At 40.4% G+C, this 66,763-nt stretch overlaps 2 protein-coding genes across 2 annotated transcripts; both read left to right on the top strand.

Moving 5' to 3' along the window:
- Window positions 1-5,256: 5,256 nt before the first annotated feature.
- On the top strand, window positions 5,257-22,732 carry LOC124271467. Its single transcript, XM_046706622.1, has 15 exons — window positions 5,257-5,624; window positions 9,604-9,671; window positions 9,878-9,985; window positions 10,114-10,260; window positions 10,392-10,539; window positions 10,973-11,156; window positions 12,820-12,868; window positions 14,877-14,979; window positions 15,126-15,239; window positions 15,414-15,530; window positions 16,213-16,287; window positions 18,144-18,260; window positions 20,578-20,841; window positions 21,623-21,761; window positions 22,001-22,732. The coding sequence occupies exons 1-15, from the start codon at window positions 5,291-5,293 to the stop codon at window positions 22,491-22,493; spliced, it is 2,460 nt and encodes an 819-aa protein (XP_046562578.1). The 5' UTR covers window positions 5,257-5,290; the 3' UTR covers window positions 22,494-22,732.
- Window positions 22,733-22,869: 137 nt separating this feature from the next.
- On the top strand, window positions 22,870-31,340 carry LOC124271472. The gene is made up of 10 exons (XM_046706628.1): window positions 22,870-23,175; window positions 23,681-24,875; window positions 25,843-27,245; window positions 27,522-28,203; window positions 28,312-28,428; window positions 28,691-29,004; window positions 29,097-29,204; window positions 29,513-29,669; window positions 29,879-30,062; window positions 30,281-31,340. The coding sequence occupies exons 1-10, from the start codon at window positions 22,918-22,920 to the stop codon at window positions 31,338-31,340; spliced, it is 5,478 nt and encodes a 1,825-aa protein (XP_046562584.1). The 5' UTR covers window positions 22,870-22,917.
- Window positions 31,341-66,763: the final 35,423 nt, after the last annotated feature.

A 66,763-nucleotide genomic window follows, 5' to 3' on the forward strand; every position in this document is an offset into this window, starting at 1 on the left:
ATATTTTCTGATTTGTTTAAACGTATTTATGTTTTCCGAAGACATCAGGTTTATGAACTTGTTGAAAGTCGGTGGATAGCAGTTGTTATCAGGGAAGCAAGTTGTTGTTCTTGACTGTACTTGTCACAAACCATCCTTACGTGATATTCATCCTCAATGAGAGATATATTATTAGAATGAAAATAGGTGCCCAGTCTGTCTTCACGTGAGATATTGGAATGTTGTCCACTTTCTATGGCTAGTTTAAAGTTGATGCATCTAAATCTTGCAATGACTATTGTATAGTATAATGGTATTTCAGGTGAAAGCAGATATTTTTCAGTATTTAGTAGTGACTTGTACTGGGAGCAATACCTGAATTTAGAAGTTTTCTGTGAGAGATAAGTGTCAGTTCTGAGTGAGACAGTCTTGTAATCTCTGTTTAAACATATCATGTTTTTGTATCTCCAATCTTCTGGCTTATCTACACAAAGCCAAAGCCATATTGAAAGAGTAGAGCCATGACATCTCCCCACAAACACCAGTAGCTGACTGCTCTACAAATGTAGTAATACAGCAGTGGGGTGCTGTCAGACTCACTCAGAACCATGTTGTTATTAGTGCTCTTGTTAAGTCTCCGATATGTTCATATTTCTGCACCATAGCATAATATAGGAGTTATCATACTGCCAAATATTCTAAACAGGTCTAAATATTCAAACGTTTGTATTATGAGTATTTGAGTATTGGTTAATTTGGTACATGTAGGCTCAATGGCAAAAGTTCTTTTGACATCTTTCAGTTACAATCATATCATATGGAATTTGGATAGACAAAGGGGAAAAAGGGATAAAAACCGTCATCACCCATATATTGCTAGTTTTGCATGATTGTTGCAAGAAGGAACGAATATTCTGGAGAATATGCTCTTTCAAAAGGCCACATATCCAATCGGATATCATTACTATTGTAAGCAATCTTCTGTGGATTGATTGTTTGCTCACATTTAACAATCATTAAGTAGGAATCAGTGAGTGAGTTAAAGTGTTACCTCACATCGACAATATTACAGCCATATTGTGACGACAGAAATTCATAAATTAAGTATAAATCTTAGAATGTTTCATAAAAGACTATCATCGAAGGACAGTATAACTAGAATATCACATTTAGATTATTAAAGCTAGCTTGAGAAAAACAACATATTAAGCTATTCATTTACAAATACAATATAAAAGTGGGCAAGAGATCGCTAGAAACTAAAGTGAGGCCACCATACTAGGGACCAAGTACGAATGACAGATGGCAAGTCGTGAGGATGTCAGACTCCAGTACCTCGCAGCGGGACCTCGCAAGTCAATTCAGTCACCACGTCAACACCCTATGAATCACAGAACAACCACAAAACACATTTAGTGCCATAGCAGGTGGTGACAATAGATACTTGGCGGACTAAAGCATGAAACTTTGCAAAGTGCTGGGGAATATGATGATAAAACATATTTTTTGGGTGTGCCCGATGTTTTGGGACCATTTTCCGAAAAAACAAAGATGGCGTATAAGATGGCTGCCAAAAATCAAAGATTTTCAATACTAACACTATATGACTTTCTCCCGCTTGATTAGAAAAAAAACAACCAACCTTGCACAGTGCCAGGGAACATCAAGTATGTGGGACAATGCACTATAAAAACGGGCTATAGATCGCCATGAATTGAAGGTAGATCACCATTTTAGGGACCATGAGGACAAACAGTACTTTCGCTCCAACTGTATTTCCACCATCACCCTTCAGCCGCTGGCGATATCAAATTAAGCCAAACATTACAAGGATACATAGTTTGCAATTAAAATACGTAGTTTGGAAAAATACTTTGAATTGAATTGGACTTACGATCAATTAATTAAATTTCTATTAAAAGGGCCGTGATTAAATGCGAACTAATTCAATTAAAAAGATCATTCACAGAAGACGATTTGAAATATGTATTCCTTGTGATAGAAACATCACATCAAATTAGTGATAATACCAGGTGCTCAAGAAACATAATTAATTCTAATGAGATCATGACGTCATATTTACTTACGTGTTATACAGTCAAACGTTTTTGGCAATGAATTAGAAGTAGATTCCAATTAAGTCGAAATGTTTTTTTAACATATGATGAAACAATCCTATTTGAGGCTTGGAGCTATGCTCCAAATACCAACATATGAATTGCAACATTCTTATCCAAGTCTCGTTTAACAGAGGAGCCATTGTGATCGATTTCTTGATATATAAATATATATATATATATAATCTTTGCTGTGCTTTACATGATAGATATCGATGACTCTTGTATCCATTTGTCATTACATGGTTTTCTGAATGTCGTTGAAATAGATCTCTGGCCGAATGCTGTAGTGCATTGTAATTTATTAGTACGAAGTTGTTTGAACAGGCTAGCTTCGGGTAGGTAGAAACTAATCTCTCGTTTGACCTAGTTTGATAAGTTCCCTGGGGTTTCACTTTGAACTCCTAACACTGTTTACTCTTCACATTCTTTACGCTCAGGTGTATCAACAAAGAAACATAATAACACCCTTTAAGACGTTATTACCACCACACCACAGTGTACACGTATGTTCTATATTGTATTCAACATCTACCTGTGAACAACGGCTCTGTGCAACTCACCTGAAAGCAAGTCATCCAAGGAAGATTGTGACCCTGACATCAACTTACAATAGGTGGCAAAGATTTGGATGGGATAGGCAACACCAGGAACGGGCTGTACGCTAATATGCGCCATTATTTCGCGATTGTGTCGAACATCTGATTCCTCGAAGTATTCACGCAAGACCCTTGCAATTCTAACAACGACGTTTGATAATTTGTAATGATTATGAACATTATAGAAAACGTCAGAGACGGTCTCTTTGGGACATATGTAAGAACCCAAAAGAAAACTTGTCCCTTGAAGGCTGCCGAAAGTTTTTGCCCTCATTACATCCACAGATATCAAATTTGGAATACCTTTTACAAGTTTATGATTTAGTCACGATATGGCTGAAATACTGCCGATGTGACTTAAAATCTTAACTCACTAACTCACTTTTACGAGTTTACTTTAAACATTTTTGAAAACATTGCCGGGGCCTTAAATGTTGCAACCTTGATGGATAACTTTATATAATGTATAGCACCCCATGCAATCTGCGTAGAAAGAGTATACAACGAAGAGTTGATAGTGTTCTGTTGGTCCCGGATATTTCAAGTTATGATCGGTATATCAGTATCAAATCCCACTCATAAAGTAAGTTGACTGATTTTGTCGTGTATAAAACTCTAGGCAATAGCGATCACGCACCTTGTATTTTAGCATTGATGTATATGTTGAATTACTTTTCAGAGTTGTTTTTTTACGCCTCTTTTAGCAATATTCCAGCAATATAACGGCGGAGGACACCAGAAATGGGCTTCACACATTGTACCCATGTGGGGAATCGAACCCGGGCCATCGGCGTGACGAGCGAACGCTTTAACCACTAGGCCACCCCACCGCCCTACAAGGTTACGAGAGGAGGGGGAGTGTGATGTATTTAGACTCGTAGACACTGCGAATACAACCTATAGAGTCGTAGGATAATAGCTATAATGATATAGATTATAAATGGATCATACCTACCTTGAGTAAATGCTGATGGGGTCCACGCGCTCTGTGATTTGGTTCATGCCTGAATCAGACAAAGACCGCATTTCCCCGAATCTGCAATTTGCAAACGAGGGATGCTATTAAATATCAGCAACAAATTGAGGTAAATATCACTTTCCCAAAATGTGCCAAAATATTTCAAATTTCAGGAAATACCAACAATATCGTTGTTCTATGCGAACGCGATTTCATCCAGGTTGTTGTTTAATTACAGTAACGTGTTGCAGAACGTGGACTTGCCAGATCACGATGTAAAGTTTTGCTTCCAACCTGCAGGACATATAATCACAGATGACTTCTCCATTGTGGTCAATAGCAACCTTCGTCAACTATTCAAATATGGATCTAGATATCGTGTACAACCTCCTACCAATTGGGATTACAACTTTAAAATCATTATGGATGCTGTCAAAGCATATGTCAAAAAACGGGCCAAAAGAGGAGAAGCACCTGTGGAATGTCTTTCAGAGTGGGTACATAATGGTGTGATTGGTGGAACACACAAACTGAAAAAGAGGAAGCATAATTGGAATAAATTCATTCTGTCCAACTCAGGCGTCATCTGCTCATGATATAGTCCCAACTGTACAAGCGACTCTGCTTTTGGCAGAGATTTCTTATGAATGTGGAAAGTTTTGTCGTTTCTATTTAGTCTTTAATAAGCCTGATCAAGAGTAGGCATTATCTGATATAACAAGTACTCACACTGTAGCAGAAATGTACACGAAACTAATTGATTTATATACCAAAAAACGTCAGGACGCTTTCAAACACACTTACTTGGCCACTAGAGTGAGTACATAATTTTATTCGTCTCTTACCAGTCTTCGTCTTCAACACAAATTCCATACCTAATGATCTACGGTATGTCACCAAATTTCCATTATCTAACTTTCACCCTGTGGTGTTTGTGAATGGTACTTTTAACCCTGTTTATAGTCTGTTTGCAGTGAAAACGTACCGATGAATTTCACTTTTAACAAAAAAGTAAATCAAATAATGTGAAATTAAGATTGCGAATCCTCATAACTTTACCTTGCCAATTGAACATTAAAATCTCAGAAGTTTATTCAACTTAGGATAAAAGTTGTTTAACAAACGATCATAGTTTCAAATCGCTATTATCGGTATGTATTAAAAGGGGGTATGCACATTAAATAAAACCCCGAGAACAAGAAGGGTTGGTTTCTACGGTAGTCTAAGTTAACGCTCATCACGGACCGCAAGTGCATTTGTTTCACTATTCCAACTACTGCGCGTACCCCCTATTAGCATTCTGACACAACGTACGAGGCAGTATTCAAATCTGAAATGAACTACGACTATGAGAATGTTGGGAGCACAGACTCAAAGATCCACCCGAGAGGTGGAGACAAGTGTAATCTGTTATTGAAATATCATTGGATAAGACTAAATGATAACACAGCCTATTTTGCTATTCGCTGTTTGAGCTCTGCGATAAGCACATTGCACGATAATAACATGCATTGCGCTGGTTGCCCAAGACAGACACGTGTATGATAGCAGACAGTTAACATGTAGTCATAGTCACATAAATGGTGCTAACTGTGACGGTGCATACAAGGTTTGGGTGACAATTCAGACCTTCGAAAATGCCGATATTGTTGTTAATATTGCTCATAACAACACTTGGTATCGACTCTGCATGTGGAACATGTGTGGCGGACAGTGACTGGAGTGTGGGAGAGTGGGGAGAATGCAGTAGATCATGTGGTGGAGGGTACCAAACCAGGAACAGAACACGTTGTTGTCATGACAACGAGTCTACGGAAACATGTCTGGAACGATGTCAGAGCAGGTCCGTTGGCGATGTCCCCGAAACCTACAGAACGTGCAACAAGTTTTGCTTCAATGGAGGGAAGTTTGATGAAAACACAGGTCTGTGTAGGTGCAGACAGGGATGGACAAGTGTATGCTGCCAAGAAGGTAAGGAAACCATTGCCATTGTTTAGGAATGTTAAATCCCATGTACAGTAACATATATACAGCAGTAAATAACAACATTCTTTGAAACGACAAGGCTGGTATACACATGGACTGTATTTGTACACGCATTTGCACTTTCTTACACTCTTCATATACTAAGGATATAAGAGGAAACTGGAAGGAATGGTCCTGAACTCGTGGTTTTGTACAACTCATTCACGCATATTTCATTTCCACGAAGCATGTGCCCGGAACTAGATATGTGAAATAGAACATGATTGGGGACATTCCACCTTTTCCCATATCCTATAATATCCAGTGATTTTTATGTGGCATGTTGTCTGTATACAGCTGAAAACGGTCATACTCAGCTAAAATGTATATATTTCCAAGCGGATCTGTGAAGTGCATACCATAAGCCTTGTTAAAACGGTCTTAATTCTTCATTCTCGTTCAACGTTGCACGCTCCTCGTCGGAACTACCGTTGTATTGTTTATTCCACAGGTCCATACTTAAAACATTCATTCATTCATTCGATCGAACACACATTGAAATGTCCGCCAACATTATAAATACAATCTCTAAAATGTCGTTATTGGTGTACCTATTTATGACGAAACGTTACTCTTTGGAAATAGCACGTCCTGGTTCCTATGCAGGTAACATATAATAAAGATGGGCAAATTGGTGCATTTTGAAGTTGCTGTCATATCCAGGAAATACTTGACAGAAGCGAAGAGATAACAACTGACGGTTGATAATGTATTAGAAACGATAGTCCTTCCACCACGTCATACATGGCCACTGTTCTCAATGCAGGAAGGTACAAAAGACTACTTATTTACAAATTTACTGACTGGTTGTCATTAGGGTCTCTCCATAGATTACCAGTGTTGGCATCGAATGTCGGTCCCCGATTCGTTCTATTGCGTATTGATTGGTGTCTGATATCATCCACGGTGCTCGACTGGGGATGCACACATACACAGATAATAGATGGCACTGAAGGATGAGGCACCATAATGTATGTGAATGTCTGATGTAGTCCAATTCAACCTTTTCTTCTTCCCCAGTGCGCCATGTTTCCAAATCACTGTTTTACAGTGAGTGAGTGGGCATGTTTTTACTGTACTTTTAGCAATATTCCAGCAATGGGGGACACCATGTGGGGCATCGAACCGGGGTTAACCACTAGGCTAACCACCGCCCCGCTGTTTTACAAACGTAAAACAATTACATAACAGATTTGCATACTACAGTGTTATACCAGACACCATCTAATGTAAAATACTAAGTAACATTAAACCAGTGTAGCTATAACAGTCTTGGATTTTCGCATAGTTACCAAACTGAGTACACCAGGGTTCCATGAAAAAGGGGTTTGCGATAGTGATTCATAAATCCCTCTGTCGAACACAGAGCAAGCAACCGCTTTTCAATGTAATTAGTGTCATGCTAATGAGTGACAATGTCTGACTCCAAGTATGTTTGTGATTCACAAAAACAAAACATTTTAAGAATATGTCAGAGTCAAGTTGGTATTATGAAGTTAATATCATGATTTTGAATATTTATTAATGATTTTTTGTGATAATATAATCAGTTTATGCATATTCGAGGCAGTCGGATAACCTAGTGATTACAATCGTCACGTTGGAGTTCACCCTTAATTGTGAAGGTACATTGTGAAGCATATTTTCTGCTGCTCCCGGATATTGCCGGGATAATGAAACATACAACTTATATATTTAGTGCATAAGCGACGTTTCGATGTAAATTCTTTCATCGTTATCAAGCTAAAGGTGACAACAACCAAATGGTGAGAAGGTATATATACATGGTATGTTATGACAAACAGCAGATTAACATTAACAACATCATGTAATTGAATAACAAGTGGTACATAATTGGAAGAGGCCAGGGGGGGCTATGAACAACAAATATCACAAGTGATGAAGCCAATAAACAAGGGGGATTATATAGTGAGTTATGTAGTTTTGTTTCATTTTTGACTCACCAACTTCTAGAATGCCCATCAAACAATTATTGCTGGAATATTGTTGAAATATGAAATATGAAATAACATACTCCCTCTCAAATGCATGGATATAGTTATATGCATAGGATATACATTTCCACAAATTCAGTCACATATTACAGGAAAGTAGGAGTGATTTGTTACGTGATACAGGCCTATCAGAATTTAAAAAAACAACAACAGTCTTCCCGTTTGCAGAGATCACCGATTTTGGACCAGGAAGTGCAGACAATCCAGATACTTATATTTGTACATTAAAGGAAAATTGTTCTGTGTTCACTCCTAGAAACTGTTGGGTCAGGGTATGTTGGCAACAAAACGGCTTGGTAACTGAGACTGACTGACTGACTGAGTTTAGTTTTACGCCGCTTTTAGCAATTTTCCAGCAATATCACGGCGGGGGACACCAGGAATGGGCTTAACACATTGTGCCCATGTGGGGAATCGAACCCGGGCCTTCGGCGTGACGAGCCAACGCTTTAACCACTAGGCTACCCCACCGCCCCTGGTAACTGAGATAACTTGGCCCTTTGATCACTTTCAATGCACCAAGGCTCAGTAAAGCTTCATGGCAGACTGACTGAGTTTGGTTTTACGCCGCTTTTAGCAATATTCCAGCAACATCACGGCGGGGGGACACCAGAAATGGGCTTCACACAATGTACCCATGTCATGGCAGACACTTGGAGGCCATTCATAATTTAAAGCCTGGAAAGAATGATGTCCGATGCAATTTCCTATTTTTATTAGTATCATATGTTGTTTTCATAAGTGCATTCAAACGAACACTTAACAGGCGTTTGCTTCAGTTTGTGATAAGGGCCACTGGTGGGACAGGATACGCTTAGCTTTTCGTAGACACCAGTTGGTGTCATCACTAAATGATGGTGATTCATTTACACATGCTCAGGACATAGTCGAAATCACACAATCGGCATTGATATTGTGGGGTTATTTCACCTTTCAACCTTTCATATATACTCATGCAAATAATGGTTGTCACCCCCTTCAATTTTTTTAATTGGAGAGGGTGTGAGGTGTTGGGGTGGGGAGGGGGGTGACAACCATTATTGGCACGAGTATATTTCATAGCACCATCGACGTTCTTCTCCCAGTACGTTATTATTCATTTACATCAATTAATAAGGGTTACTGGCGCTTTGTGACAACAGGTTGCTTTGTGAAACATATTTGATGTGTAGAATAAAGCACGACTCCGAGGTTATGGTTGGGAAAGTAAGACCCGAGACCGATGGTCGATCAGGGCTTACTTTCCCAACCATAACCGAGGAGGAGTGCTTTATTATACATATAAACCGTCAATGATGGATGATTAGATTATCATGTAATGAAACTACATAACAGTAACTGAAGCGCTAGTAAAATCAATTTAATGTCAGTAGGCCTATCTATAAATAGATAGTTTAAATAGATAGGCTGGGAGGTAGAGTGTCCACTTAAAAACCTGATAGATGCGGTTCCAATCCTGCAAGAGAAAATATTTGCACACAAACGTTGATCTTTGTCGATCTTTTTCCATTGATTTCAAACACTCACATATCATCTGAATTTGAATGTTGATGTTAATACAGAGTTAGGAAAAAGTACAACCTTGGAAGAGGTCTTACTTACAAAAAGTAAAATCTGGGAGCAAACAAAAACCTCAAATGCGGTTATTCCGGGAAAAGAAGCTATTTCTAATATATAGCACCATTCAAGTATATATGGGTGATTACACACTGCCCTAATAGTAACTATTTTCTCAAAACATACACTGTTAGTGCAAACAGGATGGAAGAAGACCGCAACAAGAAGTCTTGACACAAACCGTAACTCAAACACAAACAAGCACCCAAAGCATCCATGTATTTTTAATATAATATATTTATTCAGAGGTTGTCCAGCCTCCTCCAATTCCAAGTTATCATTCGTTCTTTCAGTTTCTACGTCCTATAAGTTCGATTGCAGCATCACCACAAGCAAAACATACCAGGACGTACCACCTCAGGTAGTTAAATACTTTCTTTTTCAATTTCAATCTTGTCCTCCCGCGTTAACAAAAGGAGCAAGTGATTGATAACTGAACTACTCAAGGATTTCATATATTTATGTCACATGGACGATAAGGAAAATGAAGGTTTATACATACATATATAAACAGCATTTGTCTACATGGTCATAAGTCTTACTACCGATAAATAACTCTCATTATAGGCAGCAGATGGGCCAGAAACTACGTCTCTCAGCAGAGTCTATGTTGTGAAAGCACAGATGCCAAATGAACCTTTCACCAAGGAAAGCTTTCATCCACTGAACATAAATGTAAGTACTGATAGAGCTACATTTGAAAACAAAAAGAAAGTGTTGACATAGTCTCAGCACTACCTGGTGACGGATAATCCCTTGATTTATATCATACAATTATTTGAATTTGGCTGTTGTTTTCGCAGATGGTTATCAGATTATGCTCACATAACATCCAGAGCATAAATGGGTGCACGATCGACCAAACATCAACATCTCTGAACTTACTTCATAATGGCACGGTAATCTACAACGAAAGGTATCTTGGAGATGTGAGCCATGTCTTCCTCGAGGTAAGGCGTACTTTGGAATATAGTAACAGGTGAAGATCACATGACATCATTCCGTTTATGGAATACTATTTAATACGATAATGCCCACAGTTTATTGGGTTTTCTTCTAATAAATATATTCATAGTTACAGATCTCCCAGGGTGACAGAATAGTAGAGTATGACTGGATCCCAGAATTTCTCGATGTAAATGATCAGGATACACACTTTTACTGCTCAAGGGACTTTTCACATAGTCAGCATTCTGACCTTGGGCGACACCGACGATGGGCCAATCGACGTAAGCTATGCATTCCCGAACCTCCACAGGAATTTAGAGCTGACTATCATATTAACCTATAAGGCAAAGAATGATATATTTTCACATAACTGTCCTTGTTGTATACATCCATGCATTGGATTGGGAGCAAAGAAGTAGTTTATATAATGTTGGGAAATACATAAACCACATAGATATTTCGGGAAACAGTGAGGCACCTCTCTCCTATTGCAGATCAAAGTAATTAGGCCTAGAAGAGACACTGGAAACACATTTGACAAAATGTGAATATGCTCAGTGATTACAAGTCCGTTGTTATTGGTGCCATTTGTGACACTTTAACTTTGCCTCTGTTTAAAAAGGATATTAATCAGTAGCTAAAAGATTTATATACATTTGTACAGTGTAATAAGTTCATTGTATAACGTCATCTGATTTTCGTATGTATAACTAGGTTTAAAGATTGTTATACGGACAAGTGGAAGTCTCTCCTCGGGTACTGATGCCACCGTCACCATGAAAATTAACGGCGAGAAAGCCAGCTCTCGAAATATGGATATGGACGGACACTTTGAGAGAAGAGATGTTGATACCAGTATGCGTAGTATCAATGAGATAGGGAAAATACAGAGTATAAGGTAAACGAAACTGATAGTGTTTGTTTGTTTGTTCAGCTGATAAATGAGGGAAATATGAAATATTTGCTAAATCGCAGTTGATTGTACAATTCCATGTCCAGTAAGACCTTGTTATTATTGGCCTGTGGGTTTCAACTCTTATCAAACAGCATTTGAGCGAGAGTCATATCAGGTTCATTGGAATCATTGTCATCAGAACATCCTCTCTTTTACCCTAAAATTTAAAAGTTGTTATATTAGGCACCAAAGTGTTGAGATAATTTCAGTTGCTTTTGGTGATACTCCTGACTGTAAAGTTGTCTCAAACTATGTTGAATCATACAGATTCGCTGTGTAATACTGTCATTTCCAAACTGGGACTTAAATAAGCATTAAGGTATGATGCAAATTATATTTTGTTTGGTGAGAGAAACGGTTCAAACAATGTTTCACCAAATACACCATAGGTCAAATTGATATATCCGAGATACTGTTTTGATACAAGGTGCAGTATGCAAGCGAGATTGCATGTCAAGGATAGTGGATCTCACTGAATCTTCTGGATTTAACGGTTCAAAATGATTTGGAAGGTGATGTGGCCGGGTGTCAGAGACAAAGGCAGACCCCAATAACAGTGGTATATATGTCACTGCCTGAAGGGTGATAGGAGCAGTTGTAACATTTATTGTAAATGATCCAGAGATAGCTAGGACTCCTGGGAATACAAGCAAGACACCGCATCAAATGGCAGATGAAGTTGACAAAATGTCTAGCACTTGTGATATCCGCAAAAGAAGACAGTGCTGGCTGGACAACAGCATTTGATATATTCTCAGTTGATGGTGTCTTGGGAAGGAAGAACAGATGTAATAGAACGTCTAGCTCCCATTGCAAATGCCACGCCAGTGGTTCAGAGACCAGATCAGGGGCATCATAACAGGCTGAAAGATACTGGACAGTTTGTTGAGGAAAGTCTTGCCAAGGATCTAATCAGACCAAACAACAGTGCTTGGGAAATCAGGGTGGTTTGGGTTAGAATACGCAACTCGTCCACAAGGTATTGCGTTGATTTTACACGAAAATAAAACAGGGTTGGAGACAGCTTGCCCATCCCAACAATCGTCGACAGTTTGGGTAGAGTGGGAACGACAACATACAAAGTTGCGTCCCTTGGTAAGATCACTTGGGTGGTAACTCACCTGCATGAGGTCAACAAATGTCGAGATGCTTTTGTTTCGCACAAAGTGGGCTGCAGAGAGGCGAGAAATGAACATATTGAGTGTCTGATTGACACTGACGGCTCCATCAATGTTGAAGTTGCAGGGCAAAATATTTCCACAGACTCCAGCCTGAGAACACGATTATGAACTTTTTTATTTCCTAAATCAAAGTGAAAATAAATTGTTGTAAACATAGGCTTTGTCCTAATTTATCGTGTACTTATAAAAGTATTAGTATGGATTAAATACAGATATGTCTAGAGCGTGGTGATAGGGATGGGATGGGCTTACGATCAAATGGAAATAACACTAGATACCTGAAGTGATAACGAAAGCAAACACTGTCAGTGTGGGAACATTCGAATATTGCCAAGCAACTGGTAAGGGGATGGTACGTGATACAATGTTCGGTACATATTCCTGGGACTTGTTGTCACATACCATAGTATTTTTGTTTGTTTCAGGATTTGGCATAACAACCAGGGAAGTGGCCCTGGGTGGAAGTTAGACTGGGTAATGTTTGTATTGTATTCTCATCTTCCTGTAGGCTTGAATCAGCACTATTACATTATTCCTTAATGCCCAACTAGTGAACAGATGAAGTGAACAACTAATTCAGTCACCTGGCACAGGGGACACCAACATGTATTAATTGTGTGTTAAACTCAGGTTGTAAACTCCAATGAGCCGAACATTGACCGCTCACCATCACCTTCTTTTATTGCTCGTATACACGAAAAGGCAAATGGTTCTTCACATTTTCATATATATGAATAGATGTTATTATATACGTAAACACATATATGTGATTTATATAAACTTATATTAGAATATTTGAATGCTTTGGGGAAAATAGTGTACTCCATATAACTGAACATCTTTAAACAGGACGTTCTCTGTAACAAGACGCATGTTTTCGCTCACGCCAAAATCCTTCATCGTGTATCATTATTCAACTCCCGCCAACGGGACATTCTCTCCAAGTAGTCCCTCACTATATCGATTCCAAGAGTGACTTTACAGTTTTTCCAGAAATTATTGAGATAATATTTGTTTCCTAATACTGATAATATAATTTTAAAATAGGTGTTACATTATGTCGTGAGGTACTCAATATGGGAGGCAACTCTTGTAGGCTTAAAAATTAACCTTACTACATCAAGAGTTATCTCCCCTGGTGTAGCTGACGGCTTCATGTGTTGACGTGGCAGATTTGACAGCAGAAGAGAAAAGAAAGCTGGTTCCAGATGATTTTGAAAGGGGTGTGACATGGTAGACATGACATTCCTCTGTCTACAGTATACAGTACTTTGAAGAATATTCAGTCAGGAAAATTGAAAAGCGTTGAGAATATCAGAAATGAGGTGATTAAGAATTACAAAGACTAAACAGGATGAAAAAGCGCGGAATTCCCTCACCATTGATGATAGATGCAGAAAAACACGTTTAAACTGGTGTAGGGTTCACGAAAATCAAAATTGGGATAATGTTGTTTTTTCTGATGTAAGTTCTGTCTGGCTTTCTCCGAACTGTGTGAAAATTTTGAAACATCTACCAACTCCCAAAACATAGCCCGAAATTTCACACGTGGGGTGGGATATCATCGAGTGACGCCGTTGCATTTTCACGAATTTGACAATTTAAAAAGGAGCGATATGTTGACATCTTAAATGGTCACCTCCTTCCAATGACCCGAACACTGTATGAAGATAATTGGATTTTCCAGCATGATAACGACCCAAAACACACTTCGGGCTGCACAAACAGTGGTTGTCGGACGAAAATGTTCCAAGTATTAGGCTGGCCCAGCTACAGCTCTTAACTCTATTGAGAATGTGTGGGGACTAATGAAGGACAGAATAAACCAAAAAGGACGAAATCTTGAGGATCTGAAGAAAGAGTGAGTGAGTGAGTTGAGTTTTACGCCGCAGTCAGCAATATTCCAGCTATATTGTGGTATGAAGAAAGAAGTGCTCGAATATTGAGATACGCTGTCACACTATTTCAAACAAACTTTGATTTGTAGTGTACTTAGGCGCATTCAGTCGTGTATTGCAGGGCAAGGAGGTATCACAAAGTACTGGAAAGACACTTAGACTGTATGAGAATCATATCTCAAAATATTCAGTTAAGTAAAACATTTATAGTTTATATACATGTATTAAATATTTGCCGAAACAACTTTCTCCATAATTTCTGGGAAGACTATATACAGTTATCTATTACACGTAACTGGGGATCCAAACCCTTTAAAATTTCTCAAGAATTTTATTTTAAGGATAAGTTTAAATCACATTGAAATACATGAGTTTCAAAAACGTATTTCAACATCTTTTAATATTTGATATTGATTTAAGTTAACCAAATATATTTACTTACTTACTTCTTTGAATCTTGTTTGTGACGAAACAGACCAGTTGTAACTCAGTCAACAGAGGGTTCCGTCCGGTAGTGGTGTATTAACAAACTATCCATATCCTCACTGCAGGTTACATGTATCTGTAACACTTCTTTTTGACAGGTGCACATTTATGAATTATCTGAACCGGATGTAATATATGAATTCGGATGTAACTGCTGGTTAGACGGCGGTCGCAATGGTAAAGACCTCAGGCATAGAACAGGTAGGCACACACTTAATGTATGGTGACATTCACACAGATCAATATCTTATTGATGAAACGTCATGAAAATATAAACAAAATAGAAAACCTTTTCATCCCAATTATTTGTGTCATATATGAAATTGAATAATCTGTTTTCCCTTTAGATTGTCCGAATATAGCCAACTGTGTAACACAGCGTTGTCGAACCTGTACAACATGCCAGTCACGGTCGAAGGATTATTTCTTTAGATTATCTACAGACGGAGAAACATGCGACAGTAAGTTGATCCATATTTCAAGGATGAATATCAATATATCAAGGATATCAACGATGAATGTCAATATGAATAGTTCTGCGATGAATGGCATGTACATTATTCCGGAAAGACATTGATTTATTGTAAATTTATGTCACATTTGATTAGTTCTGATTTTCTCTTGTCTCCTTGCAGGATGTCCTGTCATACCAAACTGTCAGACACAGCCTTGCTTGACATGTGACGCTTGCAATCCACCCACAAAAAACAACGTCATCTTCAAACTAACTGGAGGGAACACAACATGCGAACGTACGTTGTCTTGTGACTTCTTCATTGTAGAATTAAAGTGTACCAGCAGTAGTAATGTGTCTTACATTCTCATTTCCTCCACACTGACAACATCTATGTGGAATTGTGGCCAAATACATTTAAAGTCACAATGTCACATATTTTCAACAATATTTTGGTCTATAATTTATATATTAGGGGCATATGCACTCACTTTAGCTTCCTGTTGATGCAATAAAATTGTTATTATCCCTTACGACTTGCCTGAAATTGATAATTCAAACTTCGAGGCGAACAGCTTCCAAACATATAACACTTGCCATATGTGGAATGTAAACGATTGATGCGAACATCGAAAACTGTCGCAAGCGGTGTTGTCGGTATTTGCCGAACTGGTTTCAATCACAATTTGCACGTACATTATTCGTAAAAAACGTTCCAAGGGACATAACTCTATGGGGTTCGCTTGAAATAAAGTTCGGCCGGTAGAGGGCACGAGAGTCGATTTAATGCATCGTTGCATTAATTCATCCGAACCTTTTAATTTAGCATTGTAATCTAAATACGTATTTTTTGGGAATAGATTATATGGTAGCTTCCCTGAGGGCTGATAGTATTATTGAGAGAAATGCATTATGTATTTATGAGAAGTGTGGTGTGACATCGTGAAGTGATCATCTGACAGAAGCATTTTGCATTCCAGGTTCTTGTCAGGATATGGGAAGTACAGCTGAAATGTCCCTACAGTGGCTTAGTCCAGACAAGGAGAGATGTGACTGTGAGTTTAGTTATCAGAACAATGAAAATGTTAAACATCTGTAAATAACCCTACGAACAAACACTACGACGTGGTGTTACGAGTATGAGTATGATAATTCGATTATCATAATAACTATTATATATATATATATATTGAGTCAAAAAAGAAACTTCACAAAATGTAATTTGAAAAATAATGAATTATTTTTCTCTGATGATACATCTATGTATCCGAAATGGGATCCCTATCTTTCGACTCTAGAAAAACGTTAGCAAAACCCACGCAAACCCATCCATTCGACGTGCAAATGACGTTAGTGCCAAATCAGGTTTTGCACGTGCTGTCGATCACGTGATCTTCGCATCGAAGTTTTCTTCATATGTACGTGTTTGCATTGGCCTCAAGAATTGAAAAAACACTTTTAAACCACAGTTCTAACGGTACTTGAAATGCCACGATTGTCAAATCTGCAACGTGAACGTGCCGTTGGCATGTTGCAAGCGGGAAGATCAGTTATTGACGTCGCAAGAGCTATGGGATGCAGCCGTCGTACTGTGTATGACTTGCGAGGTCGTCTACAACAAACTGGCACCACTTCTGACCGCCCAAGGTCGGGTCGTCCACGTGTGACGTCACGAGCAGAAGACCGTCAAATCGTCCTACGTCACCTACGTGACCGATTTCTGCCGGCTACACGAACCAGGGCTGAGATGTTTAGAGGTCGACTGTCCTCACAGACCATTCGAAATCGGTTGCGGGCTGCCAGTCTCAATTCTCGACGTCCATATCGTGGGCCAATATTGATGCCGTTTCATCAACGTCAACGTCTGCTGTTGGCCCAACGTCACCTCCGATGGACCCAGAGAGATTGGAATCGAGTCGTCTTTAGCGATGAATCCAGGTTTACCCTCAGATTCGCAGACGGCAGGCATAGAGTCTGGAGACGACGTCGTGAACGGTATGCCCAATGTTGTGTACAGGAAGTCGACAGATTCGGGGGCGGAAGTTGCATGGTGTGGGGTGCTTTCTGTGGGAACAACCGTTCCCGACTTCTGGTCATCCGTGGACACCTCACAGCTGCTGCTTACCGCGACCAGGTGCTCACCCCATGGCCCAGGTCTACAGTTCCAGCATGATAATGCTCGGCCGCATACCGCGATGTTGATACGAAATTTCCTTCAAAACGCTGGAATCAACGTCATGGACTGGCCATCGAGGTCCCCTGACCTTAATCCAATAGAGCACGTTTGGGATGCACTTGGCAGAAGGCTTCGTGGTCTTAGAAACAAACCTCAGAATTTGCAGGAACTTGGCGCAGAATCCCCAACCACGTGTTCACAAACATCAGGCAGTCGATGAGGAGACGGTGTTTGGCAGTAGTGAATGCGCGGGACGGCCATACACGATATTGAACTGAGAAATTTCACATTTTTATTCTTGTGACTTGACATTCTGTATACCCATGTTTTGGCACGGCGGTGTAGCCTAATGGAACTGATTATGGCACTGTCAGTGTATCGAGTACATCACACAGATCTCAGCAATGAAATTATAACAATTTAACCATCTTACCATCTCTTGTTCTTTTATAGTGCCCTGAAGAAAGAATGTGAAGTTTCTTTTTTGACTCAGTATATATATATATTCGTTTCTTTTCTTTTATATGTATTTAACATGCTAGAGTTACAGCAAGGCGTTAGGTGTTTATAAGTCTTTTATATAAATCAAATTGGACTCTTTAATGATGCTGTTAAAATCACTTCATTTAAATCAATCATCAGAAATTATAATGAACAGTATGTAATCCTCAAATTATGTCAAGATCTATATTTACAATAATTCAATTAGTCCCTTTGATTTCATCTATATTCCAGTGACCTGCTCATACGTGGACAACAGGTGGTGTTGGCCTGGCAACTGTTCCAGTGGTCTGATGACATCCTGCTCGTGTGAAAGTGGATTCAGGAAGTCAGGGAACTCCACCTGTGACAGTGAGTGTTTCACAATTTGACAATTCATGACAGTTAAATCCCGTCCGGGTAGTTGAAGAGAAAAGTAAAATAGCCCTCATCTGGCACGCATCTTTCTAGACGCACTTTTTTCTACTACTTAAAGGTTTCTCAAATCACGTAGTCTGTCCCTAAAATGAGCGAGTATGGTTTAACGCAACTTGTAGCAACAGTCACGAAATATCACTGCAGGGGACACCAGAATTGTGCTTCACACATTGTGTTTAATTGATGAAGCGAACCAGAATCATCGGGGTGTCGAGCAAACACATAGTGAGTGAGTGAGGATAGTTTTACGCCGCACTCAGCAATATTCCAGCTATATGGCGGAGGTCTGTAAATAATCGAGTCTGGACCAGACACTTCACTGATCAACAGCATGAGCATCGATCTGCGCAATTGGGAACCGATGACATGTGTCAACCAAGTCAGCGAGCCTGACCACCCGACCCCGTTAGTCGCCTCTCACGACAAGCATGGGTTACTGAAGATCAATATTCTAACCCGGACCTTCACGGGTAGCGAACACATAAACCACCAAGGCTTCCCGTCGTGAAAGCGAGGTAACTCTAATATGCAAGTGGTCAATGTCATTACATAAGGTATACCTGACTCCTCGACACAGCAGTTAACATTGTTTCCATTGTACCACTACGGCTTCACCAGAAGCATGTGTGCAGGAATCATTGATGAGAAAAGGATGAGCATATCCTACCATAGCCTTGAAACTTGCCAAAGGCAAGTCATCTGTTCACCTGAAATCACATTTATACATGACATACATAGGCTTTTGATGCTTCAGATTTTGAAGTTCCCTCTACATGCTTGCAGTGAATCCTTTTAAGACCACTACTTAGACACTGACGCCTGGGCCTAGATTTTCGAAGCTCTCTTAGCGCTAAGATAGTCGTAAGTTAATGTTAATGCATGGCACTTCCGACTATCTAAGCGCTAAGAGAGCTTCGAAAATCTAGGCCCTGATCAGTCAATTGTCGAGCAGGAGTCATTTGTCATAAAGTATTATCTTCATAAGAAGGGCATGATTCAATGTACCTAAAAAGAACACAGTAAAGACACTTGAAGAGACATCATTATTCTTGTCACACATTCTTGTGGGTAGTTATATTTTTACTTTAAATATGACTGACTGAGTTTGGTTTTACGCCGCTTTTAGCAATATTCCAGCAACATCACGGCGGTGGACACCAGAAATGGGCTTCACACATTGTACCCATGTGGGGATTCGAACCCGGGACCTCGGCGTGACGAGCCGACGCTTTAACCATTAGGTTACCCCTACGCCCCCTTTAAATATGAAGGCATATGCATTATATCTAAATATAACAGTGATGAGGTGGTTTCACATGTCTATTCAAGATCGTATCTCGGACGGGATATGCCTGCATCTTGCTTAAATATCTTGTCTCAAAAATTGTACGTGCACAATTATCAATAAGAAAATCCATCATCTCACATATTGTTCTTTCAGTAAACGTCCATAAATTAAAGAATGACATTTTCTCCTTATTGGTGCCAAGTTACATAGTGGTGTTCAAAGTTTAAACACTTTAAACATTTCAATTTCTTTCACGGAAAAAAGACCCCAAGCAAATCTTGAGACGTTCTCAGAATCCACATGGTATGGATTCAGCGAGCTAATCTCAAATACTTTCTGTGATTATGAAAAAAAACCTTCTTTGATAATAATAATGCTCATAGTTAATCTGTGTGACAGGGATTTCCTGGTGCATTTTCTGGACCAAGCACTCTCACTCAATTTCAATATTTCCAGCTTGCATCGTTGGGTTTCGCAGTCAATCATAGAGCTGGTGCATAGAACCCTCTCCATACACTAGTTGACTGTGTTCCGAATATCTCTCCCGTGGATGTTTTTCATGGTTATCACTGTCTGTTCCTAACGCCTGTCATAAAGGGGTGTTTGCCAAGTGGTTAAAGCGTTCGAACTCACACCGAAGACCAGGGTTCGATTCCCCACATGGGTACAATGTGTGAAGCCCAATTCTGGTGATATTACCGGAATATTGCTAAAAGCGGCGAAAAACCATAATCATAAACTCACTCTATCACAAAGCTGGTTACAGGTTCACGGTTACAGGCCCGTGAGATATTGATAACCTTGAATTTATAAGTATTTTGATCATGATCACAAGCGACCAACTACACTGCGTTTTGCTTTACTTAAACTTTAGTGCTGCTTTCATTCATTGTCTAACCAATACATGTGTGCTTCAAATATTATACTATATCCACACAAACAATCAGATATCTTATTTTGTAGTTACCACAAAGGCGGATTTGCTCACTTGCAACATTGGAATAGAAGACCACAGACACGAGGTCAGGAACAGCACCAGTATTGGCAACACCACAAGCTGTTATTCACAGACAGACATATATATCAACATACAACCTGAGTCTATGTCCTTTAAAATAACTTCTGAGTGCCAAAAGAAAATATTATCAACTCCGCCTGTGTATATCAACAGGACCTATATCGGCATCGTGGACAGTAGCCTCACAGTTACAAGACAAGACATCTCAGGTAGAATACGCTACAGCACCCAACGTATTATTGAGTGAGTGAGTCAGTGAGAGGATGAGTGAGATGTCTTTAACGCCGTTTTGATCGGTTACACCAGGACGTGAAGGATGGTTGTGGAAGGAAGCTAATATCAGGTCTAAGACGTTTATCATTCTGGAATAGTGCTTGATGACGGGTCCGGTGCTTAGAAACCAGTAAACATAATCAGCTCAAATTTGATTTTCTGGCCTGCATCGTAATCTGTTGCAACCCGCGACCCCAATTTCAAATGCTCAACAATGTAATGCTATGTGTTGTTGTAGGAATGCCAGAAACACTTCCAGATTTGCCATTGGCCGACTGCCCCTTGGTATTGCTGCTTAATATCGCATTATAGATAAAAGCATAGATAGACACAAGTCTACAAGTCAGCAGATAAACACGTCTTTTCCACTGTGGGATCCCATTGAGTCGGGCGATTTGAGTCACTTTCCCGTTATAATAGGGGCGGTGGGGGTAGCCTAGTGATCAGTGCGTTCGCTCGTCAGATCGCAAAATTGCTTAAGGCTGTATAAAACAACACAACTCCACCCACCCACATGATCATATGTTCACATCATAAATTATATTTACAAAACCAGCAGGTGTGTATCGGGCGTCAGTTGTATTAATCAAACAACATCAATACGAAGTATTTTTGAATCAGTTCCAGTTAGTGATCACAATAAAAAATGATAACAGGATATTTTTTTATGATTCCTGAAGGCCAGAATGTATCAATCAATATTTTTACATGTTAAAGGTGCAGAACACATTTTGTCTTCCACCCCGTTGAGGGGAGGTGGCAACTGCAACAAAACACTCTCGTCGTCCACACCTTCACCAAGTCTGTCCTGTGACAGAGTACTGATTGGTTCATCCTCCCTGCAAAATGGAGAATGGTAAAACCTTGTTTAACAGTGATCAAGTACAAGTGTGGTCATCTCCACGTAATTAAAGTTGATATTCACTAATGGAAAATAATGATTCAATGTTCATTTTGTCGTCATTTGTCCACTTATTGGACAACTGATGTAGCTAAATCTTATTTACTGATACTACAACACATTCTTACATTCATAATCATCACAAAACATGGCATTTCTGTAAGCAATAAAAACATATTAAATTATGGTTTCAGGTTATGTGGTCGAATTAAGGTCTTTTCTGGGGGTTCATTCGATTACCAAAACTTCCATAGAGACATCATTGGGAACGAAAGGTTTACCCCCCTCTCCGAAAGCAAGACCATCTGCTTCAGATACGACAACGCTGCCCCAGTTCACTGTACAACAGATTCAAGATTCCCATGTTCCTCTGCCACCCCCATGCGTTTATCCACCAGAACCACCAGATCCCCCAACATCACTGTTGAGGTGTCGGGTTGGATTGATCCGTACCCACTGCGAGGGTCCCCAGAAAAAGCCTCGGGGGGTGAAGTACTATCAGTTCCATGTGTATGGTGTGAAGCACTTAGATCTGAATACACTGGATGTCGACTATGCCAACAATATATCTCATTCAAGCCACCTAACGGGCAGCAGTGTGAACATCACAGTCTCACTCCCATCAGAGCCTGCCATGTATGTTACATATGTGGAAGTCCACGATGTTGCTGGAAATGTCGGGTATAGTCGGCGTTTTTTGTTGTACGATAATTCATCTGAACTTGAGGTTAGGACAACGAAAGCACTGAGGGTAATATCTGCATCAAAGGACACTAGTTATACTTGGCAAATCCACCATGGGGACATTCAGTTAGACTGGAACGAACGCTATCATAATGAACATTACATAAACAATAACTATTTTTGCCATGTAAAGGAAGACACAGACAATGGTATATCAGGTGTATATGATCAAGTAACGGGCATTCTACCTGTCACCGGTACCGTGAGTATCAATGGCATCACAAGTTTCAAGTACAAATGGAGTCTCAACAATGGTTCAAAAACGTCGTGGGCATCAGTTTCAGATTTTACCAACCAATCTCTGAGCCTCGGTCTGAATCTGACTGATGGTGAAACATATGAAGTCTGGATTAAGGCCCAGGACATTATGATGAACACCATTGTGGAGTCTGTAGTTGTGCACATAGACAGGAGTGTGGCTGATATCGCTGATACCTGGCTTGTTAGAGATGGAACGAGTCAGGTATATGTTCACAACAACACAGATCTCTCTACGATGGTTCTTCAGTTTCGAGCGTGGGATGTCCACAGTGGGATCACATCTGTCCTGTGGGCGCTTGGAACAACTGATGCGGGCTCAGATCTCGGAAACGGTGCACTTCCTGTCAGGAAACTCGATGCTCTGGTAATGCACAGTTGAATTCGGAAAGATTTGGAGTGTACTGGAAAATATATTTATTTTATATTGGAATTTATGATAATCGTATTTTGGGTTTGATTTATATTATGAAAACAACACCGCCGTATTTGGATATTTCATGCATGTTCTTACTTAAGATCAGATGTGTTAATGAAAATGCGCAAACATTTTTGTCTAGTTATGAACATTACTCTGAATGCATATATGATAGCATGAGAAAAGTTAGTCCAGGGCACACTGATTTGTTTACGAATTATACAACTACCATCCGATGTTCGAATATCTCTATTCCCATTACTGCCAAATACATTGCAAGTGTTTTTACATAAATCAATTTCTAAATATAATTCTAATTACAATGGAAATTGTGTGTAGGGTGTTAGAAAACGAAATTCACCGGCATCACAATGCATGATAGCTCCATCATATCCGACATAGTTTTTATGCCCTACAGGTTTCACGTTTAAGTAACTATTTGTTTGTTTTCCAGGTTAGGTGTCCACGAGGGCCAGATTGTTACTGTCCATCTGTTGGGCCCTGTGGATTCCAGAATTATACACTGGACCTTGGCAAGACTTCTCTTAAAGCCAATAATACGAACACAGGTCAACACAACAGAGAGTATTACTTCACCCTCTTCATTACTAATGGGGCCATGCTAAAGAGTTTTGCTCACCTGGATGTTCTGGTTGATGAGTCACCTCCTTTAGTTGGCATCGTTCAAGAAGGGAGCATTGATGGTCCAGACATAGATTACACCAGTGAAGGGCATGTGCTGATCAGCTGGCGAGGTTTTATTGACCATGAGAGTGGTATCCGATATTACATCGTAGGCTTAGCAGACAAGTGTCTTAGTGTTGGTGAACTGAAGCAAACGAATTCAAGCGATATCATCATTCAAAAAGTAACAACAGAAAGTGTATCACTAGTTTTCCCTAAAGAAGGCAGGTACTTTACTTCACTTGTTGCTGTGAACAATGCTCTAGAGCCTTCTGATGTTATCTGCTCAGATGGTATTACATTTGACCTCTCCCCACCAATCATAGAAAACATTACCCTCCACCAGGCATCTTCTGTATCTAGTCTCCAATGCATATTTGATCAACCATGGCTAATCAACTCTAATATGACAATGGCTAGGCTTCCAATGGTACACATGTGTCGCGATCGGTGTCTTAACAACCTAGACACCAATCTGCGTTTTCCAATAGTATATGGACGTTACATAGACAACGAAACAGCTCACAGTCTGTGTAGGGATCTACCGTATCTGAATGAGACTGTAATTTATGTGCCGTTTCACAAAGTTGTTCTGAACTGGAGCCTAATTGAAAACGAAAGCCAAATTCGAGATTCCTTCGTAGGGTTTGGGTATGATGTGTCAACATACACCAAGCCAGATCTAGCCAGTTATAGACCTACTCATAGGAAGACGAGTTTCCACAGTCATGAAACTGGTTTTGATAGTAGGACAGAGTTTTACATATTCATCAAGACAGAAAACAAGGCTGGTGTCTCGTCAGTGGCAACCCTTGGTCCTGTGATGATAGATGACACTCCCCCAGACGTTCACGGGACACTAGTTCCAGAGATAGTTGGGGATCACATCAGAGTCACCTGGACCAATCACACATTCTCAGACCCTGAAGAAGTACATCAGCAGTTCACAGTTACATACCGGGCGGGTAAGTCTCATTTGCAAGGTGAACGTATATATTTTTAATGAAAATTTGTAAAATACTTTTCCCTTCATCATTTCTGTTTTGCCTGATGCATTGACATAATAATACCTTTGTTAGCAATATGTTATCTGTATATTAACGTTGCCTTTAATCTGACACCTTCCGGAGGCATGCACCTAAAACTTAAGTGTGACTTTGAACAACACATATATATATGCCCATTTGTTTCAATTTTGAAAACACTGAGCAGAAATGTGCAATTTATTGGGTTGTAGGACTGAAGCGTGATGTAGATTTATCCAAAATAATTATTGAAAACAAAACATACACTTAGATCATCTGAACTGAAAGGCAGTATATGTACTAGATCTGTAGGCCATGTTTACAGCATCTGATAAAAAAATATAGATTAAGTACTTTGATAAGTCAAGGTGAGTTTTAATGACATCTTGATGCCACTGATGGTAATGACTTTTGCAATCTTCACTCAAATGTTTAAAATAGCTGAAAATGTGTCACGGATAAACGTACTTCGTTACAATTCATGGACATGTTTCGACATAGATTCTAATGTCGTTGTCAAGCAAGTGGTACTCGGGAAGTAATGTGGGTAATATATATATATACATGAGATGTTTGTACAATGGATGAGGGATGAGGATGAACAACTCATTTTCGCCTCTTCCCTCATCCATTGTACAAACATCTCATGTATATATATATATTACCCACATTACTTCCCAAGTACCACTTGCTTGACAACGACATTAGAATCTATGTCGAAACGTCGCCTATAATACAATAAAAAAGTTGTATATCCATAAAAATAGTCCTCATTCTTCATCTACCCAACTTCTAGAATGCCAATCAAAGAAGAAAACATTAATATCTGCCGTATTTTCCCTTGTAAGCAACCATGCTATGCTGTATGGTTGATAGCTAGTTGAAGTTGTTGTATGATGTGTTACAGTAATGGACGAAGACTATGTTACACCAATACTGCAGACTCCTTCTGGGGCAAGTGAGGTGTGTAAAGCTGAGGGACATGCTGGCTGCATCCAGTATCCAATGGTCCTTCTGCAGCGTCAGGACTCAGAACTTGGAAAACGATGCCTCTTTGAGTTGTATGTTTATAATTCAGCAGGCCACTTCACTACTGTAAGAACAGAGTCAATCCGTCTTCCATCACTATTCCCTCCTGGTCCAGCTCTGGTCGTGGATGTAGATCCTTCATATGCCAACTCCTTGGCAGACGTGGACTTCCACCGTCAGTATTCAGCTTGTGCTCACTGGTCTGGATTCAAACATCACAGAAACGTTACTTTTGAGATAGGCATCGGGTCAGCAGCGGGTATGGATGACGTAGCAACGTTTACAGGTGTCACTGGGACGGATATACAAACAGCTTGTATCAACTCATCCACTCTCTCGACGTTTGTCAAGTACTTTACATCTATTCGGGCGAAATGTTCGGGTGGAGAGACTGTTTCGTCGTCAGATGGATTTATGATTGTGGCAGATGTTCCTCATTCCATTTCTGTCTATGATGGCCCTACATGTGAACTAAATGATGAAGGGCTGGTTAACTTTCTTGATTTACATAACCTTTCACACAGTATGAGCGTTAACGTTACATTCGACAATCCGCTGCATCTTGGACACCACTACAGTGTTATAATCAGAAACATCACAACCTTTGACGGCTTCACATTTCTGTCAGATGATTTATTCACCACTGGAAGCAACATGGTAGATAATTCAACTTATCATGTAGAGTTTTTTCCTCTTACAACAAATCCGAATTTCCAGTTAAGGTTCGTAAAAGGAAGCAGTTACAACATTGAAGTGTACAGATGTGTTCAAGACGCTGACTACCAGGTTTCAACGACATCCTACACACTACATTGGGAGGGTAATAGTGAACACACGCATTTTGCCACCAATTACCACCTCCGGTTACTGGAAAGGACATGTAACAACGAATCTTCGGAAGCATGTGTCAGAATCATCAGCGAGACAAGGGTTAAAGCAGGAAGAAGCACAGGACATTGTTTCGAAAATCTAAATTTAAAAACAGGACACCATTATTGGGCTTCTATATCGCCTTGCTATGGACACACCTGTATCGCAGGACAGTTGTCTGATGGCGTGATAATATCTAGAATTCCAGAGATTGGGAATATCGTTTCTGTCATACAAGATGAAACTGGAGACTGTACAAATATATCTGTTGAAGTAGGAAGTATTGACTGTGGAGAGTCCAGAAAGACATCCGGGAGCTGCATCATGCAGTGGGCAATGGTCAAGTCCGAATCAGATATCAGCCCAGTGACAAAATGGATGCAAGAAGATCCTGGCTCTTGCAATGTCAAGGTGAAAAAAATGTTGATGATGAGTCTGATGATATCAGTAAGATATAGCTACTAATAAATATAGTTACTATCAAAACAGTGTACGATATATATCAATGAGTGAGTGAGTTAAGATTAAAAGTCATATCGGCAGTGTTGCAGCCATATAGATATATCAATGAACCACTTGACATAACTTCATATTCTATGATTGTGTGAAATATATCGTAAGTTATATTTCCTTATGAAATCAAATTGTTTTATTGAATAGTTGAATAGGTAATCGTTCTGATTTCAGACCTCCAGATGCCTGAAGCTACCGATCCACTCTTATCAAAAACTGTTCACGTGTGTACGAGTCTTCTGTCCATCCGGGCAGTTTGATTCTAAATGTGCTGAGCTGACATTGAACCCATACGCTACGTCGTATAGTGAGCATGGACTGTTTGAGCTGCCTGCAGATGACAAGCGACTGGCCAATATCGAAGACATTCTCCACAGTGAACGACTTGGCACAAGACTAAAGCTGCTACATGAGCTGGATGTTGACTTCATCAACAGCAGCAGTAGAGTGAGTTCTGTCATCACCAATACAGCTGGCCACAACGTCACATGGTTCATCATGAGAGGAATTCAACAGGTCCCAGTGTATGACTGTGATTCGGATATATCTTGTTTGACATGGAAATTTACACGAACTGGATTTGTCAGGTTTGGTAGGATTGACTTTGAAGATTCCGAATCTTATTACATATGTGCCAATGTCAGCGAAAATGCCAAAAAGTATTTCACCATTTGTGGAAATGGATTTGTGGTGGACAAGAGTCCCCCTGTTGGAGGTTCCGTCAGTGTAACTAACGCAGTGCCTGGCTACATCACCGATCCCTCAAGGATGGTCATTACTTGGTCCGGGTTCTATGACAAGCAGCCACATGGAGTTGCATATGCCCACGCAATCAAGTCATACTCCATTGCTATCGGTATGAAGCTGTTTTGAACATACAGAGTAGAGAGAATGTAACAATTGATATAGCAAAGTTCTACACATATTTTCTCTTGTACATTACATTTCATCCTTTTGTTTGAAGGGAACTATCCTCGTGGTCAAAATGTCATGGCATGGACAAAGATTGGCGAACGTACATCGTTTCAAGCTGAGGGGCTTTCCATCAAGACCGGAGAAGTGTACTATGTCGCAATCAAAGGTGATTAAATTGAAGGAAACAAACTCAGCAGTATCATGTTCATAATCACATGAGGTAAATCCAACTATATCATGAACATGTGTTATTGACTGGCTATAAAATTCTGATGATGACACATCTTAGGGAAAACAAGCCAACAGTAAAAGGATATTAAAATTCAGCTTGGTGATGGTAATACATAACCTTGTCTAATCAGCGGCATTTGAAAGGAACATTCTTTTTACTTGTGTATACTTGCTTCAACCAGTTTGATATTTTTCAGCTGAAGATCATGTTGGTCATACGACAGAGAGTATTTCTCCTGAAGTAGTAGGCGATCTTACCCCACCTGCCTGTGGTGAGATTCAGGTTGAAGGACTGTACCCGCACAAGAAGGTTTTGAGGACAAAGACACTTCGCATCCACTGGAGAGATATCCTCGACCCCGAAAGTGGCATCGAGTCCTACCATCTGAATATTTTCACATCCGTCAACACAGAAGCGCCACCTCTACGTTTTGGAACAGGAACAAAATCTACAATTATTGACATTGATGATACATTTATTGAAGGTCATGCCTATGAAATCAGAATTCAGGTAAACACTAAGAAGAATTAAATAAGCAATAATTGTTGTGTTTGCTTCTTGTTACACAATTACATATATGTTCCTCACTCTTTAAATTCTAGGCCACCAACAACGCCCAGCTTCGGTCTCTGTGCATGTCCAAGTCATTCACCATTGACAACTCCCAGCCATATGCTGGTATTGTTCGAGATGGTTATGTTGGAAGTAAGGTGAGGGTCGTTTTAGTCTGTATACTGTCATTTATATTAAATTATAACCCATCTCCACTGACAATTAACGAGGTGCTTTCGGCATGCATTTTACTTGTTGTTTGAGTACTTTACCTTCATTGATAGAGATTTAGCGTCACCTAAACGTGGTTGTTCAACATAATTATATTTTGCTTTTTGTTACATTTTTATTTATGTCTTTGGGTTTGGTGCTTGGTGGTTCTTCCTGGATGGCAGGTCTTTGAATCCACATTGGTGTATGCAAACTATATAATTCTAACAAACTGATCACTTGTCTTTTCCCTAAGGATGAGGTGGACTATCAAAAAAGCACAACTGAGTTAGGCAGCCATTGGACTGGGTTTCACGACCCTCACTCTGGGATACAAGGCTACAGATTAGGACTTGGGACTTCACCAGGCGTTTTGGACGTCAAGCCTCTCCTGTCTGTTGGACTTCGGACAAGTAACTATGGAGCAATTTAAATGTTAACGGAGGACATCCACAAACCTTTAGTTTTGCAATATTATAGCAAACTGTCAACGAGATGACCGGTCATCGGCTTCACACACTGTACTCTTTAGGGGAATCGAAACCAGGCTTACCGTGAATGAAAGCTTTCATAACTTGACTACCTACTCACGAAATCTCTAATGTGTGTGAACATGTTTTAGATCATAACTGGACACATGCCTTCATCCCTGGAGTGAAGTATTACAGCACAGTCGAGGCGTGTAACAATGCAGGGCTCTGTGTCACCACATCTTCAGATGGTGTCGTTATGGACGGATCTGCTCCTGCAGCTGGTGTTGTTACTGTTGGTCACACTGACACTCATAACAAATACCACGGTCACAGGTGACTGATTTCTGAAACATTTTAGTTCATTTTCTGTTTTTTGAAATTTGCAAATAATATAAAGACTGTCAATTTGAACTGAACTATATTTATTAACATAAATATTCGGTTTATACACAATAGCAATTATGAGTGGCATACGTTTCGCCAATGCAACTACTTACGATGTTTATGAACTTTATATACATTTATACTTCAATGCCATTCGTCCATTGCAGATCATATGTCCACAGTAAATGGGTTGGTTTCGAGGATGCTGAGACAGGAATCCACCATTTTGAGTGCTGTATTGGGCATAGATCGGGTTCTTGTGACATAATGAATTTCACCAACACTGCCCTCTCCGATTCTTATTTGGCAAGTGGGTTGCACCTACCACTCTCTGTTCATCTGTTTGTGACAGTAAGAGCATACAACCCTGTAGGTCTGTTTGTCGAAGCTGTCTCCCCCAGTTTTGAAGTTGATGACACTGCCCCTGTAGTAGTCGATAGACCAGTGTTCATATCAACATTACCGGATGGTCCCGAAAACATCACCATACAGTGGGATAACAGTGTCCTGTATTCACGGTGGAAGTTTGTTGATAATGGGAGTCCAATACATGAGCACATACTTAGCTTTAAAACTCACCACGAGTCAGCCGTAGCAGTAGAACAGATTACCTTAGGACCACAGAACTCGTACTTACTGATTCTGCCGAAGGAAAAGCGACTTAGGAATGGAGACAAATACCAACTGTCGGTAACTTCTTGCAACCGTGCAGGCTTGTGTACAACGTCACACAGCAACAACATTCTGATTGATTCTACTTCTCCGATAGTGGGAGGCTTTAAGCCACCACTAACGTGGCAAACTATCAGTGTCAATGGATCTGAACCAACACTTGTCAATCTTACCTGGTATGGGTTTTCAGATGCAGAATCAAACATTTCCTGCTATCATCTAAATGTTGGAACGTCGTATGAAGGTGGCGAACTAACAAATGGTACGGTTAAAGTCAACCATGACCCATCTGTGAAGGATCAGTCAAGCACAATCCAACTAACACAGACACTTGGTGGAGGGGAAATCATTTTATCTATTTGGGCTGAGAATGATGCACATCTTCTGAGTCCTGTTGGTAAAGTTACCGTCTCAGTTGTAGCAACAGATCACAAGAGGAGACGTGAGGGAACACTAGAACTACAGCGTCACTCCTGTGACACTCTCACTACTGTACTGATGACTGTACATGTGCAGTGGTTGGGCGGAAGTGTAATCCACCTTCCATGCCCGTGACCTGTCGTGATATGTCAAATGTTACCTCACACAGGCTTATGGATGTCCAAATACACCCTAGGGCCCGTAACCAATCTGACCTGTACATTACATCTTCTCTGTCTTGTATTGCCGGGTATTGGGAGATGGATACAACATACGACATTCAGCGATATGAGTGGAGCATGGGGCTGCTTAACGAGCCTTTTGGAGCTGGAATATTTAAGACTAGTGAAGAAAGTTTCTGGTATGATGTAGGAAGGAGGACTGAGATAGTCCACTGTCTGCCATATGGCCGAGCCCTAGAACACGGAGACGACTATGTCATCTACATCAGAGCTTGGTACTCAGATTCTGAATACAGAGTCTTCACATCCCCGAGTATAAGAGTCGACCATACACCACCTTCTGTGAGAAGAAGTCGAGCGCTCAAGGATTCAGATTCAACATGCAGCCGAGACTTTGACGTCTTCGACAGCAACCACACTGACATAAGAGCCTGTTGGCAAGGATTGTTCCAAGAAACACAGACAAGCATTGAGGAATACACAGTCTGGGCTGGAGTTACAAAATATGGTAAGTGAATCATCTCTACATGTGATTCATATATTTATATCTGATAAAGATATATTCGTGTTGGATATAAAATATTGGGAGTAAATTCGCATGATCATATTTGTGTCCATGTCACAGCATGATAAAATAATATGATATTTTTTCCAGGTTCAGACCTGTTGCCATATCAGAGTGCAGGACTCACTACAAACATCTCCCTACCAGTGGCAAATATGACTCATGGTACCAAGTATTATGTTGGCATTCGTGCCATCAACACCTTGAACATGTCTGCTACTGTCATCTCAGATGGCTTTGTGATAGATGCAGACATTCCAGTTGGTGGAAATGTGTTCAACAGTGAACATCATCAAAGTAGATTAACTGAGTCTGATAACTCATCCTTCGGTGTCTCATGGCATGGATTCCAGGATCACCACTCCAGTGTGAAGCAATATCATGTTTACCTGAGGGAAGACAACTCATCACATACTGTTACCAACACGACGGTGACACTCAGGAACTCAGTTCTCTTTGATGACTTGAACCTAGAACATGGACAATATTACACAGCTTCTGTAGTAGCAGAGGACTTTGCTGGGCATCTCAGTGACGAAGTGACATCCCTTCCCATGTTAGTTGATGTTACCCCTCCATATGGATTTGTGTGCAAAAACTTCACAAATATCTCCATCACTAACATGACACATGAGAAGACTGATGGTGCATCTGGTTCCTTGAATGTATTCAATGTTGATTTACCTCGAGATACCGGGTCACATTATCGTGTGAAGGTTTGCATTCAGCGGGATCATCTGGATCATGAAGAGGCTGAGTTTGCAGTGGGTGGCATCCACATCCAGATCCCATTTGTCCTAAGATACAACCATACATTGCACTGTGCGGAATACCAGTTTACACTTGATGCAGAAGTTGTGTCAGTCTTAGCTCTTTTAGAAGTCACAATTCAGAGTAAAGAATCGTTCCAGGATGCAGACATAGAAATAGAAGAATGCATAGACAGAGAGAGAACACATGGATCAGATGCTATAACAACACGGCAACTGACGCCCTCACTACTAGGTATCTGCACCAGGATGATGGACCCAGAAAGTGGCTTAATGAACATACAGATTGGAGTCGGTACAACACCAGGAGGGTTTCAGCTTCAGCCCCTTCGCCATGCAGAAGCTGGCTTCCACCAGTTGTTGGAGGTGACTGTCCCCGATGGGACGCCAGTTTACACAACAGTCATCGCTGAGAATGGTGCTGGACTGAGGACGCATTATCTTTCTAAACCGATTGTACTCGACCACACTCCACCCACAATATCAGATGTAAAAGCCTACCTGGTTTATTCTGGTAGCAAACCTTCTCAAATAGTACACGCATCTGGATCCTGGTCGGCTGACGACGATGAGTCGGGAATCTCTATATGCTGGTGTGCTCTTGGTAAGTGTTAATGGTAATGTAAGCCATCTATCTACATATCCATGCTAACATTATCCGTGATGTCTCTGATTTTCTCTTTCTTATATGTATCCCGGGAACGTATTGCTAAAAATATCTTATTTATGTTTATAGGTCACACGCGGCTGTCATCTGATCTCCATAGCTGGGTTACCTCCGAGAGCGGTACATCATGTCAGATAACGGTCCCACATCCATCCCATGGGGTCAGGCTGTACATTACGATACAGTGCACTAACAACGTGGAACTGGACACTCTCGTCTCATCAAACGAGCTACAAATCCTTTTCAGGCCACCATCCGCTGCTGGTAGTGTGGTAGAATTTGTGGTGCAGAACAGGTACAGCCAGCATGGGAAAGACGTCCCCCAGTCTATCATGTCCTCTCTCGCATTTCAGTGGACTTGGCCAGACCAGGACACCGTCAGTCACTACTTATGTCGAGTAAAAGACATGGACGTATGGATGAACACCACCCTGAGATACTGTGAAATGTCAGGTGTGCGCCTGAAGGACGGAGAAAGCTACACAGCCGTGGTTCGTGCAGTAAACATGAGGCAGCAAGTCAGTGAAGCAGTATCAGCATCTGTCACAGTAGACAGCACAGCGCCAGTACTTACAGGTACAGTGGAACTGTCATGAGGAGTGTTGCCGACTTGCCACGTGATATATTCATATTATTGAATTTACTTGTACATACAATGTAAAATGTTATCCCTTCTTGTCTGAAGAAATGCCATACAACAGTGATAATACGAATATAATTCCCATGGTACACAATATACATTCTGGTTTGCCTTAGTCCGTCCTTGTCCTAAGAACCATTCGGTGAAGACGTTGAGTTCTTTCACTGTATGATCTGCTGAAGGAGTAGTAGGATCATTTGTCTGATCTGTTTACCTTATGGATATCGACCAAAACTAGCATTAACTAACTCAACCGAGAGTCGATTAGACACACAGTAACGTTGATCGAATATATGATAGATGTCCAGAACTGATCGTCGTTTTCTGTAGATGATGCTTTTCCCGGTGTATATAAGTTTGGTAGATTATGATAGTAAATATCAAAACTGGAATCTAAAGCAAAGGTAAATAATCAGGGAGTGGTTGTCTGTTTACCCATTGTTTATTGTTTTATCACGTTTATATACGCAGGAAGAAAAGCCTTAGTTCAGTGGAGGTCTGACAGTGTGAGGGTTTTCTATGGCGATGTGTTTTATCCCAGAAGAGACCACCTGACCTACACTATCAGCGTAGGCTCCAACAAGGGATACAGCGACTACATGCATCTGTATACTAGACGTCACAATGACGTCACAGTCAACGTCCCTGGCATCACATCAGAGATCCACGTGACAATAACAGCTGAAGCACCCGTTGGCACTTATAAAACCTACTATGGTTCTTTCACTAGAAACTGAGCAAACATATTGGCAGTAAGATATATGTTGTCGTCTTTGCTTTCTTGTAACACGTGTGTTCTTTTATAGTTCATTTTTATATACTGGACCAACCATTATAGATTGAAACTTTTCAATTGTGTTGTTTACGTTACGCGTGAAAACTATATACAATATTTATATATCCATAGAACATGGTTTTCCTTCACCTATCCAACTTCTATAATGCCTCTCAAAGTTGTTATATAATATAACATACATATATACATTAGAAACCTATCTGTACTTAGTTCATGATTACATAGCAGTTTTCTGTATGAAATATAACGGAATTGTCATTTATATAACTTGACTAGTACTTTACACATGGCCTGTACTTGATTAAATATCAGATTATTCGCATGTTTCTTGTTTATTATATTTGACGTATGAGAATACCGTCTCTGGAAAATGCATATTAATCCGAGTCATATTAATCTGATGTGGTAGGTCGACATTGCCCTCTCCTTTAGAATCGAACAAAATGTACCTTGTTTTTCTATGTCTTCCATGCATGTCTACAACACTTTCACTGATATATTTCTGTCTAATTGTCAAAGGTTCATGATAATTGAACAATATGAAAGCAAATGACATCTTACTGAGACAAGCTTACTGACAAAACAATACTTAAGATGATGTACATATGTGAAGATTGTTTGAGAAATATAGGGATATGACATCAAAACAAAGAAATAGTCAGTGGCTATCCTGATCTGCATGTCAAATAAAACATTAACAATGTGATAAATAAAACCAAGAGATGTAACTTCGGCTGCAGATATTGTGAAGTTGTTATATTGTTCAGTCATGGGTAAATTGACACATTTTCCCTTCCACTGCCGCCATATAAATCGAATATTCCTGAGAGCGGCATTAAACAAAATAGATAAGCCCTTCCACTGATCTGCCAACCGGAACTTGAAATAAAGATAACGATAATCTGCACCGGACGTCAATCTCAAATGTATCATTTAAAGTATTTCACTGCCAGTAATCACTTATTCCTAGACCAATGGATTTCTTGTAAGTTTGAACTTCAGGGACGCCAACACTGTCAACTGTCACTGAGGACGACTGATATATGACAACAGTATTACGAGTGAGTAAATATGGTTTTACGTCGGTATTTGCAATGTTCGAGCAATACCACTGCAATGGTGAACAATGTCGGGAATCGAATCCGTTTCAAGCACTTCTCTACCCTAACGCCCCAAGATTGATCCTTTCAGCTGCCAAACAGTGTAAACCTTTTCCTGTGCATCCACCTCATGCAAATTAACCACTCCCCGTTTGTGGACATCCACTACAGTTCACTAGATGTGTGAAAGCTTGCACTTTGGTCAGTATCAGTCATAAGATCTTGCAAGATCCGATTTGGGAAATGATTTGGGGGATTAGCTCCAACTCTCAATGTTGAATGAACAGTGACCCATACCATGCCCGATGCTAATCCTTGATATGACTTGGTCTATATATTTTCGTGTTTGTTCAGGTGAACAACTGACTTGCCTTTGCATTAAGACCGCCTCCGTGGTGTAGTGCTTAGAGCGTCCGCCCGGAGAGCGGAAGGTCGCGGGTTCGATCCCCGACCTCGTCATACCAAAAGATGTTAAAATATGGCACTTGTTGGTCCCTGTCTGGCGCTCAGCATTAATGGGTACATCAAGGACTGGTCGGCTCGGAGTGTCTGAGTGGGGTATTCATGCTTCACTGCGGCATGGTATCTCAGTGGGCTAGTACTATAAAACCAGCTTCAATCTGGGCTAGTACAAGCAGCCGCACATTCACATACACACGCATGCCCGTCGTCATATGAGCGAAAAATTCTCAAGCACGACGTTAAACCCAATTTCACCTCACCTCACCTTTGCATTAAGTTTATTGTAACAAGAGCCATCATTGGGTAAGATCACTCCCACACCTGTGGCATCACTGTACAATCCTTTGCGTTTGATACGCAAGCTGTGTCGATGTTGTACAGTTGATTCTGTTGTCTATAATTATGTCTTATCGTGTTTTATTAATTTAACCTATGAAAGTTATCTCCTGGCAAATTACATGCGTTTCCCAAGACAAATTACCCCCAGAAAATATCCAGAGAAGAAAAGTTTTAGGGGCATTACCGGGCATTTCTGGTGATAGACAACCTCTGCATAATGCATTGTGTGTTACTGGTATGAAATTATATATTCTGTACAAGACCACTTTACAGAAATGTAAGATTGAATGCATAGCAATTAAACTTGCTATTATGTAAACAACATATTTATGTGAAATATCAAGCAACATTCTAGAACTAAATTCAAATCATACGATCATGATCGTTTTCATGTGGCATATTTACAAGGTTCTCGCGTGACATCAACAGCTTCATCAACATTTAACTCGTGCTGATAGCGACAATAACATATATCCCATTTCTGTTGTATCGGGGATTGTGTTATCGCAGATGCATCAGCAAATATGTCTTTATGTAGGCGGGATGTGAAATTAAATTTATTTTCAGATGAGATCGAACTTGGTAAATTTTCAAACCTCTTATCGAGAAGCCTTGGTCAATAGCAAACTGAACAATATGTATCCATGGAATTCTCATCAGTTGTTAAGTATTTGATATCACGGCCTACACAAGCTCTTTAAAGTTTCACTAATTAGAGCCGTTCCTTACACTTAATATGTGTGCGTTTGCCAACCCGTCTTCTGCTTTATTCGAAAAGGACGTTATTTTCTGAGATTTTAAATATGACGGACGGCTGACCTCTTTTCGACGCATACATCAACACCTTGTTTCTTCTTATGATCATTTCCTGTGACGAATGTAGAACGACAGAGAAGCGTAGTAAATCTTAAACTGAGTGCACCGATTCTAAAACATCTAAAAGCAAAAAAATCAGTCTCCAAGATGCCCTAGAATATTTTAAAGTACAGGAGATATAAAGAGGTTCATTTTCCTTTACGAATACAATTGCATGAATTTGTTAATGGTGAAATGCATAAACTGAACGAAAACAGAAGGAATGAAATCTGTTTCAGACAGCTGTGACCCAAACATGGAAATGCAGTTTGTGTGATGACTGCTGGAAATGAAGGTGACTGTACAAAATAAAACAAGAAGAAAATACTTTACAAACTGGTCCAAGTAAATCTACAATAGCTGGAGGAAACTAACCGATCAGCCATTATTCGGTTCCTCCAGGGTTATCTAGCATCTGATTGCTTGAATTGTACTGTTAGTTCATAATGAACACATTGTCCAACAGTTGTAGCATTTTTGTGATGAACATGCCCACAGTATGACTAGAGAGTATGATTCTTGATAGTGCTGGTTTGGCGAACCAGAAATAGGCTCTGGTGAATCAGACAATGACCGAATGTTTTCTGAATCCGAAATTTGCAAACAAGGGAATTGATGCTGTAAATCTATGCAACATTCTGGGGCAAAAGTCAGTTCCCAAAATATGCCAGAGAACATCAGATTTCACGAAATACAAACAAGATCCTTTTCTTATGGGCCACAATACGTGGCCAGATTGTTCAATAATAGGAACGTAGTGCAGAACATTGACGTGGCAGATCATGATGGTGATGGCAGCTAAGAGTGAGTGAGTGAGTTAAGATTTAAAGTCACATCAGCCATATCGTGACTAAAACTAGTTCTAAATGCAGAATACATACATATAATATATATATAACCCTGTCAACGATGGACAGTAAAAGTACTAGATTATCACAAAATGATTTAAAACTTGCTAGCAAATATCTTTAAAAGTAGAAAACTGTTTTGGGACAATTCAATGTAAAAATAGGCTATTTGTCGCCAACAACTGAAGGTGGATCCCCATACTAGGGTCCATGGGGACTTACATTACTGTTGCTACCTGCATGGACCCTAGCTGGATTTACACCGTCCCTTCAACTATTGGCGTTTTTGCTGAGATGTAGCCATACAGTAAAATGAAAAAAATACTACGATTAAAAACATGGTAGACTTAAATTTAGATCACATGTATTGGGACTTACGTACACTTCTCAGGACAATAATTTTACGATACTTTAACCCCCTTTATGGGTACAGCCACTAACAATTTGAGTTACTAATTTATACTTCCAATTATAAAATATGTATCTACTTACAAATCATTTAACAAATCTAATTCTTTTAAAAATGCAATAATAAAATGAGAACTGATATTATTAAAAAGATCCTTCAAAGCTCGTGATTTAAAATAGTTATCCCTTGTGATGGAATATTCAACAAAGTCTCGTGACTAAGAAAGTTGTAAATTTATAAATGAAAAGAATATACTTACCTGTCTGCAAAGGAGAGTAAAATAACTAGAATATCACAGTTATCAATGTAAAACTAGTATGAAAATCTAAAACATTTAACTATGAAAGACAAGACAATATAAAGAACAGGCTATAGATTGCCAACAACTGAAGATAAATCACCATACTAGGGACCATAAGGACTTACAGTACACTTGCTTCCTGCATGGAGTGGGTTGAGTCAGTGCGTGACGTTGCTATTGGTAGAATGCACAAACTGAAAAAGAGAAAACAGAATTGGAAGATATGTTCTGTCCCAGTCAGCTGTCACATAGCTGGAATAATGCTGGGTGCGTCTTTAAACAACAACAACCAATCCCAGAGAACTGCCATCCAAATTCTGGATGCCCCGCATGTAAAGTTATAGTTGTTCCCATGACTGCCTCAAATAACAAAACAGTGTGGTATACGTGATACATCAAATAATAACACGTATAAGGAAAGTATGTTAACTGAGGTAGAACTCACCAAGTGTACCACCACATCCGTCTCTTAGCATTTAACCATAATCCTTAATGCTATCAAGTAGTGAGCGAGTAAGTTAGGTTTTACCCGCTCTAGCAATATTTCAGAAATATCACTCCAGAAATGGGCTTCACACATTGCATCCTTGTGCGGAATCGAACTCGGGTCTTCCGTGTGACGAGCTAACACTCTACTCACTAGGCTACCCCACCGCCCCTATCAAGGAAGGACTTTCTTGATATTCACAGAAGGTATTTGAGACAAGCGGAATTATTACCATGTGAATTCGGAGTTACGTTCTGTCAAAACATTTCTCAACTTTGTGTACCTGTATCCACCATGACAAACTAAAGGGAAAACTTTGTTACATGATCTACGGGGCATTTGTAAATAAAAGTGGTGAACACATATATACCTACCTATTTATGTCCAGAGGTTCCGTACATTTCGTCTAAACTGATTGTCATTTGAAGCTTACCGAGAAAACATGATGTGAAATATTGGACTTTCTCATTGATAACATGTTTGTAAAAATTGGGGATAATACATGTACTTTTTGACAAGAAGTCGGAATCTCACATGGCCACAAATTTCATATTTAGATCTGTGTATGAGCATTCAAAGTGACACGAAACAACTCCACAAGGCTGTATGATAAAACGGATAATTTCAACTTTTCAATAGTCAACTGCCCTTTCATGACGAACAATATTCCAGCAGCTCCAACCTTTGGTGTTTCCATTTCACACCTTTTGAGGAACAATTAGGCATGCTGCTTTTACCAAGAATTCGAAGAGCGTCATTCAACTCTTGCTCAGAAGCTGTTCGATCAAGGGTACAACATCCAAGGTCTCAGTAAAGCTTTCAAAACGTTTTATGGTAGATACATCGATACATGAGTGACAAAAATTATGTCTGGTGAAATTCCCTATTTTGACTCGTACCACTATTTTGATGTGTACCATACATTCCCGAATTATTTCAGGTGGACAATTGACTAGACTTTGCATATGTTTTTGACAGGCGCCACTGGTGGTCTAGGATACGCTTACCTTTTCGTGAACACCTGGTATCATCACTATTTATTTGATAGTGATCGACACACATGTTCTGTCATCGTATCACCTGGTGTCAATTACTGGTTCGTCTGGTCCAGGCTCGATTGTTTACAGACAACATCATACATCTGTAATGCAGCTGAAACAAATATATAGTCATGATACAGTCACAATTGTACAATCGACTCTGCTTTAGCAGATATTTATTACGGGTATGGAAAGGGTTTGGCAGCTTTTATTTATCAATGTACGTTTCATGGTCGGGGGGGGGGGATATTGAGTCACTGCTTGCACTGCATTCAGGTTTGATGGAAGTAGGCGTGTTCAAGAAGCAGGTCAGCACGAAACGGTGGTGGTTGTTGTGGCGTCCAGCCCAACCTAAAGTGGTTATGATTTGAGACTTGTTCCTGGCTCTTCGCTGTGCCATGTTTTTTAATCACTCTACTACTAAGACTGAATGCATCTACAGATTCTGTCTTTTGAATTGTTCAATCTCTATTCTTCCTGCAACACGTTAGACAGTGAAGTGAGAGTAAGTTAAAATATAAAGTCACATCGGCAATATTTCAGCGACATCGTGACTAAAACATTATATACTTTAATAATATAGTTATTTCGTAACAGCTGTCAACAAGAGACAGTTAAACATCTAGGTTCTCACAGATAGAAATGTAAAACCAGCTTGTAAGTATTAAAACATTTACTACAATACAGGACAATACAATATGAAACATCCCTTCAGCCACTGGCAATAGTGAGTGAGTTTAGTTTGAAAGGTCACTGTGCCCCCGAAGACACTGTATTTTTAATGTATTTTGGGCCTGTAGCCTTTTCTGGAAATAAACTCTGACTCTGACATTGAAATTATCAGCATAATGTGTATTACTGACTCATACATTCCATTCAGTAGAAATTTCAAAAGTGTAAATACCGTTCCATGCCATATCTTTTGTCTGATCAAATCTGTTTTCAGAAAGCTGAAACTGACAGAAATTTGGGCCTGTTGCAATTCAAATGTGATAGTTTCATGCGTTATATGCATGAGTTTTTTGGTATCATTTATATCAATTACAATTAAGTTATTAATTAAATCAGTTGCAGAGATGAATGTAATGTATGATATTGTTTATGTCCGAGATGAACACAACATATGTTATATTTGGGATTACACTGTCTTAGTAAAGTACAGATTCTAGTACATGTGTTGTGTTGAGTACCATCCGGGATGACTCGCGGTGGCTGAGCGGGTTGAGAAGCTGACTTTCTGTGCTTGCGACTCCCAGGGTGTGGGTTCGAATCCCGGATGGGACTCAACCCAACAAAAGTTCTAGAATTTGTATTTTGCTAAGAAAGTGTAATCCCAAATATAACATATGTTACATTTGTCCACATTCTAAATGGCATTGTGTAATCACAGAGACTAATTTGTTTCTTGAACAAGTTTTCATTTGTATGATTGATCGCGTAATGATCAACACCCTAAAAAGGTTTAATTGGTGAATTTTTAATTCAAGAAATTTGAATTTTAACAAATATGGACTAATTATTGAATTATGGAAACATTTCCAATGTTTCTAGAACATTACTATTGCATAAGCACCATAAAAAGCTGTTACCAACAGGGCAAGGTCAAGGCCGTGTAATCAGAATCCTGCGAGGGGGTACCCTTCTTTCAGGAGCTGTGAATCAATTAATGTGCAACTATTTTTGCAAGGAAAGTTTTGATTCTTAACAAGCACATCCCAGGGATAATTTTGATATATAGTTCTTGCATTCACCAAGTATGTTGCACTTTCCTATTACTAGATGACCTACAGATTTCGGCCCACGGCCTGTATGTTTAAAAGTATGGTTTGTCAAGAAATACATCGAAATATGTTGAAGTTACATACCCTCTTAGGGGCACAATTATTTGGACAGTTAAGCATGTATCTGTCGTGTATACGTCGCGATAGACTTACACCCTTTCTAGTTCATCCGAAAGCAGCCCTGTTGTGTTCGGATTAAGAGATCTTGAAGGTGATAAATTGTGGAGGAAGTCAACAATGATACTGGACATGATTGGTGAAGAGTTGTCGTGTTGAAAAGACTCCCTCTGTCGGTTGACAATCGGAAGAGTGAGTGAGTGAGTGAATATTTAACTATTGCAGCCATATCGTGACGAAAACAAGCCACACAATAAAAAGTAGAAACATTTTGAAGATTAAAACCTGTCGACGATGTACAGTAAAAAGACTAGAGAATCACAGTTATAAATATAAAACTAGCGCAAAGTTAAAATATTCCAATTAAAGAAGACAATACAATATAAAATACGGGCTATAGATCGCCAACAACTGAAGGTAGATCACCATACTAAGGCCCATGGGGACTTACATTACTTTTGCTACCAGCATGGACCCTAGCTGGATTTACACCATCCCTACAGCCATTGGCGTTGATGCTGAGATTTAGTCATACATTAAAAACACAAAAATACTACGATTAAAAACCTGGTAAACTTAAACTGACTTGAAATGTTTTGGGACTTACGTACCCTCGCAGGAGGACAATAATTTTACGCTGCTTCAACCCCCTTTGAGGGTACAGCCACTAACAATCTCAGTTACTAATTCAAACTACCAATAATATGATATATATCTATTTACAAATCATTTAACAAATCTAATTCTTTTTAAAAATGCAATAATTAAATGAGAGCTGACATTATTAAAAGATCCTTCATAGTGTTTACTTTGAAATAGTTATCCCTTGTGATGGAATATTCAACACAGTCAAGCAAGACATGCTTGACTGTGATTCTTTCATCACAAGGGATGCAAACCAGAGGATCTTCGCCTTTCAATAAATATTCATGAGTATATCTAGTATTGCCAATGCGACATCGCCGCATAATGACCTCCTCAAATCTGGACTGACAACCCAAGTAGGTGTAACCAATGTAGAGTTTTAGTGCATGTAATTTATTAATACCTACTTGGGTGTCCCACTTCTTCTGCATCAGATCACGGATGTAAGTTCTAATGCCAGCTTTATAATCAGAATATGGAATAAGAAGTGGTGTCACAGATTTGTTGAGTGCTGCCTTGGCAACAAGATCAGCCATTGTATTCCCAGAAATGCCAACGTGGCTGGGTAACCAACAAAAAGACGATGTCGTATTGGCCAGTAGCAAGATCATTATACAATTCAATTATTTCAATTAAAAGTGGATGTTTGCAAGAGATTTTTAATAGCCTGAAGGCAAGAAAGAGAGTCAGAAAATAATATATATTGTTTATGTTTGGGATGTCTTTGAATATATTTAAGAGCTGTTAAGATGGCGTTTGCTTCTGCTGTAAATATAGAGCTGTTATCCGGTATTCTAGAAGATATTGTTCTGGGATCCAATGACAGTGGCACATGCCACTGCGCCACCATCCTTGGACCCATCTGTAAATATGGATTTGTATGTATTATAGTTATTCTTTAATTGATTATATTCTTGTTTATACTGTAATTCGTTAGTTTCGGATTGTTTAAACTTTGTCAGTGTTAGGTCAACTTGTGGCCTCACTAATTGCCAAGGAGGAGAAGAAAGAAGACGGGAAAGAGATATATTCTCCAACTCAGTGCCAGCAGCAGAAATGTATTGTTGGATTCTTATCCCTATAGGTGGAACAAGTGAAGGTTTTTTATTATACAAATCCTCGTAAAGAGGATTAAAAAACGCAAGTGTGAGCAGGATTGGATTCATTAGAATATAACTTTGTGATATATTGTAGGGACAATTTGATACGGCGAAGTTTTAAAGATGGCTCATCGGCCTCAACGTAGAGACTGTCAATGGGAGAGGTTCTGAAAGACCCAAGACAAAGTCTTAGACCCTGGTGATGGATAGAATCAAGTAGTTTGAGGTTGCTTTTACAGGCCCCACCATATACGATAGAGCCGTAATCAAGTTTCGATCGGACCAGTGATCTATACAAATGAAGGAGGGTGGTTTGGTCCCCTCCCCACTTTGAACTGGAAACGACTTTCAACAAGTCGAGTGCCTTCAGGCATTTGGCTTTTAGATTTTTGATATGTGGCAGAAAGGTTAAATGCGAATCAAAGATGAGACCAAGGAATTTAGCTTCCTTGACAACTTTGATGGGTGTGCCATTTAATGATAATTCAGGATCTTTATGGGGTTTGTATTTCCTACAAAAATGTAGACAATTGGTTTTCGATTTCGAAAATTTAAACCCGTTTTCGAGACACCATTTATGAATTTTGTTGAGACAAATTTGTAATTGTCTCTCAATAGTTCGCATGTTTTTACCACGGCAAGAAATATTAAAATCATCCATGAAAAGAGATCCATCGATTGAATCACTTAAAACCTTTGAAAGACTATTTATTTTAATACTAAAGAGTGTGACAGATAAAATACTGCCTTGTGGGACGCCCTGATCCTGATTGTAATTGCCTGTCCGTTAAAAACTGTGACATAAAAAGAGGCAAACGGCCTCTCAATCCAAAATCGTGTAAATCTCTTAAAATCCCATGTTTCCATGTGGTGTCATATGCTTTTTCTAAATCGAAAAAAGATCGACACTGCATGTTGTTTTTTAATAATGGCATTTTTAACAAAGGATTCTAAACGCACTAAATGATCGATAGTACTTCTGTTTTTACGGAAACCACATTGAATGTCTGTTATAAGGTTATTAGTTTCCAAGTACCACACAAGTCGATTATTTATCATGCGCTCCATGGTCTTGCAAACGCAGCTAGTTAATGAGATTGGTCGATAATTCGAAGGATCAGTATGAACACGTCCAGGTTTAGGGATAGGGACAATAATAGCATCGTGCCATGAAGAAGGAAATTGTCCAGAAGTCCAAATATCATCAAAAATGTTTAAAAGGGTTTCTAAGCATGAATCCGGTAAGTGTTTCAGGAGCTGATAATGTATGTTATCAGCACCTGGAGCCGTATCATGAGCTTGATCAAGAGCAGTATGAAGCTCATGAATAAAAAACAGTTAATTGTAATCTTCCCCATTATCTGAATTGAAATTAATAGTTTTCTTTTCCTGTCGTTTTTTATAATTTTGGAATTGAGGTAGATAATTCGATGAAGAAGAGTGTTTGGCCAAAGTTTCTCCGAGTTTATTTGCAATATCAGATTGACTAGTTAATAATTCGTCTCCATCTTTAAGATGCTTATGCTAGATTTAGAACCCTTACCTTTTATTTTCTGGATCATATTCCATACTTTTGATATCAGCGTTCGTGAATTTATTTTTGAGACATAAGTTCGCCAGGATTGACGTTTACTTTGCTTGAAGGTACGCCGTTCCTTAGCATTTAAAATTTAAAATTTATTCAAATTATGGACCATAGGATGGCGACGGAAATACTTCTCAGCTTTCTTCCGTGCCTTCCTAGCCTGTTTGCACTCATTGGTGAACCATGGTTTTCGTATGTGTGGAATTGCAGAGGATTTGGGGATACACTCATCAGCAATGTTAATTAGTTCATCAGAGAAATCTTTTATAGGATCAGTACATTCTATCAAGAGTTCGGGTTTAAGTCTGCTACAACACAGAGCTTGGTACAAAGGCCAGTTAGCTTTTTTTAAGTTCCATCTCGAATATGGAGTAATATCAGATGGGTTTACAGGTTTTAGTATAGTAGGGAAATGGTCACTTCCACATAGGTCATCATGGACTGACCATTCAAATTCATTTAGTAATTCTGAATTCGTGATTGACAAGTCGAGAGCAGAATAGGTTCCTGTACCAGGGTGTAAATACGTGTTGGAACCATCATTATAAATACATAAATCATTGTCTGAACAAAACTCCTCCAGTAGTTTACCTTTAGCGTTTGTATTTATGCTACCCCAGAGTGAGTTGTGGCCATTTAAGTCCCCCATAATAATACAGGGTTTAGGGAGTTGGTCATACAGAGTTTGAAGATCAGTCTTCTGAATGACTGAAGACGGTGAGATATACAAAGAGCATAATGTAAATGCAACGTGTAAAGTGAGTCGCACTGCAACTGCTTGAAGATTAGAAGTAAGTGTAATGGGGCTATGGATAACATTCTGTTTGACTAGGATTGAAGAACCTCCAGTGGCCCTGTCACCTGGAGGTGAGAAATAATGATAAGCATTGAAATGACGTAGGTCAAAAAGATCCGTCTGCTTTAAATATGTCTCCTGCAGACAAAATGCTGACGGCATACAATCCTGGACTAATAACTGTAACTCATTGTAATTATGCCGTAGTCCTCTGCAATTCCACTGTACGATGGTGTTGGAATAAACTATCTTTTCGGGGGATTTACTGGGGATCTACCCCGCACTTTTTTGGAGGGCGACAAGCTTCGTGCCCTAGATTGGACGTTTTCGGACACGTCCAAATCCTCAAGTGATCCGTATTTGTTGTAAAGTTTGATATTATTTTCAGACCCTTTTGGGGCTCTGCCACTTTGCTTTTGTTAAGAATCAGGCTTAGGCTTATTTTTTCCTCTAGGAACCTGTTGTACATTAGACCAAGATTGAGACTTTGTGGGTGGCTGTGATGATGAACTATGCACAGAAGCTGACCCTGACTGACTTTGTGAATTGGCAGGAAGTGGCTCAGCAGTCTGAGTAGATATTGCAGGTAAGAAAATCTGTGGAGAATCGGTGTTCACCCAAGTCAAGTTGGTTTGGGAACCTGAAGAAGATTTAGAAACTTTAGTGGATGGCTCAGACGGTGTTTTGGTTTTTGAAGCATATGTTTCCTGTGGGTCAGATTTTTGAACAAGTTGTTTTGCTTCTGCAAAACTAATATTTTCAGTAAATTTAATCCTGTTAATTTCCATCTGGTGCTTCCAAATTGGACACTCTTTAGAGAAAGAGGAATGATCTCCTGAACAATTGGTGCATTTCTTGTAATCACTGTTGCAATCTTCTGTTGTGTGGGTCTTCTCACCGCAGTGAGCACACACAACAGACAATGTGCAGGTACTTACACCATGACCATACTTTTTGCATTTGAAACATCTCAGTGGATTCGGAATATACGTTTCCACTTTGATGTGACAGTAACCAGCCTTGATTGACTTTTGAGCAGTAGGAGTAGACAATGAAAACAAGTAAGTGTTGGTTTGTTGGATCTGGTTGTATTTTCGGGTAGTGAAACGTTTGACGAATAACACACCTTGGTCCTTCATCTCAGAGGCAATATCAATTTCCATCATATCAGCAAAAAGTCTATCACGGTCTCTCACAATGCCCTTGCTGGTGTTAAGTGTTCGGTGGGCAGAGACTGATACTGGAATGCCGACAAATGATTTAGTTGAAAGGAGGTTGTTTGCCTGGTGCCTCTCAGTGCATTCAACAAGTAAAGAACCAGTACGTAAACGTTTAACATTTCTCACATCTCCTGCAATTCCTTGTATGCCTTTAGATACGGCAAAAGGGTTCAGCTGTAATGGAGTATTGTCAGTGGTCTCAATTACAATAAATCGTGGCCAGTAATCAATAGAGGTGGACAGTCTTTGGTTGTTAACATCAGGATCAGTAGTATCAAGAGGACGTTTTGATTGTTTGAGGGGGGGTTCGTAAGCCACGGAGTATCACAAGAATAATGCTAAAAGCAGGCGGGTCTCCAGCCTGCAGCACCAAGGATACCCGGATGATATACGCACGCAGAATAATACAAAAGTAATTATTCCACCTGATTGGCCCATGAGCCACCGCCTTCTGGGCATACGACTCTAGGCAAAAACATGAAAGTGTACATTTGAAATTCTAATTCCTAAAAAATCGCCAAGACTTAAAAAAGAGTATGTTACAATTTTCAAAATTTTGTGCAACATTCCATAATGTAATCAATGCACAGGGCTTGGCGTGACCAGCCGATTGGTTGAACCGGGCCCATTCAACCACCCGTCTAGGTGAAGTTAGGGCCGAAGTGGTGTGTTGGGCAAAGGAACATTGTTCCTGGAACCAGTGCCCTCAACCACCAGAATCCCTTCCTCCACCAACACAGGGGCGCAACCAACGGCAAACGGGTTGGTGGACCAAATATGCCCCCGGGTCCACAACGGGGGGTTGAAGGGCGCTTACGGTTACCCAGCACCCACCACGAGGAGGTGGCCCTTCATGGGTGCCGTTGACCAACCTGAAGCAGGCCAAGTTGCAAACTCTCTCAAGGTACCCGTGTCCATCACCGTCATCCTGGCAGGTTGGAATGTCACCATCGACCAAAACAATTCTTACACCCAACGATAACGATTGACAGAAAAGGGCTCGCAATGCATGCGGCCATCAAGAAATCTCTTTGCTTTCAGACATGACAGCAAGACGTTTTCCCGGGTAGAATATTGTTTAGTGTTGCTTAACTGAAATTAAATAGCACTATAACGATAGAAATTGTTAAGCTTTCTTCTGGTGTTCAGTATAAAAAGTCACCCTCGCGAATTCAGAGGTACTGTAGTTCCAAATATTGCTCAGCGATTATGATGAACATGCTAAGCAATGAATACAAAATGTAATTATATGATATATAGATGTTCTTGTATCAGTTAAGACAAGAATGACTTGTGAATTATTTCAATATTTTGTATTCTTTAAATGCGATATCTCTGCGCAGATATCATAATGAGGGCATTCTGCACCATTCTGTCACCAGAAGCATGGAAGACATACGCGCTCATAATACTCCAGGTGGGTAACGTGCGAAACAAACAAACTTATAAGCATATCCATATATTGTAAATCTATGTAAGTGAAAAATTTTTGAAATATATGTAAGCATCCATTTCTCCATGTCAGTTACGTAAAATAAGCTAACAATTGAAAATTATCACAAATCTACTCTTTTAACGAAATTTCCCGCAGCCCCTCATGATTTGTCACACTCAAGTATTGCCACCCGAATTCATATGGCGTGATTGAGATGAATGATGTGTATTGATAGACGCTAACTTTTCAGAGAAAGGTCACATCCCTGCGATACTATGTCTTCGCCCTCTCTACAGCAATGATTTTCACAGTTCACACGACATGAATGGCGAGAATGGGACTGAAAGCCTTGACCTTGAAAGCATCTACAAGCTCCATCAGGAGAAATACCTCAACGCCCTTGTTATGTGTTCCGCTAACTGTATCATTGAACTCCTCCGTCCAAGGTACAACGTCATTAAACATCTCATGAATTTTTATAATTTTTTCAAAATGTTTTTTAATAGTGTTTCTGTTTTATAATGCTAGCTAGAGAAGATGATCTTAACCAAAGAATTATAATCACGGTAAGGAATTGCCAAATCGTATTTGTTTCGTTGATGATTCTGAACGTGCAAAATAAACTCTCGCAAAATAGATGAAAAGTACAAAATTGAAGAACATGTGCATCAAACATCACATGCTTTATGTCGGAGAAATCTCGCGAACCGGATGTAGAATCAATTCAGTGAATTTGCTAAAAGAATGAATAAATTCCATTACAAGACCAACGGGTGAAAGGCATTGACCTACATGACTTTATGTAAGCGTCACTGCAGTTATTGTTGTCTCAAGCAACTTTGTAGTAGTGGCACTCCAAATGCGAGGGTCGATCAAAAAGTACGTAGCCTAACTATACTAAGCAGCAAAAAGAAACGTCAGTTTGGAATTCTTCTTCGCAGAAACGGTGATAACTGTAAACTCATATTAATGTTTTGATTGTATATTTTGACAACATCTCCAACTTTACCTGGGCAAGACATTCCTTCAAACTCAGAATGGAACCCAGGAAATGGTCAAAACATAACCTGATCTCGGAGATGAATTGTTCTCCATGTTTTTCATGCAACTCATGCTGCGTGCTGTTCACAAGGACCCCAAACCTGGTTGAAATATTCACATTAGAACAACAGCAGGATGCTGTGACTCACAAACAGCTCAGAGGAACTAGGCGCTAGGAAGACTTGAAGCTGGCCACACTGCACAAGCCGTTGCCAATCACTTCCAGGTCAACGTTCCGGACCATCTACAGGCTGCTGTAAAGTTCAAGTCTTCCCTGGCGCCTGGTTTCGCCTGAGCTGTCGTGAGTCACAGCATCCCTGCTGTTGTTCCTATCGATCTGTGAAGCACGATGGCAGATATAATATCTCCGAATCGAGTGCGAACCATTCCTAAGTTCTGGCGAGGCAGAATGTTGTCAAAAATCAAAACATTAAATGGTTACAATTATCCGTTCTGCAGCTAACTGATTTCTTTGCTGCTTGTATGGACCAGGCTACGTACACGATCGACCTGCCCTTGCATGTTTGTATTGTTTGCCGCAAATAAATGTGAATCAATGCCTTTCTGCGTTATTCTAATGAAATTTATTCATTCTTTCCGAAACAAATTGATTCTACATCGGATTCGCAATGCGTATTGATGTTTGATATGCACATGTTCCTTCAATTGCATTTTCATCTATTTTGCGTGGTGTACGTTCAGAAATCATCAACGAAGAAGCTGGCGGCACCACCACCGTGATTATAATTCTCTGGTTAGATCATCTTCTGGCTGGCGTCAAAACGAAACACTTATTAAACATTTTGAAAGTAAAGAGTGCCGGAATTCATGTTACATTAGCCGTGGAGACTTTCGGTGCATTCTCGCCATTCATCGGCGTGAACTATTAGTATGGTGAAGTTCTACGAAAGACCATCATCTATCAATACGTCGTTAATGTAATCACGCCGCTAATTCGGGTGTATGCGGTGTGACAAATAAAGCCGAACTGAAATTTCGTTACTGTGATAATTTTCGGTGACAACATTTTACGCTTATATATTTCAAATTTTCACTACATGGGTACAGCTATATGGATAATAACATAGTTTGTTTCGCACGTTCCTACCTGAATATTATGGCGTGGCAATGATATTTCCGTAACTTTCTGACGAATGATTGCGAAATATCTGCGCTGAAGATATCGCATTTTAAAAATATTGAGAATGAACCACAGAAGTCGTCTTCCAGCTGATACAGAAGGTATCTATATGAGTACATTTTATTATTCGTTAACGCTGTTCGTCATGTCATGACAACCCTGGAACTGTACTCTGAGCTAACCGGTGGCACATGCGCCGAAAGCAACTTATTTCTATAGTGTATTTGGTTTCGGTGGCTGATAATGTCTGGCAATTTCTTGATGGCCGCATTGCGGCCTTCTGTCGGTACAATAGATATTGTTTTTGATCGATATTGTTCAACCTGCCGGAACGGAAGGATTTGCAACGGCTGGCTTTCAGGCCAGTCCGTGGTGGTGCTGGTGGCCCGTTATTGTTCCGGCACTTCCGTTTGCCTTGTTCTTGTTGGTGGAGGAAAGTTGCAGTGATTTGAGCGCTGAACTGAGAGAACAATGTTCCACTTCGACGAACGAGGTGGTTGAGTAGGCGATTCCAATCGGCTGGTCGCATATTTCATTGATGACGCAAGCCGAGCGTACTCTTTTTAGTCTTGGCATTTTTAAGAATTGTCAAATCAATACATGTTTTTGCCACAAATCTTCAATGCCCGAAACGGTGTCAGGTGAGTTCAATTGCTGACCAGCCGATGCGTCATCGGGTATCACTGGTGCTTTGCGAGCTGGAGACCTGCTTCAAACGTCAACGACTCTCTTGATACAGTAACAACCAGACATCACCTGTGATTACTGGCCGCGATTATTATTGAACCGCCAATACTCCATTACAACTGAACCGCCACAGCAAGCAAAGGCATGCAGGTGCGAAATGAAATGTTTACGCTGGCACCAGTAAACATTCGGCATTCAGTATCGTCTCTGCCACCAGCGCCCGGCACGAAACGAACCGTGTTTAACGATATGATGAGTGTTGCCTCTGTGAAGGACAGGTGTGTTGACTAGATCGAGCCTTTCGCTGCGAAACCGAATCAACAGGCAACGCTACTGTTTTCATTGATCTACTCCCGCAACAGATCAGGCAGTTACTGTCATCGAGAGATGAGCATTCCGAATCACTGGACTGAAATACCGTATTAATTCACCTGCGACAATGCGTTGATGATGTTAACAACGCGATGGCACGAAAAGATTGCGGCGTGATACAGAAATGTAATTGTTCGGGAATCATTCTCTTTTGCCTAAAGTCGAACGGAAGCACCAGATGGAAATTAACGGGATGAATTGCTGAAATGGTTTTGCCGGAAGCGAAATGGCTTGCTTTGAAACATGCTTCAAACGGTCTGAAACAAATCGCAAATTTTCTGGAAGTTCCCAAACCAGCGACTGAACAACGCATACGATAATCTGCTCGAGGATTAACGAGGCCGCTTCACTGCCGATTCGCGAGTCGGTCGGGAATAACAAACAATGGTTGTCGCGGCCGCCGAGAGTCAACGTCTGATATTTACGGCAGGTTCTGGAGGAAAATGAAGCCTGGCTGATTCTTAACAGATGGCGGGAACGAAAATTCGCGAAAACCAAAATCGGAAGCATACGGATCGCTGAAGGATATCGGACGTGATCAAAACGTCTGAGGCGCGAAACGTCAGCACTCGAAATTAGCAGTCGATAATCCCCGAGTTTATTCCCGCCATCGTGCAGTGGAATTGAGTTGTCTAATTACGGTTACACAGTTAGTCCGGGGCCTCTTGCGAGGTTATATTTAAAGCGGAAGTCTTTGACCTCGTCATTTCAATGTATCTGTTCTGCACTCCGAACCACTGAGTTCTTCAATCTGATCAGGCTGAATGTACATCCGCTTAACCTATTACGCACTTCTATCTTCGAGCGGTTACGAATACGTCACCTACACGTTACGTACGTCGCTTAATAACTGTATATCTCGCAGATGTCATTCGAAGACTTTGATCTTCAAATACTGTTAACTGTGAGTTTTAACCCAACTCTGAAGACGTATAAATGCAAACGCTAAAGGTAAACTACTGGAAGACTGTTCGAACAATTGTTGCCCATTCTTCGATGTTCCCAGCTTACATGACCCCCGCCGCAATTTTAGTGCTGCTCTCGTTTATCAATGCGAATTCGAATTACCTAAATAATTTGAATAAACCGGTCCCGTGATGATTTATTGGTACCTTCTTAAAACCTGTGGAAACCGTCGATATTACTCCATATTCGGATGAACCAAAAGCTAACTTTAACGCTTTTACCAAGCTGCAATTGTGAACTAACCGAATAACCCGATAGAGATATTGCTGATCTATAGTTTCTTCTGATGAGCCAACGTTGGCGATGTGTAATCCCCAGTCTGCGGTTTGGCGCGAAAACCATCGGTTCACCAATGGTCTGGCTGAAGGCGCGGGCTTTGAAAATGTTTCCGTTATCATCTAATTTGAATAGGCAAATTTTAATCTTTAGCGTACCTTCAATGAAAACGTCGATCTGGCGATATATCTCAAAATATCGTTCGCGAACATTGTCAAAGTATGGTATGATCGAAAAATAAAGGTGAGTTCTAAATCTATGCTGTCTTGAAGATGAGGGCAGTATTAACTGGTCGATGCTGATGACTCGGTAAACACTCTTCTTTCATCGATTACCTCGATTCCCAAAGTATAGGCTGACGGAAAAGAAACTGTTAATTCGATTCGGAAGATTACAATTAACTGTTTTTATTCATGAGCTTCATGCTGCTCTAACGATCAGCTCGTAATGCGACTTTCGAACCATTGTCGGCTCTGGCTGCTGCAGACTAAACAACTGAAAACCTTTTAAACATTTTGATGATGAACTGGAACCATTTCTTCGTAACGTCTTTGATCGTTATCGACCCTGAACCGTAGACGCATGATAAATAATCGACTTTGTCGTGTGCTTAATAACCTTATAACCGGACAATTATCATTTAATTATCGCTTTGTTAAAATGCCGTTATAAAACGGCATGCAGTCTTTCGATTTGAAAGCATGTTGCCGCATGAAACATGGTTTGACCGTTGCCTCTTTTATGTCACGGTTAACGGACGAACGGCTGATGGTCGGGGCGCTGGGCTTGGTATCTGTCGCACTAACTGAAGTAAAATGCTCGAAGGTTTTAGTATTCGATCGATGGATCTCTTTCATGGATGATGCAATATTTCTTTGCCGTGAAACATGCGAACGGTGCAATTGTCAACAAGTCATGAAATATTGATAATAAAACATTGCGAGAATCGAAAACCGATTGATCTGCGATTTTTGGCCGGGAAACCCCATGAAAATCGCAATTCGTTAATGGCACGCCGTCAAAGTTGTCGGGTCTTCATCTTTGATTCATTTATTAACTGTATACATATCAAAATCTAAAGCCAAATGTACGCAATTTCGACACGAATATTCAAAATGGACAACACCCTCTTCGTTGTATGAATCGCTGATCCGACTTACGACTACGAATTCAACAAAGCACTCAAACTACTTGATTCTATCGAGTTCTAGACTGATATTTGAACTTTTCCATTGACGATCTTCTGCGTTGGCCGATGACCGTCTTGAAACTTCGCGATATTGAAATTGATACACCATGTCGCAAGTTATGATACAACGGATCAATCCACTATACGTTTTTCTTTGCGGTTTCCAGTAATATTTGTTCACCTCATCGAATGAATCGGCAACCATTTCTTAACTGTAACTTTATTGAATATCTTCTTTCGATATTTCTTTAACTCATCGCTGACGTCTGAGGCCTGAATTGATAACATGACAAAGACGGCAATCAGCAACACGGTATATTGAAATACTCGATAAAACAACTGTACATGCAAAATCCATATTTGGATGGTCGAGATATGATGGCACGATGACGATATGTCGTGGATCAACAATATAATCTTCGGATAACAACCGATTTACGGCGAAACGCCGTATTTATTTCTTAAATATATTCGAAGACATCTAACATAAACGATATATACTTGACTCTCTTTCTTTGCCTTCGAGGCTGATAAAGTATGGCGCGAAACATCCGCTTTAGTGAAATATTGAATGGCTATAATGATGGCGCTGCACGGCCAATGCGACGTCAGATTAACTTTGTTGCCAACCTGTCTTCTGAAGTCAATGGCTGATCTTGCTGCTTGAACGGCGCTCAACAAGTCTGTTGACGCTTCTTTATTCATTCTGTTATGGCTTACGTCGACGATCTGATGAAGTGGGACGCAATTGAATTGTTATTAAATTGCATTAAACTGCATTATTGCACCTACTTGTCGGTGAATTTGAGGAGATCATATTAACGACGATAATCATTAATACTAGATATATAATGATTATTTTTGAAGCGAAGATCTGGATTTGCGTCGCGTAGATGAAGGATCTGGCGTGATATTCTAACTTGACTGTCGGATATTCCGTCTGAACCAACTATTCCGAAATCAAACGCTATGAGGAAGGATCAATAATCGGCTCTGCGGTCGATGCGTTTTAAAGGTGGAATTTGTTAAATGTTTAATAAAATAGATATATATCATATTGATGATGGTTTAGTTAATGACTGGATTGATCCGAATATTCCCTCAAGGAGGTTGTCGTCTCTGCCGAAGAATCCCAAAGGCACCTAAAATCGGATAACCGAGTTCGTCGGCTGTTACTGACCGTTTTTATCGATAAATCTCGCATCCTTTAATGAAAGGATGATTAGCTAAAATCAACTTTAAGTCCGCTGACCAACAAAATATTAGTCCCCATGAACTGTATGATCTACTAACTCAGTTATTGACCTTAACGTCGACTGTTGATATTTCTTCAGTGAATATTTGACATGACTATTTATGGCTGTGATTCTCACGCAGCCACGTCGTCGAGCGAGTTGAAAATGTTTCTGCACTTTTATTGACCAGTGACTGTTTTCGTCGCGATGGCTGCTGTGGTCAAATATTCGCTCGCTCCTCGGCTTGAAGGTAATATTTCGTGTGATCGCTCGTGGGCTTCTGTTATCACCTTCAGCAATCGAGCAACGAAGTCGGAGAAATGGTAGAAAATTGTAAGTCTATCTTTGTTGTCGCGACGAATGTCTTAACTGTCCCGAAATAATTATTGCCCTAAGAGAATTGTAACTTCCTTGTTCTTGACGAGCCATGCTGTACGAGCCGTGGGCCGAGAATATCTGGTCATCTGTAATGAAGTGCGGCATGCTGATGCAGAGCTTTATGTATCTGAAATTATCCTGAAGGATATTGCTGATGAAATCGAAACTTTCGCTTCTGCGCATTATTGATTCACGGCTCTGGCTGCGACTATGCCCTGTTGGCTGTTTGGCTTTTATGAGCCAGCGCTCTGTCAGTAACTGCAGAAACATTGAGTATAATTCAATAATTGATCATGTTGCAAATTCAGAGTTTCTTGAGTAAAAATTCGCCGAATAAACCTTTTTAGAGGTGTTGATCATTAGCGATCAATCGCCTGAAGCTCGAAAACTTGTTCGAAAATATGTATTGATTACACAATGCATTTAGAATATTGGACAAATGTATGGCCCCAAGGATACATATTTAACGAAATACGAATAGAAGACTTTTGTTGGGTGAGTTGCGTACGGGCGAAACCGCACCGATCTGGCACAGAGAATCAACTGCTCAAGCCGCGCAGTCATCCGAATATTTACTCAACTTACGTATTGCTAGAATCTGTGCTAAGACGATATTGACCCCAAATATAACATATGTTGTGTTCATCTCGGTTTTACTCTTTCAATATCGCCATTGCGTTAAATGCTGCAACTTTGTTTAATTAATAACTTAATTATTGTTGATGCCAAAAAATCGTGCATATAACGTGAAGACTATCGCATTTGGTACGGCTGAGCAGAACTCGTCGATTTCGGCGAATTTGTTCAATGGTGTATTTGCTTTCTGCTGAATGAATGTATTACGCATTATGCTGATAATTTCAATGTCGAAGTCGAAGTTGACTTTCGAAAGCTGCGGGCTTAAAATACGTTAGCTGCGGTGTCGAGGGCACGTATTCAAACTAAACTTTCTTCACTTTATTTATACCGGTGACTGAAATTTCATGTTACGATCTGTATTGAGCAAATGTTTAATACTGAAGCTGGTTTTATTTCTATCTTGTGGCTTAGATGTTAACTGTCTCTCTTGTTGACGGCCTGACCGAAACCAACGAGGTATGCTGTCGTTTGGTCGCGATACAATCAATAAATCATTTATGATCAACAGGCATATCGGTAACTTTGCTCTCTTCACTTTGTCTGGCATTGCAGAAAGTCGAAAGACGAATGTGAATGCATTCGTCTTGGCGAGCAGAGTGTTAAAACGTAACGGCGGCGAACAGTCTTCGGAAATCGCCAACACGCGGACATACGGCAATACCGCAGACTGTCTTTGACCTGCTTCTTAACCATCGAAACCCACTGGTACGGTGCAACGGTGAATGTCCCCGTGGGCGTGCGTTGAGTAAAGGCGCGAGCCTTTCGCACCGTAATAAATATCTGCTTTAAAGCAATACTGGTGTGACTGTATCATGACTGTATATTTGTTTCGGCGATGATGTTGTCTGTAAACAATGTAACGAACAATGAACGCCGAATGATACGTGAACATGATGACACTATCAGGCTCAAATGGTGATGATACCGGGTACGAAAACTGAAAGCGTACCAGTGGCTCTGTCAAGCTGTCGATCTGTCAGTGATCACCTAATGTGGTGTATGGTGCGCAATCAATAATTGGTCGGTAAAGATTTCGCCGGACATATTTTGATAGCATGTCACAATAAAACGTTTATGAACTGGCCCCAGTGTTGTGCCGAACGGCTTCTGGACCGAATGACTTCGAATTCTTGACGAAAGCGGCGTACTATTGTTTCACTCGAAATGAAGATGAAGGCACCAGGGACGGAGCTGCTGGAATATTACAGATAAATGAAGACAGCATTGACTTATTGGTTAATTATCCGTTTATCATGCGACGCTATTGAGTGATAACGAATAACCATGAATCACAAATGTGAGGGCGGCCGTATTGATTTCATTTCTTCGAGGTATCACGTAATGAGGAAGGGATATTCATCATTTCTCGTCAAATGATATGCTTGCTTCCTTATTGGTCTGGTATGTTTTGTTTGGTCACAATATTAACTGTCGCTTATATCGTGCAACTGCTGTGAATATCGAAGGGATCGGCTTCATGACGGTGGTATTATGGAAGTGTTATGATAGCGGTAACGTTATGGTTAAAATGTAAAGAGCGAACGTGTTCGGTGTATACTCACTTATGCGTATGTTGATGTTGTCACGCTGTTTTTATTGTTGAACGATCTGAGAACATTACTAACTTTTACGTATGGAGATCCAGAAATTTCGGATGACGATTCTTTTCGGTTACATTCTACCAATAACAACATTTTTTATGACTCAACCCTCCCATGCGAAATGGCTGGTCATATGATCTATGTTGATTTATCATTGTCTTCGATGTCGCTTTCATGGTTAAATGTTTTGAATTTGGTTTACGGTGATGGCTGTGATATTCACGGGTGTTTACTGCTCCTTTATGACAGTATATATTCTTTTCGTTTTCGATTTACGGCACTAGTCTGGTTTCATTATTCTGAGGATAACTGGATAGCTTTTAATCGGTTATTTTATTGTTTTTAAAGGGTGTTTGGGCCAAATGATGAATGTTGCCTAATTGGAGGAATATATAGTAACGTTAATGTACCCAACAAAGTATATAAATGAAATTGATAAATGATCTGATACGTAATGATCTAAATTTAAAGTCTGCCATGTTGCAATCGTATTATTTTTCGTTTTGCTGTTTTATCTCGGCTGGCGCCAATGATTGAAGGGACGGTGTAAATCGACTGGAGTCCCGTACGGTGTGGCGTATTTTATGGACTATTCATCGGGGATCACCTTCGGTTGGCATTTCTTCTATTTTTACGTTGTTCGATTTTCTTTTAGACTGTTTGTAACGGACGCAAAATCGTACAATGATAATCTGGCTGCTTTTACTGTCGAATTATATATTATGTTAATATTATTCTGCGTTAGAACTGATTTTAGTCGCGATATGGCTTTGGTAAATCTTAACTCCTTCTTTCATAACTGGCTGCCATCACCGTCATGATCTGCTGCATGTTCGCATACGTTCTATTCAATCGGCCACTGTTATTGACCCTAACTGTTTGTGACAAATCATTCGTTATACGGCTTTTGAGACGACTTTTGCCCCGGAATGTTGCATGTGGCATCGAATTCGCTTGTTTACGGAAGTTCGAAAACGATGGTCGTGTCTGTTCGCCGAGCTTCGTTCGCCAAACCAGCATATCAGAATCATGCTCTCTGATCATAATTCATCGCAAAATCTTTACGGCTTCGACGGACAATATTCGTTATCGGAGCTTGTTGTTTTGGTCAATGACTCGTCAACTGAATAACCTGGAGGAACACCGGGCATAATGACTTTGATCACGTATTAACGAACTGGTTCGGTTTATTAATATTTTCTTCTTTGTTTTATTTTCAACGGTCATCACGCAAATGCATTTCAATGTTTGGTGCATCGCGAGCAATTTCATTCGCTCTGTTTTCGTTCGGTTGTTCACCGATATTAACAAATTAAATACGGTCATCGAGAATGAACCTCTTTATATTCTCGCAATACTTTAAAACTGTTCACGAGCATCTTGAGACTTTTGCTTTGATGTTTAGAGATGATTGCGCTCGGTTAATTTACTACTTCTCTGTCCATTCGTCTGGAAATGATCATCGTGAATGAACCGATATGCGTCGAAAAAACCAGAATCTGTTGGAATAACGTCGCTTTCGAATAATGAAGGTGAGTTGTCGGCTTCTATTGATGAAGGCTTGATGAGCTGCGTATCAATGCTTAACAACGATGAAATTCCGTGGTTATATTGTTCGGTTGCTATTGACCGAATGCTCGACTGAAGGTTGGTACCGAATTTCGTCTCATCTGAAATAAAATTTATTTCACGTCACTTCTCCACGCTAAAGACATGTTGCTGATAAATCTTCTATGCAATCTAATACAATGAAAATGGGATATGTTGACCCGATAAACTATCATGCGGATAAATGTTGATGGCTGTTGATAACGCAGAGCTTTAACAGCCAGCATATGCATGTTTGATCATGATCGTATGATTTGGTGGTTAAGAATGTAACTGATATTTCGCATAAATATGTTGTTTACGCTATTAACTTTGACCTTTGGCCATTCCTGCCAGCTCGAAATCGATGTGTACAGAGCTATGATTTCATACCGGTAACACAATGCATTAATGCGGGGTTGATATCGCCGAAAATCTTCGATAATGCCTAAACTTTTGTTCTCTGGATATTTTCTGGAAAATTAATTTGATGGCGAGAAAACGTATGTTGCTGAACAACTTTCATGGATGAAATTAATAAAGACGCAGTAGATATGGTAAGACAACATCGGCACAATGACATCGTTTTGGCGTATCGAACATGAAGGCGTACGGTGATGCGCAGTGTGGTTTATGATATATTTGTTGCAAACAAACTTAAATGCGGGTGGTGTGAACGTCGTAACGATTTTCATAGGCGACGGTATGTTACCAATGGTGTTAGCGACTTAATACTTCGCCCGGGTGGCTTTGACTGCTGAACCATCGGTGAAATATTTCCAGTCGCCGATATTGCCCGATGCTGACCGAACATGATAACCATACAACGTCTTTATTGACGAGGTCGGGGATCGGTATTTCATCCGGGCGCTAAGCTGCCGCGAAATCGATTGAAACGCAATGTATGAACCGGAATGTATCGAGTTGGCGTCGGGCATGTTATGGTCGCTGTTCATTCGGCATTGACTATCCCCGTCATTTCCCCAAATCGAATGTGCACGAATATTATGACTGTGCCGACTGGCTTCATCTGGTGAACTGTGGTGAATGTCCCTGCTTGTTGTGAATGTTTACGCTGTTTGGCTGAAAATGGGCGACCAGTAGCGGCCAATTCATTCGGCGTATTCTGTTAATAACGTACCTTCGACATAAACCATATTTACCGCTCATACTGTTTGTCGCTATATCCAGTCTCAATCAGCGTCCCGGATTCAAACTTTAAAAAATCCCATTGACCTCTGAGAATAATGATTACTGGCGGTAATGCTGCGCCGGTGACGTCCGGTGCAGGCAATATTATTCTGGCCAGTTCCCGTTGTTTATCGGTGGAAGAACTTATCTATTTTGGTAATGCCGCTAAGTATTCTTTATATGGCGATGACACAACAATATAACAACTTCTGGCGTAGCCCGCTCTCTGCAGTTTTATTTATCGCATTGATGTGTTTGTGATAACCGCGACTATTTTGTTTTGATGTCATATCCTGCGGCACCGACAATCGCTTTCGCATATGCGTCATCTTAAGTATTGTTTTGTCGGCAACTTTGTCTCAGTAGATGATAATTTTGCTTTCGCGTGTTCAATTATCATGAACCTTTGACGAATGAACTGAAATATGTCGGTAATGTTAGCCAGACTTGTCGTGGAACGAAAAACAGGCGCATTTCGTTCGATTCAAAGAGGAAGGAAGGGCAATGTCGACCTGCACCACACATCGAACTCCGGATTAATGCATTTCAGAGACGGCTTCATTACTCATGCGTCAAATATAATGAAGCAGAAATAATCTGATATTTAATCGAAGCCGCGAGCTTAAACAATGGTACTTTAGTCGAGTTATATAAATGACAATTCCGTGCATATTTCATGCGAAAACAACTTTATATGGCAGTACGAATGAGTTTCAATAATAATGTTGCATGATATAACGGCTTTTGAGAGGCGCGTGCTATAGAAGTTGAATGGGCGAAACATGTTCTCATGAATATAAATATTGTACCATATTTTCGCGTAGCACGTATTAACACGGTGAAAAGTTTCAATCTACGATATAAAGCACGTGTTGAAAGCGAAGACGTTTAACGCTTACTGCTTAATATGTTTGCAGTTTCCTTCGGAAGTTTTATGGTAACGGTAACTTCAACTGTTATTATGCGTGGTCTCACCGATATTGCCGAGACGTTCGACACAACGACGTCGTGCGTCTGGTATACGAACATATATTCTTCATCCCGGAGCCTACGCTGACTGGTATTGAATAAATTATTCTGAGATAAAAACACGTCATAAATCGAACACTCCGCTGAGCAGGCTTCTTCACTGCGTGGAGTAACAATGAAACCAACCTCCCTGATATTTATGGCCTGCCAGTATACGCCGGGAAAACGTCTGGACATCTATCATGTTCGTCAGCATTGTGTCTGGTCAATAGTTTTTGGTCGACTGTGGCAGATCGACAAATGATGCGCTGAAGAACTCGGCGTCACCAGTGGAAGTTAAAACCGTATTGATATTATGAGGTATATTCGTATTTCTCGAACAGAGGTAACAAGTAAATTCGTATGTCGCGTGGCAAAGTCGCAGCCTTTCCTCATGTTGGCGAAAGTACTGTGAATAACTGATACTGCTTGCTTACTCACCGCGACTTGACTGGAAGCATTCAATCTCGGGGGTGATGATTCCATGCGTCTATGGCATGGCTCAATTGTTGTTGTGTCTGTCTGGCCATCCTTTAATGCGAAGAACATGATGAGGGCGTCTTTTCCCCATGCTGGCTGTACTGTTGCTGCACCATTATTGTCGTTGTCCGGATTGCGCTGTATCAAATGTCGGCCTGATCAATAAGGACAGATATGAAGACGTCAGCCTCGACATGATACTTCCGGAAGGCTTGACCTGGTCGGGCGACGGCCATTAACGATATAAACATGAAATAGTTATTTTTTGGCAATGCGGATACGCTGAAGAGAGAAAGTCAGAGATCGCGGTGTATTACATGGATAATAACGAATAGATGGCTTGCATTTTCGTAACGCACCAGGCACGCAACTGTAATTCCCGACTTTCGTCAGATCCGATCAGTACTATTTGAAGGTTCCCGGTATTTTACATCTTTTGATGATGACCGGTTGATATTGATTTGGCAACAGATCTTCGGTATCGGCACCGACCGGCGACTGGCGATAAATAAAGTTTATTGGCTTTGGTGAGCTTTCCGGCTTTCTTACGCATGGTGACGGCTGACCAATCTGTATGTTCGATGGCTTAACTACTGTCATCTGAACCGATACACCGGTGAAGGGCGTCATTGTTGTGCTGAAATGCGATCGTGATTTATATGTCTTTATGCGTTCAACTTCCCTGTTTCACCGCTGTCTTGCGTCTGGCTCTGTTGAACTTCAGAGCTGAACTGACACGACTTCTTGCGTCGATATGAAGCCTGTTATTCCACGATAACTGTGGTTGTATCTTAGGACAGAAGGGTCTGGTATAATGGATGCCCTTGCGGCATGTTCACGCGATGACCCGATATCTCGTAACGGTGAGCATTCAGACGATATTCTCATGTCATGTTGATGATGTATTTGTGAAGTTTTGCGCACAAATCCACAATGGTATCGGCAATGAACCGTCACTGGTAACAATCTGCTACTACGAGAGAGCTTTTGTCAGCCAATATTGATCACGTCGTTGGGTTCGAAGTCATCGAAAGGAGGAGTTCACCAGTCACCGTCGTGTTAACGGTATGGTAATTGCTGATGACGTTCTGGTCCACGTATGCGTAATTCCGCAATTAATCTGCGCTTTTGATGGTGTTCGCTGGTACATTTCCGCAATATGCGCAAATGCATCGGCCATCTTAATTGTTTATTATTCGCGTTGATGTGCGAATGCTATTTTGCATATTTGCCGCTATTCAGCGGTGTTTATGACCAGTCTGCGCTTTCTGACAAACGAATTTGGTTTCGGAAATATCATATTGTTTATCATTAACGGCGACATGGACAAATAACTGTTTGTTACTTTCAACTCGACACATCGGCGTCATAGAATGTAAAATATGTGGTCGTATGAATGATTCACTTGCCATGTTTTGAAGCTCCGGCTTCGGGCTGTTATTCTCGGTAACTTTATAACGTCGTTTTTCTTTGAACAATCGCCGGCTTAGAACTTCTTGTATTAAATTGATGATTGCTGATAAGGCGTGAATCTCGACTTGCGTGTTGTCAGTCATGACGTTTCGACTCTTCTCGCGAAGATGATCGATGATAGACTTATATCGGGGATGTGAACTCGTATTCAGATCACCGGTATTAACTCTGAACATGGTCGTCTCCGTGGAACCGACCGCTATGACTTGAGCGATGGATATCGGTCTCGCTTCACGTCATACCGAAACTTCTTCTTGGTCTTAAATATTCCGGCTCCCAAAGGCGTTAGCGCAGCCCGTCTTCCTTTCGCTTCGCTCGCTGGTAATCTTCAATCATCTTCTGGCCCCATCCAGCCTGAACGAAGAAGATATCGTAATCGGAGTCGAATTACAGACGTCAAACTGATGACGGTGAATATTTGACATATCTGGCATGTTACGGAATGATGAGAAAGATATTTACTCGCCTGCTACGTAATGCGGTCATCGGTACGGCGAGTGATGATGCGGAGTGTTTGCTGCCGGTTCGATGTTCACGTCTTCACTAACTGACCGATACAACCGAAGCGAGGACTCGAGATGATATCGTCGGCTCGAATAATGTTCCCTCGCAATACGTCTGTCGTTAGTGGACGGCAACGACTGATCAGCTACGGTCGTGGACGACCGGCAAACATTCATTGGTTGTATGCGCGTTCCAGCATTTAGATGAAATGTTTGATTTAAATGGCTTAGCGAGTAGATGAACGATGTTGGTTCAGAATCGTGACATGATCAGTTGCGTTCGATGGTGACCGTATCCATATCGAAATGATCGTCAGAATATTTGTTGTAGGTACTGCGTTAAAGTGCAAACGAACCGATATTTCGTATGAATTCTGGTCAGCACTGGTGAATCGACAAGTGCGGTTATGGCAGTTCTCAAAGTCAATCGTTGTAACGGCATTTCGTGATGGGACGCAAAACTGGTCGTAACAATGACGGACCATTTTATCGTAGGCTTCTGCGTGAATCTGGACACTCGATATCACTGTATCGGTGATCAATTTCAGGACCCATCCGTCGTATCGTGGTACCGTTCCTCATTCGCAGGTGGTATCAAACTTCGAAACTGGAGACTGGCTTCGATGAATTTTACAGAGACAATATACTCTTAATCTGGCAGATCGACGAAATGGTAGAATGAAGCACTGAATCAAGAATCAGGAAGACGTGGTAATTCGTATGTCGCAGAGCCGTCTATCGCGATATGCTCAAAATGTTGGTTCTCATCCTCGAAAACCATTTATTCTCATGATCTGCATCGGTGCGTCAAGCATGATATAAAATGCATCGGATTCGCCAAATATTGAAATGTTGAAATTGACGAAACATCGCCATCGTTATGTTATGTATGGCGGTATGTTGGCTCAAACTCATGGTTTGGTTAAAGTGATCTTTATCATGGCGCAATTTTCAAAACGAAAGTGGGCAATGTTTAGAAATCGAATCGCCTGGCTCGTGTTATGGTGATAAATTGTGACCAGCGTAACAACACCGGCACAGGAAGCAAAGTCGTCATGTGACGCATCGAAGATGGTGGTACGAATTTTCATATTTTGCGCCAACGTTGTAATCTTCGCTCCGGGGATGAAGCATTCGTTCTCGATCAACATATTTGCCGTGAACAGTGGTGAAGGTGGTCGGAGTTCGAATGCGGTGAAACTGGTTTCGTTACAAGGTAGATGTGAAGCGATGTTGAATCTCGTTGACGATTTGTTGTTGAGAACGCTTTCCGCCAATTGCCCCGATCAGTCAACGAACTTGACGTCCCAGAACTTTATACAATTAATCCCAAGTCTGGCATGTATCCCCAACCAGTCAGCTGCTACTCATTAGCACGATAGTCACCTCGTCGCTGGTGGTTTGTTCAGAACCGCTGGTTTGCGTCGCCAATGATTCAGACGCCGTCGGGAAAGAATGCACCGAAGCGCCAGGCAAGACATGATAAAATGTGACAAAAGCAAATCTGGTATGATTGGTTTAACCGCGGAAACGAACATGCTGTCGGCTGAAGACCGAAGTACTCAGGCTGTGGTAAAATGCGTATGGAATCGAGTTATAATTTGACCATACGAACAAACGACCACTCTGCTTACTTCAACGTAACAAAGGA

This window comes from Haliotis rubra, unplaced genomic scaffold, assembly GCF_003918875.1.
Source record: "Haliotis rubra isolate DU_JTF1 unplaced genomic scaffold, ASM391887v1 Scf1600, whole genome shotgun sequence".
Classification (NCBI taxonomy): Eukaryota; Metazoa; Mollusca; class Gastropoda; order Lepetellida; family Haliotidae; genus Haliotis; species Haliotis rubra.

Bases quoted from the DNA above. Each gene is read 5' to 3' on its own strand.
- LOC124271472 (XM_046706628.1), top strand. From the start codon at position 22,918: ATGATGAACACCATTGTGGAGTCTGTAGTTGTGCACATAGACAGGAGT. The intron at 23,176-23,680 runs GTAATGCACAGT...TTTGTTTTCCAG, and splicing joins TCAGGAAACTCGATGCTCTG to GTTAGGTGTCCACGAGGGCC. The intron at 29,670-29,878 runs GTAACTATGGAG...AACATGTTTTAG, and splicing joins GTCTGTTGGACTTCGGACAA to ATCATAACTGGACACATGCC.
- LOC124271467 (XM_046706622.1), top strand. From the start codon at position 5,291: ATGCCGATATTGTTGTTAATATTGCTCATAACAACACTTGGTATCGAC. The intron at 10,261-10,391 runs GTAAGGCGTACT...TCATAGTTACAG, and splicing joins TGAGCCATGTCTTCCTCGAG to ATCTCCCAGGGTGACAGAAT. The intron at 10,540-10,972 runs GTAAGCTATGCA...ATGTATAACTAG, and splicing joins CCGACGATGGGCCAATCGAC to GTTTAAAGATTGTTATACGG.